The 72,089-nt window shown below is 31.8% G+C and overlaps 1 protein-coding gene and 2 non-coding genes across 4 annotated transcripts; all 3 read right to left on the bottom strand.

Annotated features, from left to right (window-relative positions):
• Positions 1–14,171: 14,171 nt before the first annotated feature.
• On the bottom strand, positions 14,172–14,245 carry TRNAT-AGU (transfer RNA threonine (anticodon AGU)). Its single transcript has one exon. It is a non-coding gene; the product is annotated as a tRNA-Thr (tRNA).
• Positions 14,246–14,315: 70 nt separating this feature from the next.
• Positions 14,316–14,389, bottom strand: TRNAT-AGU (transfer RNA threonine (anticodon AGU)). The gene has a single exon. It is a non-coding gene; the product is annotated as a tRNA-Thr (tRNA).
• A 13,986-nt stretch (positions 14,390–28,375) lies between these two features.
• Positions 28,376–61,222, bottom strand: LOC114186821 (ferredoxin-dependent glutamate synthase, chloroplastic). 2 transcript variants are annotated; one of them, XM_028074860.2, is made up of 33 exons: positions 60,778–61,222; positions 57,992–58,319; positions 54,449–54,891; positions 54,240–54,371; positions 53,401–53,499; positions 51,887–51,957; positions 51,344–51,440; positions 50,672–50,764; positions 48,441–48,586; positions 45,924–46,083; positions 42,194–42,304; positions 41,874–42,089; positions 39,647–39,804; positions 36,164–36,293; positions 35,386–35,444; positions 35,119–35,224; positions 34,380–34,476; positions 34,088–34,203; positions 33,806–34,003; positions 33,547–33,657; positions 32,729–32,968; positions 32,558–32,656; positions 32,350–32,445; positions 32,057–32,254; positions 31,895–31,969; positions 31,611–31,739; positions 31,415–31,513; positions 30,641–30,783; positions 30,467–30,560; positions 29,851–30,089; positions 29,541–29,619; positions 28,991–29,074; positions 28,376–28,855 (listed from the first exon to the last, which is right to left on the bottom strand). In XM_028074860.2, exons 1-33 carry the CDS (start codon positions 61,036–61,038, stop codon positions 28,694–28,696), a joined length of 4,869 nt encoding a protein of 1,622 aa, XP_027930661.1. In that variant the 5' UTR covers positions 61,039–61,222; the 3' UTR covers positions 28,376–28,693. The 2 variants fall into 2 exon arrangements, with proteins under 2 accessions (XP_027930661.1, XP_027930670.1); XM_028074869.2 differs by having other exon boundaries at positions 57,992–58,304; positions 60,778–61,221.
• Positions 61,223–72,089: the final 10,867 nt, after the last annotated feature.

Here is a 72,089-nt window from a genome sequence, read left to right as displayed (position 1 = left end):
CAATAAAATAATGATCATCGCAAAAGGAGAAAACCATACACAGAACACACAAGCAAGCAGAAAGGGTAAGTTAGAGTAGAAAAAAATGATTTATCATACTATTTCATACAATTTTATAGCCGAAGATACATACATCAAACAAGCATGTGATGACTCGCAAACAAGACACTAAGACTCAAGACACGATTATTCGGATACATATAATTAGTTAGATTCACTGGATGCTTGCACTTGTGGTGGCCTCTACTGCTCTACAGGGCCAATTGTTAATGGGTTTCACCCCACCACTCACAAGGTTAGCTTTCAAACATCTAAGGTCATTATCCTGCCAAAGACTAGGGCCTCTTGCTACTCTCACCACTTGAGTCAGTACGCTCTACGTGAGACTAACTGACTCTTTAGAGTGTCAGGATGCAATCTTTACTTGAATCCTTACTAAATTATATAATGAGGCACCACCATGAACTTCATGAAATTACGTCCTAAGCATGAGGCATCACCATGAGCTCTCACTAACAAGGGTCATGGAATTACGTCCTGACCATGAGGCACCACTACGCAACCATCGAGGAATTACGTCCTGACCATGAGGCACCACCACGAAACCTTCGTGGAATTACGTCCTGACCATACCAAAATCATGTCTCACCAACCAACGTAATATTATCATGCATACCAATCTCATGCCAATATATATAACCAACCATCCCTTCATGTTTCGTACCAAGATCATACCAAACTCGTCCAATGCAGCCCATAAACCATCCAGTACATGCAAAATCACTCAATTTACACTTTAACATAGTAATTCAACCAAACATGTGACAATCATTCAAGAATAGAGGGGAAAACAACACTTGAGCACATTCTCGCCCAATTCTCGCTCAGGCTAAAAGGCCTCGCTCAGGCGAGAAGGTTCTCTCGCTCAGGCAAGCTCCTTTCGCCTAGGCGAGAGCTCGAAAAGTAGGAAGAGTGGCCTTCGCGTTCTCTCGCTTAGGCGAGACCTCCTCACCTGAGCGAGATGGACTCTTGCTCAAAACAAGAGCTCGTCGCCTGAGCGACAGCTCGTGCAAGTTCCAGGGAGCAACTTCTGGTACTCTCGCTTGGGCGAGATTAGCTCGCCTGGGCGAGATTAGCTCGCTTGGGCGAAAATACCAGGGTTCTCCACTGTTCACGCGTGCAAAACACAGAAACAGTACCAAAGTCACAGTTCAACCACTACCAAGCAACCATAACAGCAAGCATACCTCATGAATATGATTTAAACTCAGAAAACTTGCGAAAAATCATGAAAAACTTTAAACCCTAGCTTCCCTTACCTGGATAGATGATAAATAACAACACAAGTACTCTACATAGGAGCACCACAGCTCCTAGAACAATTTAGCGAGCTGAAAAATATTAACACTAGATCAAAGCTACGTTACTACGATGAACTCTAACTAGAACCATGAAAGACAGAGGAAGAATAGAAAGCATGAGTCGAGAACCAACTTATGTGAATTATAAACGGGGTTCACTAGCTTGACGAGGAATGAGGCCAAACCCTAGCAAAGCTTGCTGCTATTGCTTTGAGAGGGGGGAAGGGAGCTGTTTCTGGAAAATGAGACACCAAAAGTGAGTTAGGACTGGGAGAGAAGTTTTGGGGACCCTATGAGTCAGCCTTAAGCCTAACAGATTAGGACAGACCCTTAAACATTTAGGGTAGAAATAAGTTGGCCTTACAATATTAAAATGAAGAAATAATTTATGAAATAAAACTTTAAACGTGGGAGTATGGTTTTCAACTTTTTTTAATTTTGTAAGTTGTGTTTTAATGTACAATGAATTAAAATACAATTTTTATATGTTTTATGACTTTTTTCTGGAAATACTTTTATTAACATAATTTTTGTATTTTCTAAAAAAATCCTAAAACATAAGCTATGTTTGTTAAAATTATTTTTTCTTTCGAAAATTGTTTTTTGAAACATTAATTAATATAACAATTACAAAAGCCATTTTAAAAAATATAATTTTGAAAATAAAAAATAAAATTCAAAATACCCCTTTGTCTATCCTAAATCATTGATCTATTGAACACATTATTTTTTAAATGTTTTTGAAACATAGTTGGATAAACTTAAAATGAAAACAGAAACTCAGCCTCTAAGTGGTTGATGTACTTGTCAGTTATAATCAATAAAAGTTGTGGAAAGGACTTTTGTATGATTTGCCACGTCACAGAATCTTCTCCCACTTGCCTAATCCTTTAATTTATGCTCCTTTCTTAGCTCACCTTTATAAAGTGATTATGATTCTAATGAAGTCTTTGGTGTTGAAAAAACAAATTAGTATAGTAATGTTTATATTACTAAAATAATATATAATTAATTATGCTTTAATGTGTCAAAATCAAAGTTTAAGACCCACTTTATGTCTTTTGGGAGATGTAAAAAAGAAAAAGATAGGAGCTTATGAAACTTGGAAAGTAATAGGTTAGTAGGTGACACTACAAATTGTTTAGGCTTGTCCATGACTTTTGGGAACACCAAATTCTTTCACCTAATTCTGTTTAAAGGATCAAAATCAACCCCAAAGTTTTAGGGAACTTTAGGAAAAGAGCATCAAGGAAAGACCATAAGAATGGAGAGAAGTAAATTAACTAATTTATTGCTTAATTGCATTGACTTAAAAGTGTTTCTATTTTTCTCTCACTTATTTTATAAAATTTTAATAGGTGAATCATTTTGAGAGAAAGGATAAAGATGTTAATGATTATTCATGCACACAATTCAATCTTACCTCTAATCAATGAGATTTTTTTTTGTTTAAATATTTTATACTTGTGTAAATTTGGGACAAAACAATATATTTCATGAAAGTAATGAGTGCACCAAAGAGGTGAAAAAAATATATAGTAAATTAATACTATACCAGAAAGGTTTTTTCTTTATACAGTCCCTTAATTTGTAATTATACTTTCTTGTTAAACTTTTATTATTATTTCGGTTAATAGTGAATTACTATTTTTACAAATAATAATTAGTTTTAGTTTCTATGTTTGTGACGAAATTGTTAGTAATTCATATATATTGTAATGATACCGGCACGAACCCATATTAGAATCATATTAAAAGCTTTACAACCGGTGAAAGACTTATATCTACTGATTTTATTAAAATTATTATTAAATATTTGGAAAAAAAATTATTTTATCCCTCTAAATGTTTTGTATATATAAAGTATTGATAAAAGTTATATATATAGTTAAAAGGAGAATGTTGTACTGCATTTTAATTATAGTATATTTATTATGAGATCCCAATATATTGCTGAGTTGACAGTGGGCCTTTCTTTGCCTAACACATATCACAATAATGAATCTTTTCTTTGCAACTTATTATAAATAATTAATTATATTATCTTTCCCACCATCTCTTTTGCAAAGCACAACCCTTTTATTAGATGTCCCCAAAGAGGAAATATTTGACTTTAGATGAAATCATGAAAGTAAAGCAAGAATTAACTAAATTAGCAAGTGGGGTATTGCACACAGTAATATACACGTATACACATGTACACACAATTTTAATGTTATTTATTTAATTGATGAATACATAAATATTGATTCTTTTACATTTTGCATCAAAATCTAATAGCTATAAGAATGTGAAAGCAAACATTGATAATATTTTTTATTTAATGACAATGTCCTTCATCTCCACTATAATTTTAATATTACAATTTTAAAATTGATTGATATTTTTGGTTTTAGTAAAGTATTATATTTTCATTTTTTTAAGAGTTAAATATATTTTTAATCTTTTAATTTGTAGTGAAAATTAAAATTAGTAAATTCTTTAAAATTTTGATCAATTTAGTTTTCTTAACATTTTTTAAATTTATTTAAAGTTTCAAATGCGTTTTTTTACTAATATTGAAATAGAAATATCTCAAACGGTATAAATAACTCAAATGCTATTATGAAATGTATTTGAAATACCAAATAAATTTAACAAAATTTAATTAAAATGACTAAATCAATACATTTCTAAAATTGATGAATTAAATTTAATTAAACTTTTAAAGTAGAACTAATTTCCATTTTCACTGCAATTGTAGAAGAAGATAAACATATTTAACCCTTTTCCTGATCAAATGGAATTGGTATGTTTCGTTTTATCTATTTAAAAGGTCATTATTTATGATTCTGCAATAGTGAGTGCAAAAGAATGATTCAGTAATGATAACAAGTGATATTTACTCTATACATAGGCCTCATTTTTCACCAAAGTGTACAGAAACAAGAAATGGCTGGTTGTGGACACACATTGAAAGATACTCTGACTATCTCCATATATGAATCAGAGATGAGAGTTCCAAGCTTCAAATGTTGGACATGGAAGGCTTTTTTCTTCTTTCAAAAAAATCTGGGTTTTAGAGTTATTGATTATGAAAACAGGTAAGAAGAATTATAAAGGAGCATGGGCAAATCCAATGGATCACGAAATTGATGAGCACGATGGAATTGAATTCCTCACGCGCGAAAATCCAGAAATATTTGTACACAATGATGAGTAGTCAAGTCAAGCATGATCTGATGAACACACACAACACACATACATGCATGCAGATACAGTGATCATGTTTTCTTGCTTCTGACCTCATGTGATTGCCATATAAACCATCACAGATTTAACAATAGAAGGAGGGAAGTAGTTGTGTTTCCTCATGTGTGGTGACAATGGACAACACAGGCAGAAGTACTGAATCCTTAAAACCCTTCAACGGGAAAAAGAAATAAAAAAATAAACCTATTGCAGAAGATGCAGATGACAAAAAGCAGTACCATGCATTATATAGATATAATGGTATTACATATATATATATATATATATATATATATATATATATATATATATAATATTAGTTGAAAGAATGCATGGCATGGGATGGCAGAGAGGATTGTGTACTGGGGAGACATGGACGGTGTTGTCTTGTCTTGTCACCTTCGATTTTGTCTCCCATTTATATGTTACAAAGTCTTGCTTACGTTGCTATGGCTCTTTCTTTTACCTTGTTGCCCTCTTCTGTATCATATCATATCAACTTCATATTCCTTTATGGGACAACTTATTATTAAACTTCTCTTCCTTCTCTTTATCTATCTGCACAAGCTTAATTCTTCCACCTGCACCTTCCTCTCACACATATATAAAATAGAGTGTGTGTGTGTGTGTGTTCATCCTTTTGTCTGCATGCACTTTCCCAGCACAAACAGCTTTTGAGGTCAAACAAGTCTCCTTTACTATGAATCGTGTTATCTAGAATACCACGACACTACAGCAATTACTTTTATCTGGTATTTCTTGTCACTTTTGATGACATCTAAATGATGCCATCACTACTTGAATTGAGTGTTTGTGTAGGCATGGCCTTGTTTGTCATAAAACAAAAACATGGATATTATTAATTATATATAGTACTCTGATTCATAAAACGTTTTAAATATCAAACTAGGAAATTAATAGATTGGAAGCTTCTGTTTGACATGAACATAACTATTGTAGTATACACCATGTTAATTATTTTTTTGCTCTTAACTTAGTATATGTACAAATATAATTAGGTTATCTGTAAATATTTTATTATGTACATATATTTAATACATGTTGGTTAAAACTATTCAATGCAGTTAAGTTGATTGAGGTATGTCAATTGTTATATTTGTTTTTACTTGTGTTCAACTTTTCTTAATACACAAATTAATATACACTGGCATATGACGACTACAACTACTTTTCCTATTTTTCATTAGCAATTTGGACGTAAATATGATTAATTTGAAATAATAAAAAACATTGTGTTGAGACAAATTATTTCAAAAGATATAAAAGTAAAAGGCCAAATGTAAATATAAGTAGGGTTTAATAGACAAAGTGACAAACACAATCAAAACTAAAACACAAATATTAACTAATGAGAAATTATCATTAGTATTGTGAGGTGATATTATAAAAGCTAAAAAAAGATTCTATTTATAATCGAATGATTATATAAAATGCTTTTAACAGAAATTTGTATATACTATTTATTAATAATAATTATAAAATATATCTTGCAAAAAATTTATTTAGAAAATATGTACGTACTAAAATTTTATATGTTCTGAATATTAAATATTAAATTAAAATTGTAATATATTATTTTGTATCTGATAATTACTATTTGAGTTTATTAGGAATACATTGGAAAAAAATTGTAAAAAAACTCTACGGATATTATTATTGTTTTCCAATTAAAAATTTGTCATCCCAATAGTATATATATATATATATATATATATACCCAATAGTATATATATATATATATATATATATATATATATATATATATATATATATATATATATATATATATATATATATATATATATATATATATATAATGAAGAATTTTGTTAAATATTAATGCAGATTACCGAGGTAAAATTCTAATTCTAATTAAAAAGCAATACCATCTATATATAATAGTAAAACTACAGGTAAGCTATCTCTAATATCAAACCTCTCGCCTATATGAATATTTAATTAAATTAATGTATGATATTAATTAAATAAAATATAATTTCTGAAAATGTTACTCGATGAAATTATTGAAATTTATAAAACCTACAAATATTTGTGTATAATATATTAATTCTTAACGAAGTTATGTAAAGGAATAGATTAACCAACTTAGCAAATGGTTCAAGGTAAGAGTTTACCACCATTTACAGAAGCTACAGATATCTGTAGTTGGGCTGCGCTACCTCAAAAAAAGGAACCATACTATTTAAGTTGGGGGCTTCTTCCTCCACCCCAAGTATTTCTTCAACACCTCCCAACTTTTTGAAAATTTTCAAAATAACTTTTGACTTTTATCCTTTCTATTTAACAATGTTGGGAAAAATCTCCAAGAATCACTTTATTATTAGAGAAATAAGATAAATACAAGAAAATACATAAACAATTCCCTCATGTTCTTTGACCCCGAGTACCCATACACTCTAAAGTAATAATTTAACTCAAACCTCATACAAAGAGTCAAATACAAACTTAAAGTATCTTTGACTCGGGACAAGGAACACCATGGACTTAGAATCCATTATATAGTCACTAACACCTACTTCCTTATGGGACTTTTCAAAACATGTGGAGAAATTCCCTTTAAGTTGTCAAGTTACTTTAAAACTAATTCCCAAGCATTTCTTCAAAATTTGAAAAGTATGTTTTTATCCTCTTTTATTATTCTTGTTTTCTTTTATTTGGTTTTTCTCTTCTCTGTACCTCTCTTTCTCACATCTTCTTTCTATCTCAATTTTCACCCTCAATCTTTCATCATTTTCAAAATCAAATTAAATAAAAAAAAATTAAGGAGCTAAGAAATATTTTGGATCGAACAATTTCTTCCTTTGTGTAGGTTGATTTTTACCCTTATTTTTTTCGAAACAATATGTTTTCCTCTTGTATCTGGCTTTTCTACATTGTATGCAAATATCTATTTGTTACAGATAATAAAATCATGATCTAATTATATTGATTAAACTCTTTTTTGTGTAGATGAAGTTATTTTAGGCTTTGAAGTTGTGTAAGAGAAGAGCTTGTGTAAGGGAAGAACAAGGTAAGGGAAGTTAATCATTTAGAAGTTGTTAATTTTCTTAAAATATTGAGTTTTGGTTTTGAGATTTAGGTTGGGGTATTCAAAATTTTTTATTTTCCTAATTAGGTAAGAAAGAGGTGTCAAATTTTTATTAGAAAAATTATGATAAAGAGTAAAAAAATTATTTTTTTTTTCAAGAGGAAGACTTGCGATGAAGATGAAAAAAATGTATCTACGTCAACTAAACTTGAGAAACTTCGAGGAAATCCAAGAATCGAAGAAATTGGAAAAAACTAAGTTCATAAAGTTACATATAATGAATTTGAAAATTCTTTAGAATGTGATTTGGGAAAACGTCCTCAAATTTGACAATACCCACTAAATCAAATTGACGAGGTACGAAAGACTTGTATAAAATAGGGTCCATATCATGACTCCTCCAATTTCTATAGCTACAACTAGAAGATATTTTTTTATAATGAAAATAATCAAGAACAGATTGAGAAAAAAATGGGGGCTGAATTCTTAACAAGTATATGATAATCTATATTGAAAAGGATATTGCAATAAACTTTAGTTCTGATTTAATTATTGAAGATTTTAAGTAATTGAAATAGCATAGACCAACACTGTGACTAAAGGTGATTTTTTCTTTTTGTTATATATTATTGTTGATGATAAACTTTATGTTTCACTTTCATATATACTATTCTCATATTTTGTTGGATTCTACTATCATGTGTGTTTGTTTTGTGTATAGAAAATGATGAGAAAATGAAAACCTTTGTTTTTTAATTAAAAAAAATAATTTATAAATAAAAAATATAACCTGGCTCCCCTTAAATTTTGATCGAAGTTCCATCATTGATTTGGACTTATTGATCACATAACCATAATAAAAAATGGGTTATTATACACCTGATGAGAAATATACCATATGAAAAACAAAAGAACTCACCATTGAGGAAAAATTGTTGGAAATAGTCCAAGTGTGAGTAAAAGTCTCACAATGGATAGAATAGACAAAGTTAAATATACTATATGAGATAAAAATCCCATAACCCTATTTCAAATTTTGAGTTAAAAGTGATGTGATTTATATATATAAAACTAATTATATATATATAACCACAACAATGGGTGCTTTCTAGATTGCCCAATTTGGTAACCAATTTGAAAGTTCATGCGATTTTGTTTTTTGGCGTTTGTTTTGCATAGGTTTCATTCTCAACCGGCTTATCTCTATCACCGCTCCCTCCTACAATTTTGCAATAAGCAGTTCCAACTTCTCCACTTTCTTCTTCTCATCAAACCCTTTCTTCATGCTTTCCATTTTCACCTCCAGAGACAACGTCGCACCTCTTTCTCAATCAGGCCCCACTTGCTATCGTCGGAGACAAAACCGGTGTCACTAAAGGGGGCATTTGTTTTCCGGCATATTGCATATATTTGGTTCGGTTCGTCAATGCTGATGCGTTGTGTTGCAGGGACACGCACAGTTAGTAGAAGCTGCAAGTGATCGTGATGCTCCTAGCAGTGACGCTGGCGACAAACGACATCAACCAGTCTAGGCCGCCACTACCATCGTCTTAACACCTGACCAGAGCCGCCACCGATGCTCTGTACTTGGGAGAAGTTGAAGAACGCGCACCCCTCTAGTTTCGGATTCTACAATCCGGAGTGTACTTCTCGAATCTGATAATTTATAACTGTGTTGGTGTTGTTTGTTAGAGGAAAACTATGAATATGGTGCACTGGCAACTCGGGAGAAGAAAAGGGCTGGGGAGACAAAAGGGAAAGATAGGAGAGGGAAATTGAGTAGGGTTTTTGATTTGAGTGAGGACAAAAGGAGAATTATAAAAGTTAGAAAGGTTTAGTTAAAAAAAGAAGGTGCAGGAAGAAATGGCCCTAGTCCTTCTTGCGCCCTACAATTACTAATTCCATCTCCAAAATAAGAGGAAAAAACTCAAATATCCTTCATTGTTGTTGTCATCATCACTACTGTTGTAGAGAAAGAAGATTAAGAGAACAATACAAGAAATGAAGACAAAAACAATGCAGAAAAAAACTCATTTCGAAATGTATATCATGTGTTTCCGAGAAGTCTTTCCAAAACACCTTTCGTGTAGAGATGTTCCAAAAACTCATTCGAAAAGATATGTATTTCATAAATTTTATTTTAGAAATTTCATTACAGGAAACTTATTCCAAGATATATTTCATATGTTCAGAAAATTATAGTTCATAAATCTCGTTTTGAAAATTTTAGTATAGAAATTTCATTCTAAAAGTTATATTTTAGAGATTTCGTTCCGAGAATCTTGTTCTGAAAATTTAGAAAAAAAAAATTCTAAAAAGTTTCTGAAATATATAGTTCGAAAGTCACTTTTCCATAAAACAAAATGGTTCTTTTAAACATTTGAGGGGTGCATGAAGTAAAAGCCCACAATTAATAATTTCCAAACATTATCCAGCTACGATGCTGGTCCATTGACCCACGAACTCATTTTTCTTTTAAATTCACTTCTTTTTTATTAAACAGAGAAATGATATAATATTAATTTTATTTTTAATTCTTCAGTTACAAAATATTTTATTTTCTCAAGTTAAAAATAAAATAGTTTAGTTTTACTTTTAATTTGTCAAAAATTTCAGTGATAAGAGTTTTTGTTTTCAAATTATACTCCAACGAGTTTACAAGTCTATTTTCTAATTGTGGGTCAACTCGTATACAAACTCCCTTATAAGGTGAACATAAATGGACTCGATCGAACTCAAATAAATTTTTGAGTTGCTTTTTGAATCCACACGTCCATGATACAAAAAGCTTATCATAACACTATTTTTTTAAAATAATTAATTTTATATGATATAATATAGATAAAGATATGACACATAATATAATAATATCAACAGGGTATATATGTGTATGGTACACAAATAAAAATTTAATAATTAAATTAAGTTAATATAATAAAAGATGAAAAAGAATATAAAATAATAAAAATTATGTGTGATTTGATGAGTGGTAGGTGTGCATGATTGATTATAAGTTGTGGATAAGGAGCAATGTTTGTGTGAGGAATGAGAGGGTTGTCACCTGATACAGAGAAGATAAATTAGATAGTGCTAAGTACCACAAAATAATAATATTTAGAATGTCAATTGTAAAATCTTATAAATCATCAAAACTTCCAATCACAAACGCCAGATAAGATGGTCCTCCATCTTATAACTCAAATATAGAAGTTATTTAAAACACATATATATTTTAGTCTTTCCATTTATACTTAAGGTTAAGAGTTCTATACTATTAATTTATTTGCCAAATTAAAAGAAATTAAAGAAATAAGAAGAGATGTTGAAAGTGACACATTGACTAAAAATTAGATAATTTCATAATATATAACTTGGAATATAAACTTTATTTTACATACTAAATTTGTGGGATTGAGTCAAATTTAATCTTCATTTCCTAAGTTTTTTTTTCAATTATAAATTAATGTTATGCCAATTACCTTTTTTTATACATTTATTTCACATGTTTTATATTTTTAAGAGTGTTACACGTTAAATTATTTTTTCTCTAAAATAAAAAGGTTATCTTTATGAAAACATTATTATAAATTTGACATCTTAATAAGGTTATAATCCGAAGTCATCTATCATTTAGTTTCTTCAAGAGAAAAAGTTTATAAAGAAAAAATCAAAAAAAATATATATTTAAAATGATGGAACCACACCAAAACCATGCACTAATCAAGAAAATCTAGATTCATGACCCAAACCAATTCCTAAAAAAAAATCTTCCCCATACAAATTGGTAATCTATCACGTCAAATAAAGTCAATCCTAGAATCAAGCCCCATGTTTGTTAACCTATCAACACATTTGTTATCCTCCTTGTAAACATGAGATAGAAAAAAAATAATAATCCTACACATTGTTAAACAATAACCCCCCTCCCACTACTACACTAAGGAATAATGGAAGGATTTCCGGGTATAGCAATGATTGAGTTACACTCTAACAAAGAGAAGACCACTATTTAGACACCGTCAATTTAATAACAATAATGGTTCTCATATGCTCCATTTTCAAGGCTATAACAATACCAGAAAAGGATGAGAAGCTTCCTATATAAATCCCCAACTCTCGTTTTGAAAACCCCTCCATACACAACAATGTTACGTTTCACAGTGTCAATACCAAGAAATTTTCAAATAACTAAGATTATGTTAGGGTTTTCAAAATATGACCAATGACGTTGAAATGCTTTAAAATGGTGAAATCCCTAATACAATTATCCATTTGATAAGTTACCAAACAAACCAATATTGCCGATGATTATAGCCAAAATAAATTTAAAGGGTTTAGGTTTATTAAAGGGCTTAACCTCCTCAACGTTCTTTGTCATCATTAATCCTCTTGTAGAAGCATCTGACAACAAATCTTTTATTAGTAAAACCTTTTATGCTTTATAAAGTAGATTTGGACGTAGGCTAGTTGAGATGAACTAGTACAAAAATTAAGTGTTTTTTTACTTCATCTATTATAGTTGTACCAACTTTGACTATCTTTTACAAATTGTTTATGAAAATCTTTTGGAAACCTTTTTTAACTGTAATAGATAATTATCTTAAGATTGTTTGCTAACAACCATCTAGTGAAACATTTTTAATGCTCTATTCAACCATATCCTTTTAGAGCTAACATATTTCTTATCATTATGACTCAAAGTGTCTTATGTTGGTTTAACTTTTTAAAATTAACTATGAAAATCATAATCATTGTAGAAAATATTGTGTTCTCATTGATGTTTCAAAAGATGATTGAATTAGGTCATGATAATAAAATAATCAAGGAATGGAATAAGGAACATTTAGCCCTATTTTTTAACTGTGGGGTAAAAGAAGAGGGAGTCATGTACATCTAGAGAACATGTAATGGTCATAGAAGGCAAGAATAAGTTGCATGATTTTATAAAATTTCTATGTTTTTTAAATTGAGCATAATATGTCTAACTTTCAACTATCCTAATTGTTTGAGACCTCCAATTTGTGGCACATTCATCATGTCATTGTCCAGTTTATTTAACATAATTCATATGAGAGGACATGACTATTTGTCCATGCCAAACAATATAGCTAGACATGCCATTGACCTTGATATCAAAGATGTGAAATATATAAAGATGGAAGTTAACCTAAAATTGATAACATGGAAACTTGTTTCCTTCCCAAGTTGTGTTGATGTTATCCCTTACTTGAACTCTAACTAGATTAACTTTTATGCGTATAAAGCAACATGCCAACATGCTTAAAATGATAAGGTTCACACTTGGTAGGTTTTGCAAATTTATTACCATGCCTCTTTTGTTTTAACTTTGCCCAAAGTTGCATATGATGATTTCAAATCTACATATGCAATTTTACAAAGCTTGTATTTTATTTTTACCTTTCTTATATTGTCTACCTTTTTAAACAGGCACAAAATATTGAGATATCAAGAAATATCTAGTCTTGTCTAGAGTATGTACACTTAAGAGGTATGCTATTCATACCATATTTAGCTAATTCACAAGCATAACGAAGATCATGGGTACATTTCAATGTGCAATCACAATGACCATTATTAATCTTGACATACTTAACTTAGTCATACTGTTCTATAATGTGATTAATTTATATTTTGAGACAAAGTCCTACAACTTTTAGTACAATGTGATGTTAAAAGTATATCTCACAACATGAAAACTCTTTTGAAATGATAATTTAATTTCATTATATTAAACCAAAGATCAATAATTCTTTGTAATCAAATAAATGAGTTTGATGTGAATTAACATACATGTTACTTGTTTTGTTCCCTAAGTGCATTTCCTTATCACTCCAAGCCTTAACAAACTTTTTCTTGTACGAAGTTACCCATGTCATACACATAATCACTAAATATAAAGCCATGGTGAACAAATTACTTCAAATGTAGTAAGAATTGCTAAAAGACATCCATACTTATAGAGAAAAAAATATATTTATAATGTGCTTTCATTGAGAGTTGAACTCAAGACCTCCCACTTACTAAACGGGTGCTTTAACCAACTAAACTATGAAAGTAACCTATAATATTGTTTTGCATTCCAACAATTACACAAGTCTCTTGACTACTTTGAAACAATATTGGTAGGCTTTAGTGGACAACCATAACCTTACATATTAAACCAAAGATCAATAATTCTTTGTAATTAAATAAATGAGTTTGATGTGAATTAACATACATGTTACTTGTTTTGTTCCCTAAGTGCATTTTCTTATCACTCCAAACTTTTTCTTGTATGAAGTTACCCATGTCATACACATAATTACTAAATATAAAGCCATGGTGAACAAATTACTTCAAATGTAGTAAGAATTGTTAAAAAACATCCATACTTGGGGTAATTCATAACATTTTCCCATCAAATACTCCCACATCTCTCAATTTGTAACATAAAAGGTTGATTGTCTGAAGAAACACAATTCTAACTAGAGAAAAAAACATTTATAATGTGCTTTCATTGAGAGTTGAACTCAAGACCTCCCACTTACTAAACAGGTGCTCTAACCAACTGAGCTATGAAAACAACCTATAACATTTATATAAGTTATCATTGTAGTGGTAAAGGTAATTTAAGTTATACTAAAAAAAAACCATGCTTTCATTGAGATTTGAACTCAAGACCTCCCGCCTACTAAACGGGTGCTCTAACCAACTGAGCTATGAAAGCAACATATAAGATTTTTAACCAATTGAGCTATGAAAGCAATCCATAACATTTATATCTATAGTCAGAATAAACACTTTAACCAACTAAGCTACGAATAACCATAAAACACATTTTGCTTATGAAGATGGTGATCTTAAGCATTGATCACTTCATTGGTTATGAGACTTAAGATTTTTTTTTTCTTTTTATAAAATGATAGAAGAAGTCTCTACGTGATGAAGTTTTTAACTTCTTTTTATTATAATTTAATTTAAGGTAAATTTTCTTTTGTATTTTTACTATATTGATTTAAAATATACATGTCTAATATTGATATTATGTATGGGTATAAAGGTTCTTTTGTTATACTATATTTCTTTTGTTATACTTAGTTTTATTTGATATTAATTGCATAGTTGTTTAATTTTAGGTGGTACCTGCAACGAGTTGAGGTTATTAAGTTCATTAAAATTTTATTTATATGTGTAATCACTTGATATGCAATAGTGTTGTATAGACTAATAAATATAATTCTTAACAATAATAATTTTTTTTCTCTTTTGGTTATGCGAGAAGTCAATTTTATCATTATTTATTGTACTACAAATATATTTGAAGGCTTCAGAAGAGCTATTATACTTCTACCAAGAAGTTTAATAGAAACTTATTATGTTTCAAGGACATTTGTCTAAATGGATATGATATTGACATAAACAATAAAAGAGATATGAAATATCTACCGAATAAAAAAATGTGTATTGGAGAAATTATCAACCTTCTCTTATGGCTTGTACTACACATATATTAGTGCAATTGAAACACATGTCATTAGAGGGCAGAAACTTCTGAATAAAAATGAATTCCTTGTTTGGCATGATTAGTTGGGTCATCCTGAATCTATTATGATGGGAAAAACAGTTGATAAACTCATATGGGCACCCACTTAAGAGCGAAAAACTTTTTCAGTCCAATGAGTTTTCATGTACTACACGTTCACAAAGGAAAGTTGATAATAAGACCATTACCAGAAAAATTAGAAATGAGTCAATCTCATTTTTAGAACAAAAGCATGGTGATATTTGTGGTCTAATACATCCATCATGTTGATAATTTAGATATTTCATGGTTTTAATTGATGCATAACTAGATGATCACGTGTTTGTTTATTATCAACTCGCAATTAGGCATTTACAATGTTATTAGCTCAATTACTCAAGTTAAGAAAGAGTTCACTTTCCAAATTATCCAATTAAGAAAATCGACTAGTTAATTTATATCTCATGTTATTCATGAACATTGTATATTAATTGGAATTGAATTTGAACATCCAATAGCACATGTTCATAATCAAACTGGACTTGTAGAATCATTAATAAAACGTATAAAACTAGTTGTAAGATTATTACTTATGAGAGCTAATCTTCCAATGACTACTTGGGGATATGTAATTTTTAATGCTACATTATTTATTCTCATCAAGCCAATAAGTTATCACATATACTATATTATACAATTATTTTTTATTAGTAACCTAATATTTTTGATTTAAGAATTTTTAGGTGTGGTGTATATGTTCCAATTTCCCTACCAAAAGGAATTATGATGGGTTTTCACAGACGATTGAGAATATATGTTGGATTTGATTCTCTACCAACAATAAAATATCTTGAACTATCAACATGACTTATTTATAGTTTGATTTGTTGACTGTCATTTTGATGAATAAGTTTTTCCAATATTAGGGGGAGAAAGAAAATAATTGGAAAAAGTTATTGGTTAGACTGAATTATCATTATCTCGTCTTGATTCTCGTACAAAAGAATGTAAACTAAAAGTTTAAAGGATAATCTATTTTCAGTCAATCAATTAGCAATTGTTTTCACTAACATAAAAATAGTAACTAAAATATATATATATATATACATATATATATATATGTATATATATATATATACATATATATATATATATATGTATATATATACACACATATATACATATATATATATATGTATACATATATATATATATATATATATATATATATATATATATATGTATACATATATATATATATATATATATATATATATATATACACACATATATATATATATATATATATATATATATATATATATATATATATCAGCTGTTAATGGTCCAATTAGAAGTGATATTAATTTATAACACACCTGAAGTGTGGTAGGTCTGTTGGTTGCAAAGGCACGCTTGGAGTGCGGTAGGTCTTTTGGTTCCAAAGATTAAAACTCGTGAATGAGAAAATGAATTAAAATGCATGACCTAATCAAAAAAGTGAAAATCCCAAATGATTTATTTACATAATTAATGATTCAGTTCCAAAAGAACCTCATGTACATGAAATTGTTGAAAATGGTGAGATCTCAATAAATTATGTTCTAAATAAGATAATATGAAACCAAAATTAAGTCAACATTGACGAGACTTTTGCATATAATATAACGATGAATGTTATGAGTGAAAATGAGTATCAAGAACTAATGATCATTGAAGATTGTCGACAAAGAAATGATTGGCCAAATTGAAAAGATGCAATACAAGAGTAATTAGATTTGCTTGCTAAATGAAAGGTTTTTGGACCTATAGTTCGCACACCTAAGGGTGTAAATCCATGGGATACATATGGATTTTTGCGTAAAAACAAAATAAGAATCATGAAATTGTTAGATACAAAACATGGTCAGTTACTCAATATTTTTTCACAAAAAAAACTGATCTTAATTTGAGAAAAGACATTCACTAGTATTGAATGCAACAAAATTTTGATATTTGACAAGAAGGGTTGCATTTACATCTAAAGGATGATCTTACGGCCTATTTGTATGATTCTATTAAGAATGATATTTTCATGAAAGTTCCTAAAGGATTTAATTTGCCCAACAAGACATATTTTAAAGAGGATTATTAAATAAAATTGAACAAGTCTCTTTAATGATTAAAACAATCAGAACCTATGTGACTACTTTTTAAAAGTATAGAAATGATCTAATTTATCTGTGTTTATGAAAATATTAGAAAACGAATTTGCCATAATTGTTGTTTGTTTAGATGACATAAACATCGTTGGAACTCCTAATGAGTTCACAAAGACAATTGATTGCTTAAAGAAAGAATTTTAGATGAAGAAAAGGACAAAGTTTTGTTTGAGATTATAAATTTATTATTTAAATAAAGGTGTTTTTGTACATCAAGAAGCTTATATAATGAAGGTGCTTAAAAGGTTCTAAATGGACAAGTCATATCCATTATGTACTTCAATGGTTGTGAGGTCATTAGATGTTAATAAAGGCTCTTTTAGACATCAAGAAAATGATGAAGAACTTTTTGGTTTAGAAGTATCATATCTTAGTGTTATAAGAGCACAAATGTATCTTGCTAATTATACTCAATCTGATATTGCATTTGTTGTAAAATTGGTTAAGCAAGACATAATTCTGTTAGTATTATGGTATTTGATTTAGTCTCATATCGCTTAGAATTGTGAGATGTGGTTCTCTATTTTACTATATGAGAGACCCTATGTAAAGTTTGAAATACACCAAAAATAAAAATAAAAATACTTCCTAGTGTAATGATGGACGTAGACATATACATTGTACGCTGAATCACGTTAAATTATTGTGTTGTTTATTTTTTTCTCCTTATTCTTTCCTTTATTGCCTTGTTCCTAACAATTGGTATGAAGAGCCATTTTTCTTAGTATGATCTGTGGTTGCAGCATTGTCTGATCTTCCACATCAGAAAAAATTTGGTTTCTTTTTCTCTTCCTAGTGTATCAATGTGGTTGAAAGGACTCACACTTGAAGGGGAGATTGTTAGGAATCCAAGTGTGAGTCTAAGTCTCACATTGGCTAAAAATGATAAAGTAGAGCACTATATAAGGTTAAAGACCCATAAACCCATTGCCTTAAGGTTTTGGGTTAAGAAAGTGGTATCAATGCCTTATGTGGTTGGACTCAAGTCTCATTAGTGTTGTATCTCCCCAGTGAAACCCCCTCTATAGACCTAACGAATTCTTCACTTACAAGAACACATTGGATTGGAATAAAACTTATACTTCGTTATTTTAAAGGTACTACAAATATGTGCTTATTTTATCCAAATGATTCAAAATCAGATCTAATAGGTTATAAACAAGATATTTGTTCACATGTAATGGCACAACAATTTCATGGCGGTCTGTGAAACAAACCATAACAACAACATCGTCAAATCATGTAGAATTTTTATCATTACATGAGGCAATTCGTGAATGTATTTGGTTAAGGTTTATAGTTCAACATGAGTGACAAACTTGTGGTCTATTTTTGGAAAAAATGGAATCAACAACCATATATGAAGACAATAGAGCATGTATTTCTCAATCAAAAGAAGGATATATTAAATATTTATTTACAAAGTCTTTATCAAAGAGAACTTTTGAGCAATTGGTTCACAAGATTAGACTCCATCATCGTAATGATGTAAGTTTACACGAGGAAGAGAAATAAAATATGTGATGAATAAAAAATGATGTACTTCTTTCGCTAGATTTTCATCCTAAAAGGTTTTTTCCTAGTAAGATTTTAACTAGATGGACACCCAATGGACACCCAATGATGAATGTTATGAAATTAATGAATGATTATAAATACGAATCTTCCTATCACTAATAATAATAAAAAAGTTATCCTGTATTCTCTCTTCTCTCTTTATTACATTGTTTTATAACAATTGTTTCATTTATTGTTAAATCATCTCTACAATCCCCTTTTTATTATTTCATATGTAGAAAATCAGAAGTTACACAATGCTTAGCTCCACCAACAACGTCTATTATGAGAAACATACCCACTTCATTTGATAACTTCCTCCAATACTCCTTATCTACCACAACTATGTGAAAAGAGTTAAACTTATGCAAGGAAAACAATTTTCGAGGTTTCCAAAAAAAAAGAAAAAGAATGTAAAACGTTTTTTCTGTCACATTGTGGAGATGTATTTCCAGAGCAGAAAACATTAAACATTACTTATTCCAAAACTTATAATTAATGACTACCCCTTCGTTCTAAAATACCTATTTCATGTTGTTGACAAGGGGTGGGTTGTTTTTCTTCCCATAGTTTATCTAATCTAGAACACCCACATTCTTGCTTCCGAAATTCATGATGTTTAAAGTAAAAAATTCGCACTTAGTACGTAAAAAATTATGGAATACCTTTCTCGTATCATTTTCTAATGTCAAGGACTAGCAATAGCTTAGTAAAATGAGAAATTGTGTTTATCAATATTCATAATTAAATAAGTTGATCAATGTCTATACTTTCATAAAAAAAAGAAATTGATCCGATGAATATGCATAGAAAAAAAAAGAAGAGAAACTTGATATCAAATTAGTTGTAATAATGACAATTGAACTTGTGAAATTCTCAACATACATATGTTTCTATTGTTTTTAAAGATCTACCCTATTTTTTCTTGTAGAATAGTTATGATAAATTGTTATATCCTCTTTTATGATAAGTTATAGATGTTATATTCTTTTTTAGTTTTCTACAATTTTGATCTTTGCTTTATTTTATGTGTAAAAGGGTTAGAGCACCCTCAAATGTTTCTCTATTTTATATATTTTTTTATTGTTGATAAAAAAAATTATCAATAAATATATATATATATATATATATATATATACACGTACGTACGTACGTATATACGAAGCATATGGAATGGAACTGCAGAAGTATGTATAAAAGTGTTTATAAATTCTTGTTTACGTTGTTCTCGTCGTAACGTGTGTACAAAGACAACGGGAGCACTAACTTTATTGTCATTCTCATTTGTTTAGTAATTAAGAACTGAATTTTGACATATATAAAAAGTAAAAAAAAACAATAAATATGAATATAATAATGGGGAAGGCGAAAATCACTTTCTTTCTTCATGTTTTTCCTTTCTTGTCTTTCTAATACAAAATTTGATTACCTCAAAGAAAATAATTAATGTTTAACAACGTATAATTTTGTTTTACTGGAGCGGCATGGTATGAAACGAAACAGGTAGGTGAATTCATTCTATTGGATGGTGCAATGTATCTCTCAAGTCTCATATAAGTTATAACACCATAATTTTGGTAACTGCTAAATGTATAAATTGTGTTAAATCGGTGATCGTATTCGTCATTAATCGATGCATGCACTTGCACACTGACAAGAAATTAATTGATATGATGCACACTCGCAGTTTCTACTAATAGAGTCAAAAGAAAATCCACATGATAGTAGTTTTGCCATCAAAGGGAGCTCGGTTGCCATATTGGAGAATGCCAGAAAAGTAGGAAAGTCTGAGAAAAGAAAAGAAAATTGATGTCTGCTATCTTTTGCCATAACTACAAAAGTACGTCTCTGACGGTGCTACAAAGGAAAATAAAAGAGAGAGGCAGTGACAAAATCTCATCTTTTTTGTCTTTTCAAATTCAAAGCAATAAAACACCAAGAGGGTTGTGATCACAACGAAGGAGGGAGATCAAAGGTTTGCAGATCGATGAGCATTTGGTTGGTTCAGTGCAACAGCAGTTTCATAAGCTTCTCATTAGCATTTATGAGAAGGCTTTACGGGTTTGGGTCGATCATGTTCATGGTGGTGCTGACCATAGCACTCATGGTTCTGCCACTGGTTCTGCCACCTCTGCCGCCGCCGCCAATGATTCTGATGTTGGTGCCTGTCGTGATAATGCTGCTTCTGGTGATGTTGGCTGTGTCTTCAAAACATGACCCAGGAGTGATTCATCTGTGTAATTTTACTTGGTAGCTACGTATACCTATGTATGCAATTCTCTCTATATGCTAAGGCATGCTTCTGTATTTATTGTCTTCTGCATAATTTTGCATGCATGCTTAGTGATAACTGATGAATGTGAGTCCGGAACGTTTTTTCTTTCATTAGTCGACCTTTAACCCAGAAATCAGAGCAATGTGAGTAAATTTACCCAGAAAGAAAACAGCATTTGTTTCATAATGTTATATACAGTTATGTATGGGATATGTTCATACATATATAATGTGTTAATCCAGACAAAGAAGATTGTAAATTTGTGTGGACATGAAATGGAAGAACAAGTATAAGGAATATGATAATGTATATCTTCTTGTTATTGAAATTGCCTTTAACTCTCACTAAAATTAGAATAAGTTGTAGTATCAGTATCTGAAATATTTGACACTATGCAATATACAGCCTATAATTACTTTTATTGTTCATATAATTCTTCTTTTTAGTGAAACTCGTCGTAAACTTTATCTAATAAAAAGAAAATGTGTCGATAGCTTCATCTTGTCGTATTAGAATCTTTCAATAAAGTGTGTAGATTTTTATGATTGGAAATGAATAAAAAGAATAGACAATATAGGTAGAAGATTAGTTCTATCTAATTAAAAAAAAAAAAGAGAAAGAGAGAGAAGCACTTTGAGAATTCATTGTTTAACATTTGTTATTCGGATTTCAACACCATACGCCGACATTTGGTGGGTATACATAGAATTTGGTTGCTTTGTTTTGTTTTCAAAGAAAAAGGAAAACAAAAGCAATTGAGGCGTGATTGCAACTACACACATTTACCCTTCTTATCTATCATTCATCATCATCATCTTCTTCTTTCCTTTCCTTAAAGTCTAACACCTTAATTTGACTCTGTCATTTTCAGCAATTTCCCTTACAGTATTCATCGTATTCCATAACAGGTAATAACACAGTTGGTACGTGCTATCTTTTATTAGTTAAATTTAATGATTTATTTTGCATAAGTTTTCTCTGTGGGGAGGATAAGAAAAATGCATGCAAAGCAGAAAACTAGGATGATTAAATTGAGGTAATTGGAATTTTCCTGTGGAAAGGAAGTTAAAATTGAAAAAGATGATGGCTGGGTGGGATAGTATTTGGGTTGGTGAAAATGGTTTATTATATTCGGTTGGTAAAGCACAGATGGGGAGAAAGTAGCGAAAACGACAAATTCATTATGCCTTATTTTTTTCTCGATTTTATTTTAACTGGTGTGACCCAGGATCATTTTTCACGTTTAAAATTCATTTGGTGAAACTTGAAGGAAACAACTAGAGGAAGTGACAATTTTGTTACACCGTAAAACATCTTGGTTTTGGTTCCATGAAGCTAAGTTTTGTCATAATTGGAGCGAACTAGGAAGCTTCGGCAATTGGAACATAAGTGATTCGGTGATGAATTGAGTAGAAACACCAAAAATGGGCCATCATAGTTTTGATTGTAGACGTCAATTTTGAAACTTGAACAAAGTAACATGGAATATATAGGGTGTGGAAAACATAAACGATGTTTCTCCGAATCCCAGAAGAAAAAGAGCCGAAGTTTCTTTTTGATATGAAATAAAGGACAAAGAATTTGGTGAACAATTTTCCGTACTCTCAGAATGTTAAGCGTCCACGTGAACAAGAGGATCTACTTCTGGATTGTCCTCGTAAGATTTTAGCTTACTGTCGGCTTATCTTAGGTTTGAAATGTTCGGATCGAGTTCGTTGAAATTTTTGTAATTTTTAAGAAAATAGATTTAATATGATTCAATTTATTTGATTTACGGATTAAATGGGTTTTATTTAAGTTGATGGTGGGTACACCCGCAATCCACTAACAATAATATTATTAATTTTTTATTCAATTTTTAAATTTTTAAATTTCAATTATTTAATATTTTTAATTATATAGATTCAGAATTTAATAATTTTAAATACTAAAATATTACTCAATAATATTTTAATAATTTAAATGTTTAAGTTATTTATTTATCAAGTTATATATATTGATACTTTAATCTTTAACGGATATCTTGATAATAATATTTCGAGAATTAAATGAACATTTTGATTACACAATCACAAAAATAAATTGAGTTAATTCATTTTTATTGTAATAAAATAAATATATAAAATCAATTGAAAGAAAAACTTGTAATTAACCCAACACACTAACCCACTCAATCCGTGATTAATCGGACTAAGTTATAAAATTTCTCATTCACTAAAAAGTGAGTCGAGTTGAACTAATCCTATTTTAGCTCAACCCGTGAAGAGTCAATCCACACCTAAGTTTTACTCACTTTATATATATATATATATATATATATATATATATATATATATATATATATATATATATATATATATATTTAGAATTTTATTTAGTATTTATAACTTAAATATACTTATAGCTATGCAAATATACTTCGTTATATTCTTTTTATAATATATTTTAAGTACATATTTCAATTAAGTAATATATTTATTATTTAATATAAAATTATGCATAGTGTTCTTACTTTTCATTCAATAATTTATGTTTGATGTTGCATTTTTTTAAAATAATTATGATTTACTCAAATACTTATAATTGATTTTCTATATATTAGTTTTGATATGATAAGATTGAATATTGTTTTATGATTTATTTTTAATATGTGAATGATTTTATTTCTAAAGACAAAATGTGGTGAGACAATAAATTTTACTTTTAGAATTATCAATGATAATGTTTTAGAAAATTGTTATATAACAAATACTTATTACTCTACTTTTTCCATCCTTACATAATTCAAAAAATACAAAACAACTTTTTCATACTAAATTACATATAAATTACATATATTTGTTATTTATCAACTTTTACGTATAAATGGCAAGAATACGTATATAGGTGTATATATAAATATTATTTACCATTATATTATATTATATGTGATAAATTTAAATAGATAATACATCATTTCTAAATAGTACTAAGAGGCAATTTTCAGAACTTTTAAATTCTTCGAATAATAAAGTTAATAAAACAAATATTGAAAGACGTTATGTTCATATAGGTCTTAACATGTATATGGTTAGCATTTTGTTATTTTTTCTCTTCGTCATTTACACCAGTAGTTAATCGTCTAAATCAGTTACGTACATAGCTTGTGTGTATTGTATATATGTGTCATTATTCTCATTTATAATACTACAAAGCTTTTGTTGATCATTTCTATTATCTTACTTTCTTTGTTTGTTTGTTACGGTAAGATTTGCACTTATCGTGAATGTACGGGTCATACATTTATCTTTGTTATCGGAAGGTTTTCCTCCCAGATATAAATTTTCTAATGTTAAGCACATTGTGGTTAATAACACTGTGACTGAAAATGGTGAAGTCATGAAGTGATCAACAACAGCCTATTAAGAATCAGGAATTTCACTTTTCACCTCAGCACTTTCAACAACCAAACAGTGGTTCTTCAACTTTTCTTTCTAGTGTAAACCAAATACCTCTGTTAAAATCATTCGCGCTTATGTTGTTGTAGAATTTTCCATGCATGACTATTTTTCTTCAAGTAATATTCACACACAATCCACCGCTACTTGGATCTTAGATTCAAGTGCTACTCACCACGTCTCTTCCTCTTTTCACATCATTAAGCATATATTTGTCAAATTACCCATTGGTTAACAAGTTTTTGCTACACATGGAAATGTACATTTTTCTTATTCTTTTTGTCTTAAATATGTCCTGTATATCCCTAACTTCATGTTCAATCTTATTTCAATTTCTGGACTTTGTCTCGTTACTTAATTGTGATCACATTTTTTCTTCTGGACACAAACACCAAGCAAAAGATTAGTACAATTAATGTAAATGTTGGGCTATACACCATTGATCTTCCTTCTAGTGCAAATAGTTTTACACATTCTACCCTTATTTAACCTTCTTGTAATAAAATACCCATAGACTTGTGGCATTTTTGCTTAGCTCATCCTTCCTAGCAATGCTTACAAACCATGAAACTAACTTATTCTTGCATGTATAGTGGTCAGACTTTTGCTTGCAATACATGCATCATGCTAAACAAAAGAAGTTATCTTTTCCTTTAAGTAATTCTAATGTTAGTCATTCTTTTGAACTTTTACATATGGATATTTGGAGATCCTATTCCACTATTTCCATGCAGGATCATAAATATTTTTTAACCATAGTTGACAATCCCACACGTTATATATGGACTATTCTTATGATTTTGAAAACTGAAACACGTTCTCATATAATTCACTTTGTTACTCAAGTAGAAAAACATTTTAATACCTTTTCTAAAACCATTTGCATTGATAATGGTGTCAAATTTTCCAAACATGATTATTTTTTTTCTAGAGACATCATTCATCAAACCACATGTATAGAAACTCTCGAACAAAATGACATTGTCAAATGTAAGCATCAACGTCTTCTCAATGTAACCCGAGCATTACTTTTTCAATCTCATCTCCATTAAATTTTTTGTGGTTGGCATTAAAACATGTCACATATCTTATTAATTGCATTCCTACATCTTTTTTGCATAGTACATCAACATTTTCAGAAAAATTCATCAACACAGCTGTTACATCTCTAATTTATGTGTTTGGCTGCTTATATTATGCAAGCACTATCAATGCACAACGCAAGAAATTTGATTATCTTGCACATCCCTCAATGTTTTTAGGATTTAAACCACATATTAGAGGTTATCTTCTTTACAATTTACATTCTCCTAAACTCACTTTTTCAAGAGAGTAATTTTTTATGAAGACCATTTTCCTTACATACATTGCTCTTTCCTCGTGTCTTTTCCATCCCTTTCCCTACCTATTCCTATTTCTTTTCCAACTTTAGTTGACTTTTTTTTATTTTACTCCACAGCACAATGATCCTTCTGACCTCGAAGACACCAACAATAGTTTTTCTGACCCTCCAACATCACCGCCCCTTGCTCCTAGACGTTCCACTCATCCTCGCCAACCTCCCATTTAGCTTTAGGATTATCATAGTACATTTACATTAATTGACACCCCTTCTACAGGTATTTGTCATCCTATTTAAATTTTTCTTTCTTATAAACATTTATCCTTCTTTTCATCACTATATGATGTCTGTTTTGTTCATATATGAACCCAAGTCATACGTTGAAGCTTCCAAATCTAATTGGTTGCTTCTATACACGTTTGAATTGCTGCTTTTGAAGCGAATAATACCTAGCACTAATTTACCTCCTCATAAAGTAGCAATCGATTGCCACTAGGTTTACAAGTTCAAGCATAATGTTAATGGTACTATAAAGTGTTACAAAGCCCGCTTAATTGCTAAGGGATATACAAAAATGGAAGATCTCTATTTTTTTTATACCTTGTAGCAAAACTGATCACAATTTATTTTCTTTTAGCTTTGGCTACTATTCCTAACTGACATCTCAAGCAACTTGATGTGAATAATGCATTTTTCATGGAGACCTTAATGAAGAAGTGCACATACAACCCCCAGTTGGCCTGCATGTTCCTAAATCTGGACAAGTATTTCGATTACAGTGATCCCTTTATGGCCTTAAACAGGCGATTTGTCAATGATATGCATGCCTTTCTTCTGTATTCTTGTCCAATGGATATCACCATTCTACATCTAATCATTCTCTTTTCCTCAAATTATCTTAATCTCACACCACAACCCTTCTCATTTATGTTGATAATAGTCTTAGTTGGTGATGATACTGCTGAAATTAATTATGTTACATCTTGTCTTGATTCTACTTCTAAAATCAAAGATCTTGGACATTTAAGATATTTCCTTGGGCTTGAAATTGCTTATAATGCTTCCGGAATACATTTTTGTCAACAAAGGTATATATTGGATCTGCTTTCTGATAATGGTATGCTTGTTTTCTTGTCCTATTTCGACTCCTATAGACTATCATACTCGTCTTCATTCCGCTTGAGGACTATTCTTTCGGATCCATCTATTTATAGGCGCTTAATGGTTGTCTTATCTACTTAACTAATACTCGCTTTGATATAGCTTATGCGATCCAACATCTCAGTCAGTTCATTTCTACTCTAAGAGCATATCATCATCAAACTGCTTTTTGTATTCTTCACCATTTGAAAGGTATCGAGGCCTGGCATATTTCTTGTTGCAAACAGTACCCTTCAACTAAAGGCTTTTAATGACTTGATTGGGCCCGATGTATTGATTCTAAATACTCCATCACTAGTTTTTCAGTATGTCTTGCTTCTTTTTTAATTTCTTAGCATTATAAGAAGCAATCAACTATTTCTCATAGTTCTTCAGAGGCAGAATATCGTGCCTTAGGCAAAATTCAGTAGTTGTCTTTTCTACTTAAAGAGTTTTTGTCTTCCTTACATTCAACTAGCGTTGATATATTATCACAATCAATCTGCAATACCAATTGCCTTTAATCCAATTTTTCATTAACACACTAAGCATATCAAAATTGATTGTGACATTGTCTGAGATTAAGTAACCAACGGTTTAATCAAGCTTTTGCCAATTTCTTATTCTGTACAACTTGCTAATGTATATATAAAAGCTTTATCTTCAACTCTCTTTCAGGCTATATGTAACAAGCTGGGAATGCTTGATATCCTTTCCAAACTTAAGAGTGGTTCTTAACCTATATATTGTTAGCAGTTTGTTATTTTTTGTTAGTCTCAATGTAACTTTTTATTAGTTGTCCGTCTTAATCAATTACGCATATGGCTTGTGTTTATTGAGTATATATACCATTACTCATTCATAATAATACAATACCTTTGTTGATCATTTATATATCTTGCTTTCTGATTGGTGTGCTACCTCCAATTACTTCTTTGCTTGTTTTGCTAATAGGTTAAACCATATTTAATATTATTTTTATAATTGAGGAACAATTGTTGATATAATGTGGGGAAATAATAACACTATAAAACCTCTTAAAAAGTGAAGATTACAAAATTTTAAATTGTCGACATGCAATACCTGTTGGTCTTCAGCGATTGAAAATTCATGTCAAGTATTGTGTCAGCAATGCATATTTTATCAATATTATCCTATTTTATTAAATGCAGAGAAGGAACGCATTTTGATGGTGCAAGGAGAAAACAAAGTTTTGACATGAGCGCAAGAGAACAAAGATGACAAGGCGTATCAGGCCCCAACTAACTTATTTTCAGCGTCAGTCAGACTCGAATCAAGTGCATTTTATTTACAGGTTTTCTTTCACACGGCTATACAAAAACTAAGGTAAAAGAAGACCAATGGTTGAGATGGATGTGTATAGGGGGCCTTTTAGGCAAAAATGATCTTGAGAATCAATGCAGCAGCATGATTTCAAGCGATAGTTGAATCCCATAATTTGGCTACCATTTCCACCTTATTGATAGCCTCTCCCTTTCCTGTACACAGTAGGGACATGGCCTCTATCGTAATCAATCCAACCTTGTCATTGCTACCCTAAGCAGACTGAAAAGTCACCTGCTCTGCGGTAGTTGTGTCATACTTGGCATTTGCCTCAGGCGTATCCTCTTCACTAGGTGGAACCAGCTGCCAAAACAGTGCTAAATACTTGTCCCAATCCTTCAGAATAGCCGCACCTTTGGTACTACCGGTTTTTTCCTTCATACAGAAATAATAAAATTTAATTGTGCATTATCATAATCAATTGATATCAAATTCTAAAAACAAGAATACATTTCTGCCTACTACATGAGTGTACATGTTAAATTCTTGTTTGTAAATAGGAGGACTTACAACATGAGCTTCAATCAGGCTCTTCAGTTGCATCTGCCCAACAGGGGCTGATACCCGTTGGATTTTTACAATTTCTCTGTTTACCTGTGAATTGATCTTAGATATAAGCATAACAAAACAATACCATGGTTTCTTTCAAGCAGCATAAATAAAAGGCTTTCTAGATATTATTATGTTCTAGAAGCATTTTCTTTCAAGGGGGAGGGGTAGTCTAAAATCGTTTGTGATTCAGAAAAATTCAGGTAAACTAAATAACTAATGCTACAAGATTTGTTAGAACTTACAAGCAAAGTTTTAAAGGAAGTTTTGGTGTTCCATGAAAAGGCACTTAGTGAGATTTGGGAAGATCTTCAAGCAGTAGTACAGTATAAGGTTTTCATAAACAGTTGAAAATGCTTCCCAAACCCATTGATTTATTATTATCTCACATTAGAGGGGGGAACAAGCGAATCCAGATAAGAACAAGAATTTTAATAGCCACGCATGCACTCATTTGTAAAAAGAAAAAAAGAGGAAACAGAAAGTAAAGTGAAATTGGTCTCGCGCAAACCTTGGGAATGAGAGTGTCGTCCTCATCAAGAATGTAAGCCAATCCTCCCGTCATTCCAGCAGCCACATTTCTACCCACTCTGTTAAGGTATAAAATATGTGATAGGCTCAGTATACCACAATTTTTTTCCAAAATAACAGATTTATTTTGTTTGTGCTTAAAAAGTGATTGAAGAGAAACAGAAGCCGAAAAAAAGCAAACTGCATTTTTAAATGTTTACCCAAACATATAAAATTTTTTACTAAGTTACACAAAGCGGGTTGGGGAAGAGGAAAAGAGTGGTACAGCTTGGATAAGAAATATTACTCACTTTCCCAAGACAACCACACAACCACCTGTCATGTACTCACAGCAATGATCTCCTGTGCCTTCAACCACAGCTTCAGCAAGAGAGTTTCTGACAGCAAATCTTTCCCCAGCTTTCCCTCTGACGAAGACCTGTCCACCAGTTGCCCCATACAAGCAAGTGTTCCCTACAATAGCTGCATCCTCAGGTTCAAACCCCGTCTTGTCAACAGGAGTGATAACCAACTCACCTCCAGCAATGCCCTGGCAATAGTCACAAATAAACATCAGAACATTATGCCTGAATTTCGTATCTAACTAAAAATTCAGAACAGATACCTCAAAAGAAAAGCATCCATTTCATTCATTATGGTCACAAAAAGGGTTCTTAATTCAAGATAAACCTATAGTGCACAACTAAATTACATTTGTCAAAAAACTATATCATCAAATCCTCGCTTTAATAAAGAAATTTGTCAAGAATTTTACTGATTGAGTACAGTACACAACTAGGATACAATAATTAAGTAACTAGGCCCCATACTCTCCACCAAATAAATGAATCATAGGCACAAATTTCATGTTTAATTTACTAAACCAGATCTTAGGCAACCCAAAGCAGCAGAGTTGTAGTAAGATACCTTCCCAACATAATCATTAGCCTCTCCTACCAGTCGAATGTTCATTCCAGGTGTCAGAAAGCAAGCAAATGACTGCCCAGCACTTCCTGTAAAACTGGAACAGGGAAAACATCTTTGTTAACTTTAATTTAAATACAAATATTGGATCTTAAGCTGTAAATTTAGACATCTTACGTTATATTCAACTGTCCTGCAAAACCAGTGTCACCATACTTCTTTGCAATGACACCAGCTATACGCCCACAAACAGCTCGATCAATGTTGTATATTTTTACAGTCTTATTAACCACCTTTTCATTTTGAATGGCATCTGCAACCTGGAAAATAACGTATTTAATATTTCTGGCTTGTGTGACTTTTTCTTATAAAGCACAGACAACCATTTTCCTCATCTCATTCCCATATTTTCTCAAAAAGAAAAAGACATAGTTAATTAAAAAGAGAAAAACAGGCACGTTTCAGAATTATAGGTGTTAGGAATTTGGCTCCATGAGAAAGTCAAGTAGGAATACTTTCCCCATTCAACACTTCAGACTCTCAATTTTCACTTTTTTACCCTTTTAATGAATTAAATTAACTTCACGAGACATAGATTGTTAAATTGTTAAGTGTTATTTTAATCAAAGAATAACATTTGTTTCAATAAATTTTTTTGAGAACTATGAAATCAACTCCAGGGAAATTAGATAACTAGCACTTCTTCCACGTGTAATACTACTTTAATAAGATAGAAATATAAGAGAAAACAAAATTTGTATTAAGTAAATTTTAGAATGATGGCAAGTGCAAACTCTGGAAAGTCATCATCCTGTCCACAATCTTGAGCACAGGAGTCCTAGCATTTGAGCACTGAATGTGATTGACATACAAACTGATCTAAAGAAGAAATATTGCCTAAAGGACGTCAATAATAGTTTTAAATTTTAATAACATCTATAGTTGTTTTACCTCTGGATCTGCTAGCAAACCATCATCCAGAACAGGACCATTGGTATGAGGCTCCTGGTTCCTAATTTCTGTACTGCTCCATTTAGATAATCCAGCACTCTGAAAATGAAAGGTTAATCACACAAAAGTAGTGATGCAGACAATTCAAATCAAAGGAAATTAATGAAAAGATATATATGACATAGGCAATTCGTACAGAGAGAATATAACTCAGATCTAGATGCTGAGTTTTTGCTAGAGATATGTCTCTTGGTTGCAACAAATCAGTCCGGCCAATAACATCATCCAATTTATCATACCCTAGTTGTGCCAATATGCCTCTTACCTGATAAGAAAACAATATTTATTCTAGAAAGGATGAGGAAATCATTACATAATCCAAATTTCAAAGTGTTAAACGAAAATTAAATCAATAACAGCAAGTCCGAAACAAGAAAAACTAAGATGAACTTGAAAGATATCAAAAGTGCCCCAAAATACCTCCTCAGCTACATACAAAAAGTAGTTGACAAGATCACCAGGTACACCAGGAAAGCGAGCCCGCAATTCTTCCCTCTGAAATGCAATGGTAAATTCATATTGGACAAATGACCAGTAATGATTATATTTAAGCATCAAATAACAAATCAGTCTTATAAGTACCTGACTAGCAACACCAACTGGGCAATTATTGGTGTGGCAAATGCGGGCCATAACACATCCAGTAGCGATCATTGCAACAGAACCAAAGCCATATTCATCAGCACCCATTATTGCTGCCATCATGACATCAACTCCGCTTCTAAATCCACCATCAACTCTGAGAATAACCCTTTCTCTAAGTCCATTTTCAATCAGTGTCTGCAAGAAAAATCATTCTCAATCAATTAGCACATAAAAAGGCGGACATAATGAAAATATATTTTAATCACACAATTTCGTGATTCAATTATGACCTGGTGAGATTCTGTAAGACCAAGTTCCCAAGGACCTCCTGCATGCTTGATGGAACTTATAGGGCTTGCTCCAGTTCCCCCATCATGTCCTGAAATCTGTAAATTGATCACATTATGATATGTTATGATTCACAAAGGAGAAATGCATATCCAAGAAACATAAATTGAAGGTAAAAAAATGTATTGAATTACAGGTCAAAGTAGACACCTGTATAATGTCAGCATTGCCCTTTGCAACTCCAGATGCAACAGTGCCAATTCCAGCTTCAGCCACCAGTTTTACGGACACCTTTGCCTTTGGATTCACCTGTTCAACCATAGATTTTTCTTCAGCACCTAATTACTAAATTCCAATGAGTAAAGAAAGCAAGAGTGTCACCTGATGAAGATCAAAGATCAATTGAGCAAGGTCCTCAATAGAATAAATGTCATGATGAGGAGGTGGAGATATAAGAGGAACTCCCGGTTTAGAATTTCTCAACCTTGCAATATACATGCTAACTTTTTTTCCAGGCAATTGTCCACCTTCACCGGGTTTTGCACCTTGTGCAATCTTGATTTCTAACTGATCAGCATTTGCCAAGAATGTTGGAGTGACACCAAACCTTCCTGAAGCAACCTGGAAAAACACAATACGTTTGAGGGAGGTTGTTAGTGTACAATTAATAGTTGTTAGTGTACATCTAATAGTTAGTGGTCAATTATGGTCAATGGTCAACCAAAGTCAATGGTTGACCATAGTCAATCATTATTAGTGTTATATTCCTGTGTAGTTGTACTCTCTGCATCTTGCAGTATAAATATATAGATGCACAGAACTCTTGTATGACACTTTTGATAATTCAATAAATTCAGTTCTGTTAAACATATGTCTCCTTTCTCTCGCTCTCGTGATTTTACAATTCATGACCATTAAATTAAAATCACATACATGCAAGGCATGAGCTAAACAAATCAGATCAATGTATATAATTAGGTTGACTAAATGTCAACATTCAGCAGGGAATAACAGTTTCCATATAGCTGTATGCTATAAAGATCTTGTAAAATTGTAAAATATTTAACTATAGAAAGAACCAAAGGACTTAGTTCGTCCATCCAACGAATTTCCCAGCATTACACAACTGGAATAATAACATTACTATAGTAAAAAAAAAAAAAAGTCATTGAAGATGCTTTAATTTTCAGTGAACTAACCTGCTTTATGGCACTAGTAGCAATATCCCCATTTTGAAGACCCTTAAGGTGTGGAAGTGTGGGAGAGTAACCATCAACAACATCTGTAAGTGGTTTCCAGCGAATAGGATCCTGAATGCAATACATAAATACATTGGATCATAGCTGAAATGCAAATTAGTTCAGAAAAAAAATGTAAAAGAATAAAATAAATTGCTTGTTGCTGAATATTAATGTATCAACACCAATAGTTATACTGGAACAAAAGTTATTATATTACCTCGCCACCTTCCCCTGAATTTGATTTTCCACCTAATCTGTTCATGGCAACTGCGATTGCTTCATGAGTTTCTCTGGAAATAGCTCCAAGTGACATTCCCCCAGTGCAAAACCTTTGCACAATAGACGAAGCAGGTTCAACCTTCCCCACAGGAATTGCAGCACGATCACTCTTGAATTCAAGAAGATCACGGAGAACCTGAAATGAACAATGGATATCTTACATTAACCTGTTTAATAAAATGTATTTTAACAGTATGAAAGTAGGATCTCCAGGAATCACATTCACAGGTCGATTAGCCAAATATTGCTGATAAACTGAAAAGGCGCTTTGACTTTTCTGACGAACAGCTTTGTGGAGCAACTTTGACATTTCTGGGTTATTTGCATGATACTCCCCTTTGAGAATGTAAAACAAAAACAGTCAATATATATAGCACCCAGAACAAGAGTGTGGTGAAAGAATGCAACTCCATTGATAAAGAAATGACACTCTTTCAGTTTTGTTCAAAAGCATAAAACAAAAGGACAACTGATTCCTTAAATTTAAATGGGAATCAGCACTGAACTCATACCTCCTGGTCTGGACTGTATAAATCCAAAATTTTCCAACCTTTTAGCTGTATCTTCAGAGAATGCCTTCACCCAGAAAGACAAAGTCTCTCTTGCCACCTGCACCGCATCAGAAGGGCAAAGTTTCAGAGTGATATTCATCACAATGAAAATTCACAAATACAAGTCCACGCTTGCATTGATGCTCTGTACATGAACACAGTCACAAACACTTGCGCAAAAGAAACAGTTCACAATTGTGCAAGGGTGTTGACTAACATAAGATTTTATAAGCTCGAAGAAGATGCAGTACAATTATTAAAAATGTAGCTGTGAAAGTAACTACTGCATGTAAGCAATACAGAAGTCGGTTCATTTTTTCCTCGTACTGTACATGTAACTGTACACTGTACCGTCCAATTTTCAATAGTTTGTGAATATGTTCAGTAAAGGAATACAAAGGAAACTGAAGCATATCCAGATTTGTGTCTACAAAGCAGGTCAAAAATGCACGGCATAAAAATTTGTGACTATGTCCTTTTTCGGTAACATTGATAAATTCACAAAATGATACATAAGTTAAAAATTTCAAACAACAAATATGTTGAAATAAAAAAAGAAAGGTCTAATGAAATTGGCAATGTGTAGCTAGCTGTACAACTACGATAATCTAGTGTTCTCAGGCACAGTGAACTAATTCATATTACCAGTTATAAAAATTTGAATTTTCATTCTCAGGCTTTAGTCAGTAATGTTCCTCACCTCATCAAAAGTCAATCCACCAATTTTCGACACACTTCCTCTGAATGCAAGATCAACAACTTCCTTTCCTAATCCATAGACTTCAAATATTTGTGCACCACAGTAACTATAAACAAGGAATTGAAAAAAAAAATTCCAAAAGCAAATCACCAAGGAAAGGAAAGAAAATAAATCATTAAAATATTAGATAAGCTACGTATCAAAATAACAAATTATTATACCAGCAGTATCTGGCATTAGTTGCCCTCTATTTCATTTATCACTTACCTTGAAAGCAATGAGATGCCCATTTTGGAAAGAATTTTAAGAAGACCAGCTTTGACAGCCTGAAATGCATGGAAAAACACATTAAAACATGCTAGTATTCCGAATACTATATACTATATTTGACCTATATTATTAGCATAAAAAACAGATGTATGAGATTAGTGAATTGTCAAATAAGATTAATCATCAGAGACCCACTTTTCACATTTTTATTTTCCCACGTTTACTAATGTCAAATTTAAAAATAGAATCTCCCTTTTTCTTTGTCATTATTAGGGAAAATTCATTCCGTATCCTACTTACTCTATTTTCCGTAATATGTTCAGATTTTCACTATTTCGTATAAAAGACCAAGAGTAAGGGTGGTTATTGGTGGTTAGTGTTTGTACTGCAAATCCACCAAATTATTTCATGTTCTTCTGTCGTTTAGGTTCTATTGCAGAGGAATGTAACCAGGTCTTTCTCGGTTTCTTTGATATTTATCTTCAATTTCCCTTCAATCTCACATAATCTTGATTCACTTTTCCCTTCTGTAAAAATGAGTTATCTCATTCAAAGTTATAGAATGAAACTCATTTTTCATGTATTAGTCAATCATTTTTAAACTACGCAGGTCTCCCATGTTTGCCATATTTAAAATAAAAATTAAATACCCAGGGAATATACATAGCCATCATAATTTCAAATAGATACACTAAAAACGAATGAAAAAGAATTAACTTTATTACTTTCATATCTGAAATAAAGCAAAAAGAGTGGTTTGAATTTGAGGACTAACTTTGCAATAGTTCTTTTGGGCCTGTTCAATTGATACAGTGGGCATCTTTCCATTCCTCATCAAATTAACAGTTTTATTACTCAAACGCCACTGCCGACATGTCTCCAATGCCAAGTATGGAGACACAGCACTGAAACAAACAAAACAAATATATCAGACTATGCATAAGAAAAGGTAAATGGATTATATACGCATTATTCCCATCTTCCATTGCTGCCACCAACTTATGCGAGGTAGAATTAATTTCAATAACACCAGTACACAATTGCTTCGTGTGGGGAAACAATTAGATTTATTCAAGTTTAAATGAAAATGTGGCTTCTTCAAAAACGTGTGAATACGTCTGTAACATAAACCCTGGGTTGTTATTATTTTGTCAATGTCATCTTTAGTTTTTTGTTTTATTTTCTCACCTTTATTTGATGATATTTGAGGTCCTATTTGAGCTCATTTCAATAACACCAGTAAACAATTGTTCAGTATAGGGAAAAGAATTAGATTTATTCAAGTTTAAATGAAAAAATGACTTCTGGACAAGTGTAAGAATACAACTGCAACATAAACCCTGGGTTGTTTTATTTTATCAATATCATCAGTGTTTTCTTTTATTGTGTCACCTTTATTTGGTGATATTTGAGGTCCTATTTGAGTTTGTCCAACCTATGGTTTTTTGTATTTAGTACCTTTTCCAATGAGTATTCTCGTTGTGGTTGCGTATTTTTTATTTTCTATTGAAAAACCATTTTGATGTTTCTTTCAAATTAATGGAATTCATAATTAGTTCGTCTCTTGAATTAAAATTTTGCATGTTAACAATACCTACCAACATATGTCTTCCCAGTTGCATAATTTCTAAGCTCGTAGGGTATCTTTCATTAAACACCCAAACACCATAAAGAAATGAGTTTCCAATGCAATAACTGCCATTTGGTTGAAACAACTCATGACCCTCCTTCCCTAGAATGTTCCTCTTTGCTTCTACGGTGATGTACTTCGTACAGTGTGCTAATGTCTTTGCTAGTGTTACCGTCTTTGCTAGAGTTATCATCTTCAAGGCCAACCTGTTTCTTTCTATTTGCACCATTAAAGAAGGTTCTCTAAATGCTATCCCCATTGTTCAAACTCAAGTATTGCCTCTAATCCACCTCCACAAATCGCCTACCATAGGTGGGCATAATACTCATCAATAGTCTCACCTATTGATCCTACATCATCATTTTCTGTTCCAGATGCCCTTTCAACAATGTTACTTCCACCTAACCTTTCTATAGTCCTTTGCAGAGGTATTTGATTTCCTTGTAATTATAACCCTTTAGAAGAGTTCACCCTTAATTATGATTATTGATCTTTGTCTTATTTCTCCTTAAGAAGTGGATTTTAAACCCAATTCAATCTCACAAAAACCAACTTGTAAAGTGGGGTTTGCACCCAACAAACCCACTTAGCCAAACTAGACATCTGGAGTGTGAGATTAGATATTCGTAGGTAGTCCAACAAGTGGCGTAGTAGGCTTAACAAATCTCAGTAGGATAGACTCTGATACCATTTTAAAACGTGAATTTTAAGCCTAACTTAACTTTATAAAAATGGCTTATAACCTCGTAAAACTAGCTTGTAAAGATGAGATTTGCATATCCTTATATACTATAATTTAGTCATATCTCAAGTTGAATTGTGGGATCTCAAACACTCGTTAATCTCAACTTTAGATTTTTTTTGTCTCCTCTAAAGTCTATAGAAGTCAGCCTATTCCTTTTGGGCAAAAAATTCATCCCCTCTTTTGACAAAGACATCTTGTCCTTGTGGCCAACATCACCTCTGGTTGGCTATTTCTTGCTATGGGTTATCTTTCATGTTGAGTTGCCAGAGGTTGATATAGATGAGCCCCAAGGTTTTTCAACTTTAGGTGACTCTTGCCTATCAACTCTAATGTTCCCTATATGGTTCGAAGTTGCATCCTCATGTCTTGGTTGACTACTTGAACACTATCTTACATCATTTTAGCATGACTCATTGTGAAGCTAATCACTCAATAATATCCATCCACTTTTTATCTGGCCTATGCATTTATATACTTATCTATGTTGATGACATTGTCATTATTGCCAATAGAATCTATTTCATATGAAAGACTTGTTGAGTCTACTAAAACTTCTTAAAGTTGCTCAATCTCCCTTTGAAAGCATGCATTGAATATATTGACTAAGATTGAAATGCTTTGTTGTAGTTATACCCCTATGGATGCCAATGTGAAGCTTTTTCATATAAAGGGGGCTTAAACTTTTTAGTCTTGCTCAATCTCCATATGGTATTGTTATTTCCTAATGAAAGCGTGCATTGAACATCTTGATTGAGACCAACATGCTTTATTGTAGTGATACTCCTATGGATGTCAATGTGAAGCTTCTTTCAAATCAAGGGGAGCCCTTGGAAGAACTAGAAGGACATCAATGTCTTGGAGGCATACATTTCCTTACCCTTACTAGACCAAACATCACCTTTGTTGTTAGCATGGTGAGTCAACTCCTTAACGCTACTTGAGTTATTGACATGATATTTACAATAGTGCTTTCGATTGAGGATCATTATATGAAAACAAAGGCAATGCAATAGTTGTCTCCAATTCTAATGCTGATTGGAAAGGACTAAGCTTAGATATGAGCTCAACTTTTGGATTTAGTGTTCCTATTGGAGGGAATATGATCTCATAGGGAATCATGGAGACATTGTAAATCACTTTATTATCCGCATTGCCTCATATTCGATCTTCCATGGGTGGACCAAATACATTAATTTACACTTGGTTAGAGAGAAGGTGATCTCAGAGGAAATCACCACCAATCATTTTGTTAGCTCCATAGACCAAATAAGAGACATGTTCACTAAAGCTGTCAAAATCTCACATGTTGAATACATTAGTAACAAGTTTGGCTCAAATGACATATATTCTTAGGCTTGAGGGGGAGTGTTAGACATATGCTTTAATTATATGTAAAAATTTAAATATAGACAAATTTTATTTCTAGTGATTATGGATTTCCTTACATTTTATTTCCTTAATTATATCCCTGGTTGTACCAGTATTGGATTATAAATAATGAATTATATATGTGGGCACAGGACATTTGTACATTGTCAAATAATGAATTATAGACATGCTTTAATTATATGTAAAGAGTTAAATATAGAAATTTATTTCTAGTGATTATGGATTTCCTTGCATTTTATTTCCTTAACTATATCCCTGGTTGTACCAGTATTGGATTATAAATAATGAATTATATATGTGGGCACACGATATTTGTACATTGTCAAAGAAACAGAAAATAAAATTCGTCAACCTATACTAGGCCAAGTAACATTGAGACTAGTAAATGAAAATTAGATCGCCTAACATACTCCAAATATAAAATAACAATCACGAAGAAACCACAAATGAAAACACTACGTCTAACAGAGACTTGAGTGAGGACATTAAATAACCTTGCACCATATCCTATTAAGCATGCAAACTGATGAGTGCTAAAGCACTGGGCAGTATCTGCTATAATTGAAGCTGATGTCCGCAGGCCATTCAAGATAAGATGCTGATGAACAGTACCAACAGCAAGAAGAATTGGAATTGCCGGATGTGTTGGTTCCTAGGACCAAAAAGAAGGGAATACATTATTAGTTCAGATACACAAATCCAAAAACGTATTATATGTACCATATAGGAAGCATATAAGAATTCATGCTCGCATGAGAGGTGCTAATCTTGACCACACAATCATAATGGAGGGTTAAACTTAGACTTAAAAATAAAACAATCTTGACCATGAATGCATAGCCAAGATTTTCTCTTATCACTACATATGCCTTATGTTTGTGTAAATGAAGTCAACTAAAGAGCCAACTGCTCAAAGGGAATCTAAATGAATAAAACTACTTGCCAGCTAAATGATATATCAGATATTTCTCATTATTAGATATTGATTTTGTTCCTTATTATTGTATCTCTTTTTCATTATAAATAAGAATACACATGTGTATCCAACACACGGAATTCATTATATTCCTTCTCGATTTATAATGGTTTGTTTGTGCATGGAAAAAATATATGCTAAGGGTCTAGCCATCAGAGAAGGATGAACAATCATTGGGCTGGACAACTCAAGTTGCCAAGTAAATTATCTTTGGTTTAGGCATCGTTTAGGCCATGACTCTGCCTCATGTGAGATTAATAGCACTTCAATTGTGAAGCAGCAAGAGAACTTAAAGTTGTGGGAGGTAAAAGTCAGGTTAAGGGTTTTATAAGGTTATAGCAGAGGAATAAGTTTTAAGGTGAAATGAAAAGGAATGATGAAGAAAACGAAGTTATCATGTGCGGAAGCAGCTTGGTTCTGTACTTGCCGGTAATAGTATAAACATTAGTGTGTTTGGATGAAATGTTTGTAATGAAAGAGGAAATATGTCGCATATGGTATTTCTAATGAATGTTACGAGATTGGCTTGGGAGACTATTTATAGGAGCAAGATTGATAGGAATCATGGAATTCTAATAGGAACTTAGGTGTTATGGGATACCTAAGTCCCACATCGAGCAGTAAGGGATGTTCGGTAATATATTTAAATGTTTAGTTTTTCCCCCTAAATAGCTAGCTTTTGAGGATGAGTTCCCCGGTGATTGAATAACCCACCCAGCATCCCTTACTTACTGGATGGGAGACTTTGCACCTCATAGCACTCAGGTACAGATGAGTTCTTTTAGGTAGGTGCCTAGACAAGGAATGTTAAGTGAGGATTCATAACTATAAGGGGAATGCCTAGCACTCCTATTTGTAAATAACTTCACTTGATATCACAAATTCAACAGTCTTTATCAATTCATATGTAGAAAAAAAAAAAAATAGCTCCAGAACATTTTCACTTTAAACAAATTTGAATTGATAATCAAATTAAAAAATGAGGAGGACTTGTCATCATCATTTGCAGAGAAAATAGTATATCATGTCTCATCTAATTACACATGTACCAAATTATTGCTTTTTCTATCATCAAAAAGAGAAATTCAGCACTGCTTATATGTGTGTGTGTGTGTATAACTAACATTCTGTGGAAAGAAGTAGGTGTCAAATTAAAAAACGAGGAGGACTTCTTGTCATCATCTTTTGCAGACAAAAAAGCATATCATGTCTCATCTAATTACACATGTACCAAATTATTGCTTTTATTATTGGGTTAAGTATGTTTTTAGTCCCTAAACTTTGGTCCAAAATTGGAATTCGTCCCTCGTCGAAACTTTGATAAATTTTGGTTCCTAAACTTTAAAAATGAATGAATATAGTTCTTTTAACCCAATTTTGTTAACTCTTTTTTAAGTTTCGAACGCATTTCTCAGTAAATATTGGAGTTGTTTACGCCGTCTGACACATTCTCGAGTCAATATTTACTGAGAAATGTGTTCGAAACGTAAGAAAAAGTTAATAAAATTGGGTTAAAAGGACTATATTCATTGATTTTTAAAGTTTAGGGACCAAAATTTATCAAAGTTTTGACCAGGGACGAATTCCAATTTTGAGTCAAAGTTCAAGGACTAAAAACATACTTAACCCTTTATTATTCACCAAAAAGAGAAAAACATCACTGCTTATATGTGTCTGTGTGTGTGTGTGTGTGTATATAACAAACATTCTGTGGAAAGAAGTAGGTGCCCTTAGACGGTCCATACCAGTGTCTCTGAACGGTCTGATAGAACAAGCAACTGGGAACCGTTTCTGACAGCTTCATCTGCAGCCTCGCAAAGCTTATTTAATGCTTTCTCCAAAGAACCTTCAATGCCCTTAGTTATATCAAAAAATGCAGGTAACACTTGTGGTTTTAACTGGGAATCTTTTAGTAATGATTCAAGCTCCCCTTCGTTCAATACTGGACTGGACAACATAACCTGCTCCAAAACACACCATCATCTCGTGGGCAAGAAAAGATAACAAAATCAAATGTGTTACTCGGCAATGGCAAACTAAATATTACAGATGCATGCTAAGATACCTGTGAAGCATTATCTGGCCCAACTTCCAATAAATTCCCTCTTTTCCCTATATTCACTTCAAGAGACATAACCAATCCTTCTCGAAGAGGATCAATTGCAGGATTCGTAACCTGTACTTTGGAAAACAGAAAATTGGGGTGGTGGCATCAGAGTGAATTAAAGAACATTATCAAGAAATTTTACATGCAAATATCAATAAGAATAGTAAATCCAAACCAAAAACTTATACAACATCAAACATAACTTCCCAATATGGTTCTGTAAATATGCATATTAAACCCCATCTCAGCAGTGCCATCTTTCTTTAGTCAGTCACGGTGAATAAAGTATACAGAAGCAACAAAAATCAGGATGCAAAAGACTTGTCTTTTTAAACAAATACAGTCAACACTAGTCACTAATTTGGAGATTCTATAGGTCCAGGAATGATGCAGAAAAATAATTATCAAGCGCTACTGATAATTTATCAAGTCAAGTAAATGTACTTATGCCTAGAACTGCTAAAGAGTATATGGTTTTCTGTATTTCATGATGATAAAGACCCACTCCTTAAAAGTTTAGAAAAAGGAATCAAAGGAAGAAAAAACACACTGATGTATTTATTATACTGTAAACGAAATCGTGAAATAGAAGGATAACAAATCCCACCCAGAGCTATGCTCCTCTCTAGAGTAACACCAATGGTTCCTCTCCTCTCTCAGCCCAAAAAACACCTCTCCCCCACACTTTACAAAATTGAATATCAAATAGAATCTCCCCCATTCCCCTCCTGATTTCTCTCTCCTCTAACTACCTGCCACCTCAACCCTTGGATCCTTCTTTCTCACATACACTTTTCCCCACCATGCCTTGGTACCATCGTGGGCTTGAGGTTGAGGGAGCCCACTCATTCTTTGGGCCTTATCAATACTCTCCTCTTGAAGAATTGTCTTGTCCTCAAGACTGAGTTCAGGAAATTGACTTCTAATTGAAACTTCATCTTCCCATGTAGCCTCCTCTGTTGTTTTCCCCTTCCAATGGATGAGCCATTGATTCATTCAATCTCTCTTCTTCATAACACTGTGGGAAGCTAGAATCGATAGCGGTTCAATTATTTCAGCATCATCATCCTCTAACCCGGTAGGTAATTCTTCCCTTGTCTTATAGTCCCCCACTGCTTTCTTGAGGAGGGACACATGAAAAACAAGATGTATCCTTGATGATGGAGGCAACTTTAAATGATAAGCAACCTCACCTATCCTTTCCATAATTTGAAAAGGACCATAATACCTAGCACTCAGCTTCGGGCATATCTTGGCCACCATCGAATTCTGTCTATGTGGCTTGAGCTTCAAAAATACCATTTCTCCTACCTCGAAGCTTATATTTGTTCTATGTTTATCAGCTTGAGCCTTCATTCGACCTTGAGCTCTCAACAAGTGATTCTTTAGCTGCTTTAAAGCCTCATCCCGATCCAATAACTCCCTCTGCACTCCTTTTACTCTGACTTCCCCCGGTACACTCCGCACAATTAGGGGAGGCCTACATCCGTACACCGCTTCAAATGGGGTAGTACCTGTTGACTCATGATATGTCGTGTTGAACCAATATTCTGCCCATGGAAGCCATAAAGCCCACCCTTTCGGTTGGTCAGTTATGAAACAACGTAAATATGTTTCCAAACATCGATTAACAACCTCAGTCTGGCCATCTGATTGGGGATGGTATGCGGTACTCATTTGCAATGTTGTTCCTTGTATCCTGAAAAATTCTTTCCAAAATCCGCTCATAAATATTGAATCCCTGTCACTAACAATAGAATTTGGGAGGCCGTGGAGTCTTACCACCTCTCTTACAAAAATTTCTACTATTCCCCTAGCTGTATACGGATGTTTCAAGGGCACAAAATGGCTGTACTTTGTTAATCTGTCCACAACAACAATAATGGCTTCGAACCCTCTTGAAGTCAAGGCTAATGTCCTCCCAAATTCTTTTTGGAATTGGAAGTGGATGCAACAATCCTCCAGGTGATGTCATCATATATTTTTGGCGTTGACATGTGTCACAAGTTCGAACAAACTTCAATACATCATTTTTCATTCCTTCCCAATATAAGTTGGTTGCCACACGCCTATAGGTTCTATAAAACCCTGACTGCCCTGCTTGTGGGGTTGCGTGGAATTCCTCTAATAACTTAGGAATCCACGAGGACTTTTCATCAATGACTAATTTGTCCTTAAATAGTAACACTCCTTGCTTGTATGTAAATCCAAGATAGGCTTATGTTCCCCTTTGCAATTCTGATATTTTTTTCCATTTATCACTGTCATGCACATCGGCCATTAATGCTTGATAATCCAACCAAACAGGAATATAGATCATACTATTCAGTTCCAATCCTTCTTTGCTTCTCGAGAGAGCATCTGCACCTTTGTTCTCTTGTCCTGGTTTATAAATAATCTCAAAATTGTACCCCAATAATTTAGCCACCCAATTTTGTTGATCCCCATTAGTTATCCTTTGCTGTAACAATTATTTCAAGCTCTTTTGATCAGAAAATACCTTAAATGCCCTCCCTAGCAAGTAAGGCCTCCGGTGTTGGATAGCTAGAACCAATGCCATCAACTCCTTCTCATACGCAGACTTAGATAAGTTTCTTGACCCCAAGACTTTGCTATAGTAAGCCACTGGTTGACAATTTTGCATTAGGATGGCTCCAATTCCAGTCCCGAATGCATCACATTCTAATTCAAATTCTTTCTCAAAATTGGGTAGCCTTAATAGCGGTGCAGTTGTAATTTTTTTCTTCAACTCTTCAAAAGCTCTCAAGGCACTTTCATTCCACATGAACACATCTCCCACATACCCTTTATCCCAAACACCTACCCAACCCATTACCAACTTTCCCCTTACAATCCAACTCGGATTATATATATATATATATATATATATATATATATATATATATATATAAGCTAGGCTGCATCAATAAAGCATATGAAATTTGTCCAAGTCATCTGTATGGGTACATGCATTTGGAATGCAACCAATCATAATTCTTTGACACTGCAAAAGACATACTCCACTACACAATCTATACCTGAATGTCAATTACGAGTTCCACACATAGAGGTTCTCCCACCTAATAGCCTAGTCTTTTTTGGGTTGGACTCTCCTATTGTGCTGAAGTCTTCTAGGGTCAAGGCACCCAAATCCCAGTGATGTCCATGGCTTTCTTAGTTCATAATTCACTTCAACAAGATCATCTAACATGACTTAAGTGATGCATATTAGCAAGCTCTTTCATCAAAACAGTTTTCCATGTGTCCACATCCCACCCCCAAAAAACAAAATAAGAATGAAAAGAATAGCCATTTTCAAAACAAATGCACAGAAAATGGGAGAAGCAGATGTAAAAATCTGAGTGCAAGAATGCCCACCAACACAATACCTCAGCTCATCTGGCATTGGACTAAACCATTAGTGAATTAGTTCAGAAATATAGAAACACACAAATAGATAGGGATATGCAGAGAGCCTGCGCAGTGATACACAATGAATCATAGACAAACAACAGTATCATGCAATGACAAAAATCCCATGACATTGTGAAAAAACAATAACACATTTTACATCAAACATGATCAAGACAAATGAGATAAGTAACTTTCCACTACCATAGCAAAACTTTGTCAGAGAACAAAGCAAATCAATTTATAAAAGAAATTGTAGGAAAGTACTCTGGCTTACCTGTGCAAACCGTTGCTTGAAATAATCAAAAAGCATGTGAGGTTTCTGAGACAATGCTGCCAGGGGAATATCATCTCCCATACAAAATGTGGGCTCCTTTCCTTGAGAAGCCATACTTTCAATCACCATTTGGACATCTTCACTAGAGTAGCCAAATGCCCTGGTGGTAGCACAAAAGATGAGAAAAGTAATAGCAATATGGGATGTTGTATTCTAAGCATCAATAAAAAAGCAAACACTCTCTTATCAACATGCTATAGAACATTAGCTGGTAGGACATTCAGCATTAGCTTATGGAAACCAGCCACAATCTACTAATGTTGATCCTGATAAAACAAAAGACAATAGCAACAACACAATCTACTAATGTTGATCCTGATAAAACAAAAGACAATAGCAACAACAATAATACCACTGGGTGAGGTTTTTCATATGAATTTAGGCAATACCATAATGCCCTATCAATAAATAATAAGTCATGTCTATAGACAAACTACTGACTTCTAAATCTTAACAGTTTCACTTGCAGGTTTTCTCATTCTCCCTCAGCTGTATAGAAGGATCTACCCACAATTTGATCTACTCTCCTCACTAGGTATTCTATGAGTCTTCTACGCACACGCCTAAATCACTTAAGGCAAGTCTCAACCATCTTTTCTACCAAAGGTCCTACACCATTTTTTTCTCCATTTCGTTCATTCCAAATTATGTCTTGTCTAGTAAGCCCAATCATCAAAAGCAACAACATTCTCATGTTTGCAACATTAAGTTTCTTCTCTTATGGCTTTTCATTACCCAACACTCATCCATACAACATTGTTAGTCTTATAAAACACAATTAAGTTTTTCTTTTAAACTTGAGAAATAGACATTTTTGTCACATAGCTCCCAAAGCACCCCTCCATTCAACCCATCCACTTGAACCCTAAGGTTTAAATCTGCCTCTACTTCTACGTCGTTCTCTATATGGAACTGTTAAGCGGACTTTAAACCTAATTCAACCCCATAAATCCGACTTGTAAGATGAGGTTTGCACCGACTTATATACTCTAAATTGATCTTATCTCTAGTCCCCTCATGCTCGATGTGGGACTTCCAACACACCCCTCTCACGCCGAGGTATAGACATCTCGAACGTGGAACTAAACATTTAATGGGTGGTACAATATGTCCAACAAACAACAAATCTCGCTAGGATAGGCTCTAACTAGGCTATGATACCATATTAAGAAGTGGACTTTAAGCCGAATTCAACCCTACAAAACTAGCTTGTAAGGTGAGGTTTGCACTCACTTATATACTCTAAATTGGTCTTATCTTTAGTCGATGTGGAACTTCCAACAAGCCCCCGTATACTTAAAACTGTGTAACTTCTAGTAAAGTATGTTTCTTAAATTTTACTTTTTAAGTTAGGAATGTCGAAATGCTTAAACATTCCACACTCTGCCGCTAGAGAAGGGACTTCCCACAATGTGAGCCCACTATCTTTATCTCTACTAGATTATATTTTTTCATAAGTTCAAATTATAAGTCATCAACTTTATCCCCTTGTAATTTCGCCAATTGTTGTATTTATCCCTTGTTCTTACAAATAGAGATCAAGAACACTACTCCTCCACTCTTCCAACATTTTCTTAGACTACAATTCCATTATCTACATTTGTCAGCAAACTAATACCTTTCTCACCCAAATCCCTCCATACCTCAATGAATAAGTTATTTGATTTAACTACTTTTCTGTTTGGCACCCTTAACACCTTGCTTTGTTCCAAGACTTTGACTTCTTCATCCTTATTGCGTCACACTTCACTCAATTCTACTTTCTTTCCCTAAAATAAGTGAGCCTACAATTACCCCTCACATCTCTAGCGCCCAAGGATTGGCATAACCCATCAAAGCTCTAGCTCACAGCCTTTTGGTATCTCTCTTGGCTACAACATGTCCCCCCAATATTTTTTCATTCTTACACAAACAATGCTTCATGACAATTTCTATTTACCTGCACTTTATCTAGCACACCTACATACCACCACCAAGATTCTTTACCATAGGTCCTCAGCCTTTTTTCTTCACCAAGGGTCTCTTTAGCCACCTTCCTGAATCCCTTTAGCGATTTTGTCCCATGTATAAGTATTTCCTAAGGCTTCCCCACACCATCCTCCATAACTTTGCTGAAGACACCTAACTTGCCTTTGCTGCAGCCTCTTTAGGGCGCTAGTCTCACATCAACTATATATGTGGCTAACATAGAAGTTATAAAACCCAAATGGTACTCACCTTACAGGTCAATTTTGTGAGGTTTGGTTTAGATCTAAGCCCAAATTCTAAGAGTTTAAATCACAATTCATGATCCTCACGAATAGTAAGAAAAACAGAGAACCACATCACATAGAATGCATCAGCAATAGCAGTGTGTAAAGCAACGGGGTTTGATAGGATTTATAAATATACACACTTAAAAACAAGCATTTTGTCATAAAGGATAAAAGCTAAGTAATGTTTGCATAGAACTCTCACTGTTGGTTTCTTAATACTGCCTCATTGTCCATCAGAGAGGCTGAAAGGAAGTTCCCAGGCTTCAAGGAGCGCAAATTTTCCTGGATCCACTTCCCGTATGGGTTTGATAAAGCTACTCGTTTTTTGACCTCTGTATTCTCATAGACCTACCACAAAAAACATTAGGAATGTAAAATATGCCACAAGAAAGTATATACTACTTTTTACAGGAAAACAAAACATTAACTATTTAACAAAATTACTATAAGAACACAGGGATGTGCAACCACAATTTCTAATTCACAGACCATGACCTCCCACCCCATATAATATGATTTTATCATAACTGATATAAAATTATAAATTGATTTTCTTAATCAACCAGCTATATATAAGTATTACAAAACGATGTTAGTGAAGTTCTCAGAAGTAGAATGATAGAAAACCTTGATATGATAATTTTAGTATATAAAGTTCAAAGATACAAAAAGAATACTAAATCTCTGTTTATAGAAAACTATATCTAACAAAGCTCAGTTACGAGATAAGTTAGTTATAACTAACTAAAACAGTTATACTAAAAACACAGGAAACAAACTATAGTAACTGTCTCGCAAACAATCACACTTAAACAAAACACAAATTGAGTTGTAAAAACATAAACAGCCAATAACATCGTCAAACAGAAGATACACTCACGTGATATTTCTTGAAAACTTGAAAAACTAATTCATTTGTTTTGACAGGAAATTCTTAAATCTCTTATACAACTGAATTTCATATGTAACCATAGAACAAAAATCATGAAATTAAGTGAAAGCATCCAAGTGGGATGCTACAACTGTGTTAGGAGATCCAATCGAATGAAATTTGGGAGAAAACATCAGAACAGAACATACATATTGAACAGATGGTGTCAGCAGAACAGAATGAGGACCTACGGTAACAGAATAAAGGCGGACGAAGAACACAAACCTTTCACAAGACTTCCATTGAACTAAATAGAACAGAGGATATGCAAATAATCGACAGAACAAAGTATGCAAAGAGAGAAGGTGGATTGGAGATTTTACTAAACCATTAATTATAAATTCAATAAATTGAGATTGTAACTAACTTTAGAGTTGGTTATGTGTGTGTGTGTATTTATGTGTGTTAGAATATAATCAGCTGTTACAGATTTCTAGGAAATTAATTATTGCATAATCTCATAAATTAGTGTGATTGATTCCTAATTAGTCGATGTTTTTATTGAAATTTATTCTATTCAATAGTATAAATACATATTGTGTGGTCTGCATTAGACACACAATACATTCAGAACATATACAATTCTATGATATGTATGTTTATGTATATATGTATTTGATCTTATCACGATTTTCAAGTGTTAATTTTATAATCAATGATTGTGAGATTACTTTATCCTCCAAAATGCATCTACTTGCTTTAAGACGAGTAAGATTTGAGTATGTCTAGGCCTTGGCCAAAAGAACTGGGCCTGGTCAGAAACAACACTGCTAAGCATAGGGAAGTCATGGTTTGTTACAAAACAGGTGAGAGCAATGCATGTTGCATGAATTAAGCTTCAAACAAGGTTTGTGAAAGTCATGAGTCACTCTGCTATAGCATGCAAAATAATGCGATTTTAGCTCCAATGGTTGCTTAAAAAAACAGCTCCGTTGTTTGTATCCTATAGCATCCCAAGGCTAGGATGCTATTAATAAGTATATGTTTTCTCCATTCTTTGTAGGGCTACAAACAAACCCCCAGGTTTTTGTTAAATGTGCTGGAAATAATAATAGTTAATGCACTAAGCTAGGAAATAGTATGTTCATATATCCCGTGATAAATGCATCTAAATAATGGCCTAGGAAACAGTCTCCACTGTGAGAGAGTGTGTCTGTCTGTGTGTATTTCACATGGATGGTATGCAGAACCTGTACACACTACTATGTTCTCTTGAATAAGTGTTTTCATTTCAAGTTCTCTCTTTCTCCCTAAGCTCTGCCTCTCTAAATCCAACAGAATAAGGAGAATAAAGTTTAGCTTCATACACAAAATTTCAGAATCAATAGAAAAGGCCAAGTGGAATGTTATTCAATGAATGACTTTATGTCACTTGGGAACATGGAAGTTGCATCAAATAAAAGAAAATTTCTAAGTTGGACAAATATTTAAATCAATATTAATAATGCAACAACAAGTTCAGGAGTAGAACAAGTGAAATAAGAAAAGACTCCAATACAAACCTGACCACCAGTTAAATCAACCGTTATCATCATGCCTGGACCTAAGCGGCCTTTCAAGACAACCTTTGATTCATCCACTGGCACAACACCAACCTAAAAGTGAACAACACAAGGTAAAATATCTTAAATACAATAATTGAAAGTCATGAAACTGAACTTTTGGTTTCAGAACTGTGATTGTTATCCTGCAAATAAGTTCAGGAGATGCCAATTTTCAAAAAAATGCTTTAAACAAACCAAATTGTTCTATATTCATCATTATCTTTTAAGTAAGAATCATAAAATAAAGTAAAAACATCATAAGCAAAGCAAGATCATATTCACAGGACGTGCACAAAGAAATCAATAGAAGAAAGGTCAGATACTAATATCTGAAATACTGTTCATCTCTGTTTAATTTAAAAACTTAATGCGGTATTAATTGGAAAGCCACCAGCAAAAGGGACGTAACAGTTTAATTTTAATGTACCAAAGAAAATGACACGAGGTGAGATAATAGAAGATTTAGTGAGATGAAGTTGAACAAATCTTGGCTTTTCCCAGTTCAAATGGAGCCAAAACACATATTCACCCAAAATTTCTCAACTTAAACAATAGAGTAAGACTGTCATCTAAACAGAGACATCATATAACATTATATTAATTACAGGGGATAAAAGTTTGGGACTTCACCTCTGAGGCAACATAGACCATATTGTCTGATGTTCGCCAATACCTTGCAGGTCTAAGTCCATTACGATCAAGGCATGCACCAACAGTTTTCCCATCACTGTGACAACAATGGGATTACCAGCAATCACCGAAATGGCAAAACAGAAAGATCCAAAGAATAAGTTTTTTCCTAACTTCTACATTATGTTCACACTGAATATCCCATTAAATACTACTATAGCAAATAACCATTAAAATCAATCAAGAATCACATTGCAAAACAACACGGAATCAAGAACAAGTAATTCATTAAAGAGTTGCTACACGAGAGTAAAACAATAATCACGCGGAAATTTTTTCTTGGACACCTAACCCTCTCCCTTCCATAAGACTTACAAGTTACATGGATTAGGAGGACCATTAAATTCTGGTTTTGGTATACTAACCACACTTTGCAGACTAGTGTTACCTCTAACATTTTTTTGTCACTTGATATGAATAAGATACAGTGACAGGCGAACAAGTCAATCATGTTCCCATGGATTACTTTTTAAGCATTTATACCTGAACAAAAGCAAGGCTGGTCCATCCCAAGCTTCCATCTGACCCTTGTAGTAGTCATAGAAATCAAGCGCCTAAGAAGTAAAAACAACATTAAGGACACTTTCATGCAGAATTTGAAAAGAATTGGTTCAAAAGATTGTAAGAAATAAAAGATAAGATGCAACAAACATAACAGACTCTGCATTTCCGGATTTTTTACCCGAATGGTGTAGTTTTGCAGATAAATTTCGAGAATGGGCAGATTTCATTTTTATTACAGCTTTTGGGTAGGTCGTACATGAGTGAGACGACTTTAGGCTAAGAAGTCGTGCCCCCATGCTCACGATTTCAAACTAGGCTGAAAAGTAAAACTGAAGTTGTATCCAGGATAACGACTTCCTCTTTTTCTTTTCTTTTTTTTTTTTTGAAAATCAGAAGTTGCTGAAGGGAAAGACAACTTCACTTCACTGTATCTGCAAAGTCGTGCTGCACCAGAATGGCTTTCAATGTATGAAATTGGAAGTCGTGCCCATCAGCACGAGTTCAGTTAGAATGTCAAAATGAAGAAGTCATTCCTCAGTCATCACAGTTTTCAATTTTTTTACATGGAATTGGAAGCCGTGGTGCATGTGCATGAGTTCAGTTAAGATTCAAAAATAAGAAAGTCGTGAAAGCGGATAACAACTTTCAATTTTGTATTTCCAATTAGAATTCGAGCAAATGGAAAACTATTTGAGGAGAAATATGCATAAGATAATTTTCTGCAACTACCACACCTAGTCATTCTTTATTCAGAAAGATATTTAGCAGCTTTTATGCTGCATCACACTTTTCTAAACTTAATATTATTCATTCCATCAATCTCACTCATCTAATTCTATACTACTAGTGCTCTTTCCACAGTTCCACTAACCTATTCAAAGCAATGATGGAAGACCCACCTTCTCCCACTGCTTCGGTGGCACTAACTTTCATTTTGAAAATATTTTGTCTAGTTTCTTTCCCTCTGTCTAAGTCCATCAGTTCCTTCACTCAGTTACCCAACTCGGTGATACTCACTAACCCTTCTTTGTTCCCCTTCACACCCAAACCCACCTTCATTTCCTCCACCAAAATCACCTTGTTCAGCTTTTGCTCTGCATACAGAGGCCACGCCACCATGGGCACCCCTTCACACACAGCCTCAAAACACTTGACGTCCACCTGCAGTGACTCACGAACTCTTTCTACAATTTCCCCTACCATTTACTTTATTAAATATATTTGGTTAAAATAACTTCCACCTAAATTTCATAAGTAATAAACCAAACAATTAACCTTTACAGACCAGCTTTTGGTTTTAAAAATAAAATACAACAAAGTCATTACCACCCAAAAGGACTTCAAACGACTTCTTTGTTATATGACTTACAGTAAGTGATAAACTGACAGAACATGTTTTTCTTATTTGGAAAAATAAAGTTCACAGAACATACAATAACAAGCAGGGATATATAACCATGAGATTGGACAAGTCAGTTACATAAAACAAATACCTCAGGATATTTGATTGTCAGAGTTGGATGATTTTTATAAGCCTCTGGAACAAGAATCATCATAGCTTCCTCGGGACTTCGACCACTTCTTATCAATAACTGAAACATAGTGGACCATTCATCTCAAGATATAAACATGACTATTATAACAATTCTAGAATTTGATACACAAAAATTAATAATAAAAATAATTATTATTATAATGATGATGATGAGAACAAAAGAAAATCTAAAAAACAGAGGATATTGAAAACAAAACAAATTTTATATGTTAAAAAGAGGAGTCCGTAAGAAACAATACAATCAACTCAGAGCAACCATCGAAATTTGGACTATCAATTTCTTTCTTTCGGTTTTTTTTTAACAATGTTTTACTTTAATAAAAGACGAAATACATTAAAGAGAAAAAAGAACAATAGAAATAAAGAAGCATAAAATCCTCTCATAGAGCAAGCGAAAAGAGAAAGCAAAACATGGAAACATATGAAAAGAGCTTAGTCCCTTGTCCCTATGAAAATCATGAAAAGAAAATTGAAATAGTTACAAAAAGCCAATAAATATGTAAAATCACTTTGATCAACCCTATTAAGCATCTTAGTCCAAACAAAAAGTAAGCGTTTCAATAGGAGCATTACCTAACAAATAACTTTGATATATTGAAATTTTAAAAAATTGGATTATGAAAAATAATTTGAAATAAAAGATAACATTACAAGTATAACCATAAGTGTAAAAGGATCATATATATTAAAATTTCAACAATATATTCCAAAAGAATCATTATTATCAAGATCCTCAAGCAGAAGGAATTAATAATTTAAATTCGGTTATTGACATACTTCTGCAGCACTGTCAAGATTTGCTGAGTCTGATGCCTTTGGATTTCCATAAGGACGAATTTCATTTTCACGGCCTCGCCATACAGGTGATTTCAATGATGGTTCTCGTGATTGCATCCAGTTCAAGTTCCCCTGCACAAAACATGTGGCAATTTCATAAATCAACCAAAAGAAAAATTTTATAGCGTTTTAATGTCAAAAAACGCAACCTGTATGGTGTTGATTTCTCCATTATGACCAAGAAGCCTCATAGGTTGTGCAAGAGGCCATCTGGGACTGGTATTTGTGCTGTACCTTCGATGATAAATGGCAAAAGGGGACTTGTAAAGATCATTTTGAAGATCAGAATAAAACAACCCAAGCACTTCTGAGCGAAGCATCCCTTTGTAAACTATGGTTTGATTGGATAAAGAACAGAAATAAAGCTCATTTCCCCAACTTTCTGAGCTTACTGCTTTTTCAATCAATTTCCGACAGATGTACAGTTCTCGTTCAATGTCATCAACATTTTCTTCTTTCACAATCTTAACAAATACCTGTTGTATACTGGGCATGGTCTCCTTTGCATAATAACCAACAACAGAAGTATTTACAGGGACAGGCCTCCAACCAAGAACCTCAAGACCTTCTTGCCGAAAAATATTTATGATAACTAAACCCAAAAAAAATGTAAAATACATGTCAGAACATAAACAGGTGTATTAGAGTGCAAAATTCATATTGACCAATTTAAGAGAATGTAAACTAATATATCATAATTGACTTATCATGCACATAAAGTATTTATGAAGACAAGATGCACCACTAGTGTTGCCCAAAGCATGTTTGCATGGTCATATACAGGCTTCTTTTTCTTCAAAGAGGAACTAATAACAAGAATGAAGGGTAGCAAAAGTCCTAACAGAATTAAAAAATAAAAAAAGAGGGAGAGAAACAAAATAAACAGCAAAATTTAATATAGACATCCCTAAACTTTACCATTTTTTCATGTGGCCACCTTGAACATTTTAGTATAAATAAGAGGTTAAGAAAATTTACCAAGTCTGCAAATATATGCTTACTCCATGAAAATTTTTCACATGAGCTGTATATAGCCTTTAATATATGTGAGAAAGAGCATTTGCCCACATCGTTTTTTAAAACATTAACGCTTTCAACTCAACTTTTTAATTAGTCAGAAGTTTAACATGCTCATATCTTTTGTTTATTCTATATAGAGGCAGTCATGGGCTTAAGCAATAAATAATAGGGCAAAGAGGGAGTATAACACTAGAGTAATAAACATGATTGCCCTTTGTATCCCTCCCGCAACCGATTCTTCTTGTTCAACCTTTTTCTTTCTACTTTCATACACTAGCAGGTCTTTTATATCAAGGCTCATTATCATTTTCTTGCCCTCTTTATCCTTTCCAACTATACACTAGCATAATGGCCCTAATGTAAAAGCTTTTGTATATTTTTATTTTATTAAAAATCTTATGTTCAGATTTTCACTGTGTTTCACTCAACCTCACAAAATTGACTAACGAGTTAAAGTATGCACCAACTTATATATAATTTGGTCTTATATCTAGTTTATGTGGGATCTCCAACACAACTCTCCCACACACCAAGAACTAGACATCTAGAACATGAGACTAGATATTTGTAAGTTATTTGATAGTGACTAAATAATCGGTGGCATAACAAGCCCAACAAATCATACTAGAGTAGACTTTGATACCATTTTAGAAAATGGACTATAAACTTAACTCAACTTCACATAGCTTAATTATAAGATGAGATTTACAGCTACTTATATGTTATATATTATGATTTGATTATATCTTCATTTGACATGTGATCTCCAATACATACCTAAGCGTCATGGTCCACATATTTCGAGCTTAGGACTGGATATTTGTGGGTGATCCAATAGCAAGTGACATAATAGGCCCAACAAATCTTACTAGGATAGGTTCAAATAAGATCTTAGAAAATGGACTTTAAATCTAACTCAACTGCACAAAACTGACTTACAAGATAAGGTTCCAAGATGAGGTTTAGACTCACTTATATATTATAATTTATCCATATGTCAATTCGATGTAGGATATCCAATATAGTTTTAATTAGACATTGGTCCCTTATTTTTTAAAGTAACAAAGTTAGGAAGATGTAAGGGAGGTGAGTGTTATTTCTAAAATAAGCAGGGTACAGGTGCAAATATTGCTAACCTCAAGGTCCTTCCATTGTTAAGAAGCTTCCATTATTTGGAAAAACTTTGGCATTTTCAATTAATATTGGGTTTGTCTCAAGGATATTCAGAAGCTCTTGTTCATTAATCTGGAAGGATTTAAAACTGCACAACAAAAAGCTCTTGGCTCTCAACTTACAATTATTTAGCGTATACGGTTGGAATAGAATTCTTTTATGAACAGATGAATTTGAAAAATATGATGTTGAGAGTTTCATCATTTGAAATGGTTTCAATTAAACTATGGGTATGACTGATTTTACGACTTATATTTTTGGTGAATCCATGCTATAATGCCATAGCCAAAGGGCACTACAAAGCACCACACATGATAAATATAAGGTTTAAGACAACTACATGTTTAACAATGAAAATAAAGCTCCTATATAAATTCAGTTCCTCTTCAATACAGTAATTATACTGAAATACAAAGATACATAAAGTAAAGTGATACCAAACAGCATATGCTGTACTACACAAACTATGATGCAGCAACAAAGATTTTACAATGTATGAACTCTTATCATTTGTTTTATTCAATGTCTTGATCGAAACATGCTTCAACTACAAGTTTTACAAAGATTGTGGTTCATAGGTGTTGAAGATATGATTAGAAAGGATGAGGCACATTGAAGATTGATTGTCACTTTAACAAAGAGAACGTCACGTTCAGGAAATAGCACCGTTCTCTGGTCATTTTTTCTTTCTGAAAGTTACCATGTCCCCTGAGCATTTTTCACTTTCCAGCAGCCACTGTGTCATTAATCCATTTTTGTTTTCAGTAGCCGTCATGCTCTCTGACCATTTTTAACAAGCTTGACTCATATGATACATAAGCTTGAAGGGAAGTGTTAAAAGATATGATTTAAAAGGACGAAGCATATTGAAGATTGATTGTTATTTTGACATTCAAGTCATATCTTTAACAATAGGCTTGTATGACATTCACACGTCATCAATGACTAAGTAAATTACAGAATAGCATGCTCAATCAATGAAAAATCTTATAATGAGTTTGAATCTAAATAAGTCCCACAAAAAAAACTTATAAGATAAGGGTTATCCCCTATTTGTATACTCATTTCGAGCTCTATTTCTAGTCAATGGATTTTTCCCAATATATTTCCTTGCAGTCCAGCATCAATGCCCATGTGTGTGGATAATATGGTAGGCAACTTTTTTTGTAAGGGATGAGATAGACTTTGATACCATCTTGTAATATGAGTTTGGTACAATTTAGCCCTACAAAATCGACTCATTAGCTTACTGTGTTTCAACAGTCATACATACTCTTTATAGACTCTATAATCGAGGTGAAACTTAGATTTTTTCCTAGAAGAAATAAGGAAATTTTCGTTACACAAAAAAGGGGAGAACATCATGCAGCATGCATTATGCAACACGAGTCAACAAAAGTTACAAACAATTAAACATGCTTATCTCAGGTAAACCACAAACAAAAGACATTATTGGAGCTCAACTAATCATCAAAATTTCAAAACAGTAACACATTAACCTTTCTTCGCCTCATTGAGAAGTTGTGCATCTTTGGGTAAGAAAACCATTCCAACACCAGTATGCAATTTATCAAAGGAAGCGATCCCTTGTTTGTTGGCCCAATTGTCAAGTAGATCCCATGGAACTGCAGTCATCAGCCCTGAACCATCCCCAGAATCATTATCAGCTCCACAACCACCACGATGTTCCATACAACTTAAAGCATTTAAAGCATCCTTGACAATCTCATGTGATCCCTTATTTTCCAAATTGGCAATGAATCCAACCCCACAGGCTCCCCTCTCTGATAGTATGTCCTCCAAGTTTGCAACCTGTCCAACAAGTGACTAGGATACTCAACATGTTATCGTGTGGATTACATTACACAATATCTAACAGTTGATTAGAAAACATTTGAAAAATTATGTTATAAAATAACTCAGACCCCACAATGGTGGAACTTCTATGCATCAGGCCAGAGTCACCTAATTGAGAAACAAACTGCAAATTAAAAACTATAATACAACAAGAAAAAGATGTAACACTCATTCTATGTTCCAGTTTATTTAGAAGTTATGATGATTCATAGAATAGTTAAACCAAATTCACACTTAAACAAGATTATACTTGTTACTTGTCCATTGCTAAAGCAGCATTTAAACAAAATTGAAAGTGGAGAACATATGTTGGTTCAAGTCGTAAGGATAAGGATCTTGGTTGTATCTTGTGAGTGGACAAAATATGTATTGGGAGAGCTTTTTACTGTTAAATGGGTCAAGCCAAAGTGACTCAAATTAGTTGTAGACGTGTGGTCCAATGTGGCTTCCAACCAAGGGTCTAATACCAGAAATATCCCATTAAAAAACAAGCAAACAAACAAACAAGGGTACATTCAAGTACAACCAATTGCTACCATTGTACACATGGATTTGATTTTGACCAAAAAGTCGATAAGGAATTTTACACATTCATGAATTAATAAAATGACACTCACAATAACGTTTGTTTTCCTGTACATTTGCTAAAGCATCATTTAAACAAAATTGAAAGGACAAACAAGGATACATTTAAAAGAGCACACTCGGCTGGTGGCTTGCTATCATTCTATGTATGATATGATTAACATCTCCAGTACATTTCCAGAAAATGCAACTAGTAATCTGATATTGTAGAACGCATTCCATAATAATATATATAAAATAATTTAATTAACTAAAAAAAACTTCATCAGTGGTAAGCTCTAGAGCCTGGAAGCTGCACTGTTACATTCTTCCCACGTTATTGGAATTTCTTAAAAGTGCAACTTCATTGGGAGTTGGATAATTTAAACCTAATGGCAGATATTCAACTGTACATGTATGAGTTCAGTTCCACTGAAGGATATAATACAAAGTTAAGGATGAACATAATCGGTCAATTAGTCATGTAACTAACTAGCTAATACAAACTGACCATCAGGGTCCTCTATGTTTTTCCAGACACAGTTTCTGACAATTAAAGTGTCTTCACAGCAGGCAGGCAGATTTTAGAATTTAGATATAGTCTTGCTTATTAACAAAGTGGCTGAAGACATAGAAAGGGCAAAACATCATGGTTTGCATTTGAGAAAGCTTATAAGGTAGCACGGATACTGACACGACACGAATATGGACACTCTAACACATGTAGTCTCCAAAATCTAGGACAAAGGGAACGGATCTACATGTTAGATCATTATGTATCTACATACTAAAAATCATCAACAAACAAGATTAGTCAAAAATAATAATCCAAACACATATCTAAAAAGTAGTGATAATATAATGTGTTCCTTATTTCCATAATCATTTTAGAGACTTATACAATAAATTTACAAGTTTATGGAATTTCTAGAGAATCATTATATTTGTCGTTATTATCAACGTGGTGGTGAAACCATGTCAAAATTATGTCACAGGCAAAAAATATGCCTTCAAATTAGACACTTCACCTTGTATGAGTGTCATGTCTACGTGTCGGACAGGGTGACACACTATTTATGAGATGCGAGTTACATATGACTAGGCAAGTTGGGGAATATTCTTACATATTTGGCATTGAATAAAGACATTGGAGTTCTAAAAAAAGTCTCCAAAGTCTTCATTTCAAGGTGACTAATAAGATGAAGGAAACCTCTATTCCTTGCTTTGGTCTTCATGAATGATGTCTCTTTGTTTGTTTGCTTTAAGATGTTTTCCTCGGAGATTGTATTAAGAACATTCAATTAAGGACTAGGTCTCTGGCCTCGAGTTTCCAGGTAATACAAATTCTCTTTCTAGACGAAGATAAATCACTTTTGGAATGGTCTTTTCATTCCAAAGTTATCTGAACCTATCTCTTGGTAAAAAGAAATCAAAGAGCTCCTACAAAACACTGTTCCTCGTCTAAATGAACAGCAATTACGTCAAAGAAATTAGCTACACAAAACATTCTCCAGTCAACTAAATAGCCATGGCATTCTGCTATAGAAACCTCCCCGCTTATAGCCTAAAGTACTAAGTAACTTCATATCAAGATGATAGTGAATAATCATGTCAGTGAAATGAGCTTGTATATAGTTACTTAGAGTTCTTCTTCGTTCAACTTCGATTTTGATTCTAACAGATTCAGTCTCTCGCGAGATTTTCTACAGTGTTGCGTATTGCGATGACAAGATTGACTGTAGAACAAATCTGACAGTGTTTTCCTCCACCTTTCAATCTTCCGATCACAACTCCTCATCTCCTCAGGAAATAGTAGGACACAGGAAAGTAATCAAAAAAATGCTACAAGAAAGCAAAAGCAGACCTGCGGTTTGGAATCAGAAGACGAGGAAGCAGACGAAGCATGGAGACGATTGTCGGTTGTGCGGTCGATATGGAGAACAGCTTTGACGGCTGAACGAGGAAGCGGTGACGGCGAGGGGAACGCTCTCAGTTTGCGAGTTCGACGCTTAGGTTTGCGGCGGAGAGGGACGAGGTCGAGGAGGAGATGAGCGTTGTGGAGGGAAGGGAATGGCTCAGAGAGGCGCAGCACGTGTGGGACGGAAGAGACGGAGTGCAGCGCCATGGTGAAAGAGTGATGAGAGTGAGAGCGTGAGTGTGTGGAGAATAGAAATGGAATAGAGTGGGTGAGTGAGAATTAAGATAAAAGGGAAAAGAGGGAGAGGTCAGGAAGACGCTGAGTCACAGGGGAAGTGTCTGAATCACACACACGACACCAACTCCAAACCTCACTCTCCTCTTCCTCTCTGGACCTGATCTCAAATGTGCGCACTCTCTTTGCGCCACTCTCCCGGCTGGGTTTCTGCACTCTGTGCTGCGTTCCACACTTACTTCCTGGGTTCCCTGCAGTGCGCGCGTGGGATACCCATCTTCCTAGATTCCAGTCTTATTGGAGGAACGTGATTCTCTCTCCCTCTTCTTCACTTTTTGTCGTGCCATTAAATTCAAATATTCAAATTCCTAATCATGAATCATGAGGTTTATTTTATTCCCACAAAAGAAAACTCAAGAAGCAATGTAGTTGTTCTCCCACAGTATAGTTTGACTTTATATTCATTAATAGTTTATTACATTCAATGAACAAATAAAGTTTTAAATATATTTTTAATATTTTCTTTATATTGTAGATCTTATAAGAAAAAAATATATTATGATTTTGTTTTTTCTTTGTTAAAATACATAAAACTGTGTACATCATCACAATAAAAATAAGGTAAGTTTATTCAACTTTTAAATAATACATACCACTTGTTTATTTGGAAAGGTTAATGAAGACGACGGAGATGGAAAGATAAAGAAATGTAAAGAAGAAAGTAGAATTCAGTTGATAACAATAAAAAAATCACTTTGCAATGGCATAAAATAAAAAAAAAATGAAATTATTGTAATAAGATTGATATATGGGCACAATATGGTATCGGATGCACCAGATTATTTTCTTAAGGGAAGACCTTAGGATCGGAGAATCTCTGTCGATCACACGTTTCCTTTGTTATAATAATTCAATGATAGGATACCTTTTTTTGTTTAATTTTGTATTTGAAAAGAAAAAAGATAACGTCACAAGATGCCTACTAAACTTCCACGGGCAAATGTAACAGCAGGAATAACCTGCATTTCCCGGTTAACATAGATTACAATTTGTTTGCTGGAAGGGAGTAACAGTAACAGAGAAAGTATACGGTGTGATTATGAAATTTTTTTTTTTATTTTAGGTTTCTTTCACCACAAAATTGTAAAATAGGTTCTGTTGGATTTTTTTTTTTTAATTGAATCAAGCCGTTACGAGGAGAACGACATTCATGATGAAGTCATCCTTTCCCTACCGAATTTTTTTTTTTTTTCAAAGTAATGTTGTCATTAGACATAACGACTTTGTTTAAATTAAAAAGTGAAGTCGTCCTCTAACATTACCAACTTCACTTTTCACTTTTTTTTCAAATCAGTTTTACTTATTTTTAATTTTTCTTTTCAAAATTTTCACTATTCATTATTTTTTTTAAAATATCTCAGTTTTTTATTTTTTCTTTTTTTTCAGATTTTTTTCATTATTTTTCCTTTTTTCTCAAATTTTTTCAGTTTTCAGTTTTCATTTTTTTTTTTTTCAGTTTTTAATTTTTTAAAATTTTTTAGTTTCATTATTCTTTTTAAAATTTATCAGTTATTATTTTTTAAAAAAAACAAACAAAAATTGAAAAAATTGAAAAAGTGAAGGACGACTTCACTTTTTTCAAATAAAAGAAAACATCATATTAGATGACGACATTAACTTAAAAAGAAATAAAGAAACCAGTCGGGGAGGACGACTTCACCTCCAATGTCATCTTTCATCCCAACGACTTGATTCATTTTTGCAAAAACAAAATAAGGAATCCATTTATACAAATTTAACTTTTAATAGACCCCAAAATAAAAAAAAGCCGTTGATTATGTGAGAAGTTGTAAGCAATTCTTTATATTTTAACAAACAAGTATATAACAAATTGTATATTTATAAAATGATGTAAAATATTATTAAAATATTTATTTATATTAAAAACTGTTAGATGGATGTGAGAAAAAATGAGAGTTTTGAACCTATCAGAGTCTGTGTGATATGTGTATCAAGAATTTTTAAGTATATTTGAATGAAGTGTATATATATAAAGAATACTTTAGTTTTAAATGTAGTATTTTCAAATCATGTGTTTAGTTATTCATTAAAAAAATTGTGTGAAATTAGTTTATACACACAAATTTTAATTATTTTATTTCCTACCTTATGATATATTGGAATATAAATATATGTTTTTTTTTTACATGAAACTATATTTTTAGTATTTATAACAAATCATCTTAATTTTATTTCTTTAACTTTTAACTTTTAAATTCTTGAATCTGGACTTATGTGTTTTAGTGAAAAGTCAAATAACTATTATAAATTTCTAAATAATTTATAAATTTATAAAATAAATTTTACATATCTATCTAAAATTATCATTAAAAATAAATGCACTATTTATTTAAAAATAACAATATATAATTGTTAATTACCTAATATATTTTGAATGAAAAAATACACTGTTGATTTCAAAATAAAATTCTACCCAAAAGTAAATCTTCTATAAATTTAACCATTTGTTTTTCTACTAAGCTAATTATCTAAAATGTTTTGGGTTCGGAAGAAGTAATTTTAAAATTTATATATATATATATATATATATATATATATATATATATATATATATATATATATATATATTAGAATCAAAATTTCGGTAAGGACTAAAATACAAAGAAAAAAAAATTATAAAATCTTATGTGCATTGTTTGGACTGGGAATGGAAATATAAATGGAAAGAAAAATAAAAAAAATGATGAAAAATAAAAAGTATATTTTTTAAAAATTTAATAAATTAAAAATTATATTATAATTAACCACAATACAAATATGTGCATCTATTGAACTACATACAAATTACATCTTTAAATCAAAATCTCATTGAAATATATATTATAATTAACTCTCCTTCAGTAGAAATGACACACCAAACCTAAAGAACCATAAGGTTCCAATTAGACTATTTCATCTCTTTTTTTAATTTATATAGAACCATAGTTTCATTTTATTAAAAAAAAAACAACATGAAAATATTGAGAAATTATTTTGATAAATAATTTATCCAAAATTTTGATGAATTAACTCTTATCTCTTTAGGAATATATTTTATAATTTCTTAGTCAAAAACTTCAATGAAATATAAATTAAAATTTAAAATTCTTGAATATATAATTCTTTAAATGAAATAAATAAATAACACACTATAATAGTTTATTTATAGATTTTTAATTTATATAATATATATATATATATATATATATATATATATATATATATATTGTATAGGGAAGTCGAGGTGTATTCAACCCAATGACACACGAGGAAGCGATGTTAATAGTGTAGGGAGAAAACATGAAACATGGTACAGTCGGTTCAAGGTACAGTTGGCTCAGGATACAAGTGGCCCGTTTTGGCATATGGAGGACCTAAGTTGATAGTGGCTGGTGAAGGGTTGAAAACATCTCGATCCAAGGAGGTCGAGTACATCATGGATCATGAAGGCCGAGTATATCTCAGTCCAGAGGGGCAAACACACTTTGACCCAGTGCAAGGATATACAGGTAGGAACCCCAAATTTCATGCGGGATATGAAAATATAAAGGTGCATTGACAATTACAATTACAATAGAGTATTTGTGATATTTATTAATATTTATAAAAGAATGAAAATGGTCCAAAAGGAACTGAAAGACCAAAGTCAGGTAATACAAAATTACTTTCAGGGTCCAAAGGTAAGGGGACTAATATTAACTAAGTTTTAATATATACTCTATATCGAAATGTAACTAACATGATCATCAGAGTGTTTGAATCTTAAAATAGCTTACTTCCATATATATATATATATATATATATATATATATATATATATATATATATATATATATATATATATATATATATAACCAATTTTAGTTAGGTTGAGAAGTAATGTACATTTTCTTATTTATTTTTAGAATGAAAGTGTTAACTAGTAATACTTATTATTTTCTGAAAATATAATTAAGACGTAAGATGTTAAGATATTTCAACTAGAAAATAAGTAACACACCACATACACGAACAAATCTTACCAAATGAGTACAAATATAAACAATTTTATTTAGGAAAAACAAGATTTTCAAAAACGTATAAACGATTTTTATGTATTATAAGGGTCAGATTGGGAAACCAAAATGAAAATTGAATATCAAAAGAAAATGTTAAAAGCAACTAAAACTGAGATTCGAAACAAAAACAAAAATTAATTACAGCAAAAGTTATATTAATAATTAATTTAACATTTAAGAAGTATTATGTCCAAAATTGGACATAAATTATAAAATTATTTAAAAAGATATTAAAACATTTCAATATATATAAGGTTTTGAAAAAAACAAATATTAAGATTGAGTTACATATCTCACACACACAGACTAATAAAAGAGTAGAAAATGTTCTTGTGTTCAACACGGAACTCAAATTTATAAACCAAACTAATACTTGTGTAACCAAATTTTACATTTTTGAAACATCAAATTGAAATTTTACTAACTCTTTATTCCTAATTTTTGAAACATCAGATTGAAGTTTTACTAATGTTTTATTCCTAATTCTCTCAATAAATTAATTATTATTTATCATCCACTATTAACTTAACTATAATATTCACATTCACAATAATAATACAACTCCAGTATAACTTAATGTATGAAAGAGAAAAGCACATAAAATGTATGAAACTCATACATCTAATTTAATGACATATGGTCCTACAACTTTTGTAATATATATATATATATATATATATATATATATATATATATATATATATATATATATAATTTTTAAAAATGTAACTTTCATTTCTTGAGTGATATTAGTATAGTATTAATAATTTTTGTTTCTTTATACAAGTTACGTTGTGATGTGATGTAGTTTCAAACCCAATAAAAGATTGAAAGTGGTTGATGAACTTATAAAACACCAATAAAAGGACAATCCTGGCTAAATTCTATAACTGGTCTTGATGCGGCAAAATGTCAGTGCGTAGAATATGAAATGTTCCTTCTTAATTTATACATTAATATACTTGTGAATGATTTGATTTAACAGTAAAAAAAAATGAAAATGTTCATCACGACCAGAATACTTTCAAGATAATAATATAAGTCATTGACAAAGGTTTTATTTTATCTTCTCTAAAATTGTTCATTTTTATTAATTTGCACTTTATTTTTTTTCTATTATTTTTTGCACTAAAAGGAACTAAAATAATTCTCTTTAAGGGCTAAAATGATTTGGTAAATAAGAGAGAAAAATTAATTATGGAGAAAAATAAGAATTTAGTCAAATACAAACTTAACTAAAAATGTGAAAATGACGACATCATAACTAGAAACAAAGTGATTTACACATTTAAGGATTTCTTTAATAATTTTTTAATATATAAATATTAAATTGAAAATCAATGACATGTACATATTACGTGTTTGTAATAAAAAAAAAAAAAACTATAGTGGGGTTTTCGTTTGTTTCTACTTTATCTATACATGTAAGATCAAAATAGCTTTTCCGTCGATGGTTTTACACAAACAACACTGCAAAAGAAAACACTTTATTGTTCATGTACCAATTTTTCGTTTTTCTCTTTTTGTTTATATAAAATTATCAAGAAATCATCGCTATAAGATTTGCGTACACTTTATTATTCATGTACCAATTTTTCGTTTTTCTCTTTTTGTTTATATAAAATTATCAAGAAATCATAGCTATAAGATTTGCGTACGATTGACATTTAAAATGTAAACAATAATATATTTTTAAATCACTTATACCACACAAAAAAAATTATATATATATAAACAAAATATAGAAAACCCAACAAAAATTTATATACCAAATTTTAGTAGTACCGTATAAACCAACAAAATCTAAGCTACAGATATGGTTTTAGGCTACTTTCTAAGATGAGAAGTTATATTGAAATATTTTAAACATCAAAATCATCAATTTAATTCTGCACCATCCCTCTAAACATGTTTCAGGGTATAAGAATAAACTGCCACAAAACATGGGTTTAACATAATTTAGAGACAGGGGATCCCAAATCTCTTAACATTCCTCATCTTCCATACCAGTAAAAAAATAGCACTAATCTTACACGGCTAGGATTGTGTTTTTCTGACGAAATAATTCTTACCAATTTTCTTTTTTAATTTTATAGATTTATATATTTATTTATAATAAATTATTTTATTAAAAATTATAACTTTTTACAAATTCGTGTGAATATAAATTTAAAAAATATATTTCATTTAATATTTATAAATTAACTGAGAATACAAATTTTGAAGAATGATCACAATATATAAGATAATTTAAATATATTATAATTGTAATAATAGAAAAATTATCATAATAAAATATTACAATTATGATTGTTTTTTGTAAAATTAATTTTGATAAATGTATATTTATTTGGTTAAAATAATTTGTGTAATAATTTTTTTGTAATAAGTTAGAAAAGTAAAATAAAATTTTAACTAAAATTTAATTCAAATCAATTCCCTTAAACCATCTTATTCTTTATTCTTTGGTTACTAAACTTTTATAACTAACTATTTTTTAAAACTAAAAATAATAATTTTTTTTTCTAATTATTAACTTTAATTAAAATACTAATACTGACTAGAATGGAGCATAGAATGGTAGTATGATTATAATGAAAGAATGTTGCTGAAGTATGAGAATTTCTTACGATAAGTGTAAGAAATAATGTTAGTAGTTATGATATTTTCATTTTGTAAAAGAAAGCTAAGAAATTTGAGAGGAAGGAAATTTGGTATTTACTCTAAAATTATAAAGTGTAGGTAAAATTATTGTATTGGACTGGTTGAATTGTGGTTGATACTATTAATATGAAATTGGTATGAAAGTGGCCATTGAAGAGTCACTTTAGTAGAAACTTTGATGAATGAGCATGAATTATGTGATTATATGACTAATGATTTCTTTAGATAATGTTTGATTAAGTGTTTTAATGTAGTAAAGTGATTGTACTTATGATTTGGAAAATTGTGGTTGATGGTCAGATGAAAATGAAAATTACATAAAATTAGATGAAAATGTCTTACACTGCACTAAAATTAGTTTATGCTACTTCATCGCTAGGCGGCAGTTATCGGATGCTGAATGATAAGTTTATGTAACTTCTTCTAGTAGAAGTGGTTGATATTTTACTAAATAGTTTTTCTTCGCATGTTACAAATTATATTTATGATTGTATCGAGTTGTGTTTGATAATGTATGATTGTTGGTGTAAATTTAGTGTCATATAGCTATCAAATTAGTTATTTTTAACGAGAAATTTTAATTTAGCTTGAGTTCGAGTGTATTAAAGGAGATTTCGGGGAGTGAGACTATCCTGATTTAACTAATATCTAACTCACAGAGAGTGAGACATTCAGGTGGTGTGAGTCGAAGAGGTTTCATATGCTAGACGATATGATATGAAAGATAATCATACTTAAAGAGCTACTAAAGTTAACTTTATTATGACTTGATTTGTTAAAAGGTGCATCATACCACAACTTATTATTAAAATAATATATCAATTATATAGCATTAGATAATTATAATATATTAGGGTCAACTTTTTTTTTTCAATTGTGAAAATGAATTATACCAAAAATTAACTTTTAAAATAATATCAAATTTTATTTTAACAAAAAAATTTATGTTTATGGTATCATCCATTGTCCATTATTAAACTACTTCTCAGAAATAATATTTACATATCTCTGTATAAAAGAGATGTGTTAAATATGACACATCAATTAAATAAAAATAATTTCATATTATAATATATAAGTAAAAGCAAAGTTCACTAAACTAATTATTGATATAATTTCCATAAGACATAATATATGATTTAGTTACAATTTTCTTTCAAAGATTTTTACTAATCTTATTTTTGCGTTATTTCAATTTAATATTAATATCTTCTAATCAATTTTATCAAAAGTGATGAAAGAAACCATATAATCATAATTATAAAGAACTGAGCATATTTTGTTTAAATTATTATCATTATAGATATTTTTATATATAATATATTTTAGTGGTATAATTTTAAACCATATATACCATATTAAAATTCAAAATAATCAAAACGATTAGCTAAAGGAGTCCAAAAACTTCATTTGTTTTTTCATTAATAAATATATTCTGTGGCTAAAAAAAACAAGTCTGCAATCAAAGTACACTCAGTTACATCTTTTTTAAGAAAAAAACTATACATGTGAAACACTTAAAATTAATGTAATTTTGTACATTTTTTTTGGCAATTTATGTGATGTGTGGACATGGCTTCCCTTCTGAAATGATAACAAAAAAATGTTTATATATAGTGGCTTTTCCAGCATCCTAAAGCCAACACATTTGTCCTTTGCTTATATCTGAACATAACAATACATTCCTTCCTCATCCACAACCCACATTTGAAAGGTATATATCCTTCCATCAAGATTATGAACTATATATCTCTATGCTATTTTCATGCTATCTCAATGTTTTTGCCAAATTTAATCTCTCAATTAATATTACACATGTGGATTCAATATATATAGAAGATTTCTATTGTAACCAGTAAAGAAAGTTTGTAATAGACTCAAATAGATAATTGCAGAGAACATCTGTAATTTATTTCACACAATAAAGTTACTTTTTTTTTATTGTAAAACTTATACACATTTTTGTGCATCTGAAACATTACCGAATCATCCAATCCAGAAAATAAACCTAAAAATAAGTCAAAATTGCAAAATTTTCAGAAATCTACCTCTCCAAGCGTCATAATGATTCCATAAAAAAAAAAAAGTATATTTTCTATTAAAAACAAAAATATGTTTTCATCAGGCTTATAGAGTGCAGGAAAAAGTTGTCCCTTATGATTTACCTGTTAGATGTACTCATGTTTACTTAATAAATAGTGGTGATAAGATAAGGTTACCTAGCCCATGTTAATACACTTTGCATTGAAAGGTTGAGCCGACAATTGCTTTCTAGACTCCATCAATTTCTTTTTGCACCCCATTAGTTTTCTAAATAAATTCTATCCGTATCCTTATAAAAGTCAGTTCCGAATTATTAATTTCGGAACAGGCAGAATTTTCAGAATTTCTAAAATAATATTTTCGGAATAAAATTTTTGAAAACAAATTTTTCGAAATAAAATTTTCAAAATCCATCAAATAATTAAGGAACATATTCTTAATGTATTTTGAGACGAATCCTAAACAAATGACAAAATATCATGTGTATTAATAGGGTATTTTAGATAAATGATAACAATAAAATAAAATAATAACAATGTGACATCTTATACGATATACATATTATGTAAATATTTGGTATCAATGAATATCAAGACGTAATCAAATTATCGAAATTTGTCATAATGATTATTAATATGTAAATATTTACTCCAATAAATGTATCTTAGAATATTTTGTAGTCTTTTGGAAATGAAGCTAATGAGATTTTATTAGACCACATTACTTAACATCATCTATCGGACGGTGTAGGTACAAAACACATTTTTCGTAACATATTTCTTGAACAAACTTTCCAAAATGCATATAATATCTTCCATAATAAATTTTTCGAAATATTTCTACATGAAATATGTTTTGGAAATTTTTTTCTAAACACATGAAATATTTTTCGGAAAAAATATTTTTAGAATGAGTTCTTTTATTATTTTCCCTTTTGTTCTTTGTAGTAGCGGCCCAATGGTGGTGGCAACAGTGACAACACAGTGACAATGACGTGGTGGTGGTGTGATACAAAGATAAATGATATAAAATATGGTTTAAATACTATTTTGGTCTCTATTTTGGTTCAGTTTATTTAATTTGGTCCCCTTTTTGTGTTTAATTTGGTCACTGTTTTGCTAAATTATGTTTAATTTCATCTTTTTCATTGACGTCGCTTAGATTGATAATGACAAAGTGTAGAGGTTAACACCTGACACTATTCACGTTACGTGGACTGTTTTAATTATGATTATTTTTGTTTTTGTTCAAATAAGTCCCTATTTTAGTTAAGTGTGTTCAATTTAGTTCCATCATCCACTTTATTACTATCAACCTCCACTTCATCATGACCATCACCATGACTCCTTCATCACCCTCACCCTCCATTTCATGACCTTTCACTATTGCCACCACCATCACCATTGCCACCGTCACCAAACTAAAACCACCACTACTAACCTATAACCACCACCACCACATTAAAACCATTGCCACCACCAAAACTAAACCCACAATCACCACCACCATAACCACCACAACCACCCTGCAACCACTAACGCAACCACCCCTTACAACCACCACTATCACACTAAAATTACCACCATCACTACCACACTAAAATAAAATTCACTACCATCACACTAAAACTCTTACCACCATGAGTGTTATTGTTGGTGGATTTAGTGTGATGATGGTGAATGTGATTTTAGTGTGATGGTAAAGGTGGTAGTGGTGATTTTTTTGAGGTAGTGGTGATTTTTTTGAGGTGGTGGTTGCAAGTGGTTGTGGGTTTAGTTTGGTGGTGGTAGTGATTTTAGTAGTAGCGGCGACGACGATAGTGGTGAAAGGTCATGAAATGGAGAGAGAGAGGGTGATGAAGGAGTGGATGGTGATGGTCATGAAAAAGTGGAAGTTGAGGGTAATGAAGTGGATGGTGAGACTAAATTGAACAAATTTAATTAAAATAAGAACTTATTTGAACAAAATATTAACAATCATAATTAAAACAATCCACGTAATGTGAACAATGTCAATACATTTTGTAGTTATTAATTTAAACAATGTCAACTAAAAGAATAAAATTGAATATAATTTAGCAAAACAGATCAAATTGAAAGAACAAATAAAGGTACCAAAGTGAATAAATTGAACCAAAATAAAGACCAAAAGAGTATTTAAATTTTAAAATATTTTCTTTGTAGTGTGGGAGGTGTAAAA

Source organism: Vigna unguiculata, chromosome 1 (genome assembly GCF_037176805.1).
Source record: "Vigna unguiculata cultivar grain cowpea cultivar isolate G323 ecotype 2 chromosome 1, ASM3717680v1, whole genome shotgun sequence".
NCBI classification, from domain to species: domain Eukaryota; kingdom Viridiplantae; phylum Streptophyta; class Magnoliopsida; order Fabales; family Fabaceae; genus Vigna; species Vigna unguiculata.
Note: the sequence above shows the minus strand (reverse complement) of the source record. Positions and strands in the feature narration are given on the sequence as shown.

What these genes read in the sequence shown, in the direction of transcription:
- LOC114186821 (XM_028074860.2), bottom strand. Translation starts at nt 61,038, where the DNA reads ATGGCGCTGCACTCCGTCTCTTCCGTCCCACACGTGCTGCGCCTCTCT. An exon ending in GCAGGACAGTTGAATATAAC is followed by an intron (nt 30,561 to 30,640) that starts GTAAGATGTCTA and finishes TCCCTGTTCCAG; the next exon opens with TTTTACAGGAAGTGCTGGGC. An exon ending in GCCTGATTGAAGCTCATGTT is followed by an intron (nt 28,856 to 28,990) that starts GTAAGTCCTCCT and finishes TTCTGTATGAAG; the next exon opens with GAAAAAACCGGTAGTACCAA.